Source organism: Xenopus laevis, chromosome 5S, assembly GCF_017654675.1.
Source record: "Xenopus laevis strain J_2021 chromosome 5S, Xenopus_laevis_v10.1, whole genome shotgun sequence".
Taxonomy (NCBI): Eukaryota; Metazoa; Chordata; class Amphibia; order Anura; family Pipidae; genus Xenopus; species Xenopus laevis.
In genome coordinates, this window is record NC_054380.1 from 105524327 (window position 1) to 105592974 (window position 68648).

Here is a 68648-nt window from a genome sequence, read left to right on the forward strand (position 1 = left end):
TATAAAGACATGAAAGCTTCTGGAACCAAGTTCTACAGAGGAGGGAAGAGGAAGGGCAATTCAGTGATATCAGCATATTTTCTTCTTGGAATTGCAACTTGCCAGCTCTATCCATCTTCTGAAAGCATTTCATTTTGTTTGGAATAACTATTTGGCAGTTAGAGGGTTGACGTGTTCTCTGGCAACGCAAAGTTTTTTTTCTGCAGAAAATGTATGAATGTTGTTAATATATGAAACAAGTTATTATGACCATAACACGCATAGCTCAGTTTTACATTTTATGAAATAATACAAAACAATTGGACTGTTTAGAAAAGTCCAGCTCTACATTTCTTTGGTTCAACGCTACATTCAGTCAGTATTACAGATATGCATAAAGCTCATTGCACTCAAAATACAGACCTTGTTGGCACCTGTGCAGCGAAAAGGTTTGCCATGGACAAACTTGATTATGGAAACAGACCTCTGTGCAACAATGAATGCATATGAGTGTGATACATGGTTCACAAGCAATAAACTAAAAAGGTAATATAAGGTAAAAGTTTTGTGGTCTCTGGTATTTCCCAAAACTGATCCCTGAAGTGGAATACCATAAATTATTTATTATTATTTAAAACAACATTTCTAGCACTAGTCAAGTATTATTTTACACATTTGTACATATATCTTATGGCTATGTCTTCTAGGTATGTGTGATTTATGGAATGAACATCTCCTACAGACTCCATTATAATCAAATAATCCAAATTTTTTAACATTATTCACTTTTTCTCTGTAATAATAAAACAGCACCTTGTACTTGATCCAAAGTAATATATAATTAATCCTTATTGGAATCAGAAACAGACTATAGGGTTTATTTAATGGTTACATGATTTTCTAGAAGACAAGGTATGAGGATCCAAATTATGGAAAGATCCATTATCTGGAAAAACCTAGGTCCTGAGCCTTCTGGATAACAGGTCCCATACCAGTGTAAAAACGGTATATCCAATATATATATACTCCTGGAAGAGCCAAAAACCTGGGTCCTAATAATGAAGAAATACAAAAGTAAAAAGGAATAGGACTTTTCAGGTGAAGTTAAAATTTACTGGTGGTCAGGATAATGGACAGTGCATTATTTTAGAAACAAGCCTTGTATTGTAAAGATTTATAAGTCACTCTAACTAAAACACACATAGAGGGAGTTGCAACTTGCATGCACATGCTAGCATATTCCCACACTTTATTGGTGTTGTTCTTTTTCCAGTCTGAGTTCCTGCTCCTCACCTGGTCCTGTTCATAGCTCTGAAACTAAACTTTTTGGATGTTTGTGGAGTGTTTCTTTTCCCTAGCTTTCAACTTTTGGCTTATATTTCCCCAACCCAGACCCTGTATTTGTGTATCCAGCTCTCCCCAAGTGTTCTTGTGCTCTATTTTCACTAGTTTAATACTCTTGTGTTAGTTAAGAACTTTGACCTCCATGTTATAGACCAAGCACATTCCTAATCCTCATCAATAAGTAACCCTGTGCAAATAGACTTAGCAGTAAACAAAGAACCAAAGCCAAAGTGGTGGTTGAAGGGGCTCCAAGACAGGTTCTCTGTATATAACCTCAGATTGGGTTATATGTTCAAGGGGGATTACTGCAGAAACCACACTCTTTGGAAAGAGGGAGGAACCTGTGGGTGGCTTTTAAGAGTTTTAATTGACTTCTGCTATGATTTTGTTTGATGTGGCTTGCCATATAGGTAGTCATGAAACATATTTTCAGACTCCAGAATTAATGGATTACGAACAGTATTGCCATGGTGTCTTTATAACTCCAAACCTATTTGTTTAGTCTACAGTATAGAGATGATTTATATGAATATTATAGGTTAGAAAGAGCTATGGTTTAATCTGGTATCCGGCCAATGAGCTAGGCAATATAAACTGTCTTGCGTTACCTATTTTTCTTGGGTTTTGTTTGCATTATTGAGTACTGCGGTCGAATATACCATAGTTGTGTGAGATTCCAAAAGAAAAGTGAGTAGTTCAAAGATATCAGTGAAACAGGCTAATTATGATGATATGTTTATTGATTTAAGTGCTAATGTCATCAAGCTACTTGAACCCTCAGAGTTTTTAAATCCCTGCAACATATTTTAATTTCAGTTATATTAAACCACCACAAATTCAGTTGCTAAACAGTTTTTAGACTTTTTAGTTTTACTTGAACCCTAAGTATTTTTATATTTCCTATTTTTCAGCAGTTTTCCTTTCTGCCCACCACCCCCATACTGCTGATCTACCCTGACCTTTAGCCCTACCCCACCTGCTGTCCTTGCTTGTTGCTAATTATTTCCAGCAATCCCCTGTAGCTGTCCTAATTTATTGTCCACTGCATCTCCATGAAAGTTGATCTCAGTGTTTCTGTTTCCCATTGATGTTGGATTATTTTAATGTTATTTTTTTGTTGCAAAATTACTATTGGCCTCTGTATTGATATTAGGTCCGTTTTCACTATCCACTAGAACCAAACAAATTGTTTCAATGGATGCTATGGATATAGGACCAGGTAAACTATGACCATGTTCGATATTAAACTCCCTACCATTTTAGATCATAAAATATTTTATCAACTGTACGAATATTTTATATTTTGTGTATTGTCTTTCAGATTCATCAGAGTGATGGTGAATTAAGATCTTTATGAAGGATGAAACCGATAGACAGAAGTCATCCTTGTCTACTTGGATTTCTTGTGACTTTTTGCCTTTCATTTCTCTCCAAGTGCAGCTTAGCCTGCCCTAAGCCCTGTGCCTGCTATGTTCCAACAGAGGTACACTGCACATTTAGGTATCTAACCGCCATCCCTAAGCAGGTCAATACATATGTGCAACGCATTAATTTAGGGTAAGTAAGACAAGTCACATGTTTTCCTTTTGCAGTGTGTTACTAATCATCAGTCATAAAATCTATGTTATATACAAGAAAAACATACAGTATAGAATATAAGGCATCATTCTGATGTTGCAGACAAATGTTCATGTATATTAATACACGACTGGTCATATAATTAATATGTAACTAATGTTCCTTCACCTGTCCAACCCCACATTAAAAAATCAGTTTAAATGTGGCTCAGTAACATATGATTTTTATACATCTAATATATTCTGTATTTTAGCATTTTATATAACATTCTTAATATATTAAGGAGCCACTGCACAAAGGTGCACATAAAGCTGCCATTGCACTGCAATAGGGTGTGTTTTCATAAATCTACACCTCTCTGGCAGCCACAAAGCTACAGGAGATCCATAATCATTATAAGATATACTATATAAAACAGCTTTGCTCCAATATTGTCTCTAAGAAGGCTGAAAATAACAATTAAATGGCACACAAAATGTGCAGATGCAAAATTAGCAATGCACGAAATACATGTGATGCTGTCATCCCTTCATTCATACTGAACATAGAATAAACGCCATCATATCATTGGAGCCATGTACGAATAATCAACAGAAAAACTTATGGGAGCTTCAAGGGTCAAGCAGGGGTATAGATGCACAAAGGGATTGGAGAATATAGGAAAGATAAACTGGTATCCCACAAGTCCCAGGAAGTGTAATAAATTCACTAAATGACCAAAAACTAATTGCCAACAGACTTAATACACCAGCCCATACAATCAATGCAATCTTGCTCCTTCAAACAATGCAGTATGAAGAACGTCTTTTGAACTAGGACAGAACACTGTGTTTATCCACAATAAGAAAATATATGTACAGTAAATGTGAGAGTACACGTGTATGAGGAACGTATGCATTAACTTTTCACCACTCTTACTTTGTCTCTGTTACTTTCTTTACTTTACTTTGCTCATGTGTTTTATCTTAAATTATTATATCCCAGGAAGCACCTTTACCTGTCACTAAAGCCTTGTGCACTTTCTAAACTTTATTTCTTCCATATATTCTCCATCACATCTGCTAGAAGACTGAAAGCAGAGGAACAACGTACTGTATTGTTTGTTGGATCATTAAGCAAAAAAAAGGGGTTTAGAAATCATTTATGTATATGAAGCTTAACCAGAGCAGTATTTACCTGCTTTTTTTCTGAAAGTTCCCTTCTGTCACCTTTCAATTTTCTCAGAAACATTTTTGCACAAACAATCCATGAAAATTCTGTGAAGTATGGCAAATTGTCACCCATCTCTGTTAGTGTAATTTAACTGTCCAAATATTACCACTTGTTTGAATTTAAGGGGTCAAGGCCAGAGCTTATACTGGAAGTTGCTTGGAATAACCTGTTAGTATCTTGCAAGCAGGGGTAACCAAGTTGTTTCCATTTAGACCATTACGTATCCACTGGCTGATCTGTTCTTTTGGCCAGCTTCTTTTGGCAAGATAATTAGTGACAAATTAGATGAGATTGTAATAATCAGGCTGGAAAATAATAAGTGAAGGAATATGCATATTGGCGTCAGGAACAGATTTACATGAGATACATCAACCTTTGCCAGTGAAATAATACTTCAAAGGTATTTCTTATCTTATTCACCCAGACATTCCCATCTTCTTGAGTGTATTTACAGTACATCCTCATGGTGAACACAGAAGCTTCTTTCCTCATCAAAAGAGGCCCAAATATAAACACTCACTTAAGTCTAACATCATAGGTTGCTGTGACTAGCCATATGTACAGCACAGAGGTATAACACAGGATTATATGAACCTACTATTAATAAGTTGTCCCCTGCCACTGTTACTCATATTTTCTGTTATGTAACCTACTGAGCCAAAATGAATTTCCAGTTTCATTTCCGAGAGGCAGACAAAACTCTTTATGTTTTTATGGCAGGATACATGTGATCATAATTTTCAGCTCTGTTCAGTATTAAAAACATTTGACGGCCTGAAAAGAAAAAGGCAGAGGTGCTTTTGAGTAGATCTGTCTCTTTCGGAAAAATTATAAATACTTTTTCTATTTTTAAGAGACAACCATTGTTTTGACTGTTTGTGTCATATCTTCTGTAAACATTTTAGAGAAAATCTATTTTCCTTGACTGGTGACTTATAGAACTTGAGTAATAAATCATAGGTGGACAAAGTAGTCAAGAACTAATCAAGAATTATTAATATTCACAGGTGCAAGGCTTCCTGTAGTGTATTCTACATGAATAATTTCTTTATGTTTCTAATCAATATGGACTGTGAGTTTTCTCCGTCTTTTGGCACATTGCTGAGTTGGCAGTTCTGAGCTGAGACATTTAGATTATATATTATTTACTTAAGCAGGCACAAGGCGGTCCAAAGTAATCGAGAGAAGGTTTCTAAGTCCCCTACATTGTTAGTCTTTCTCTAGACAGATGAAAGGATCTCTTAAAGAACTAAAATAATAGCTAATAATAGGCCCCAGGTGAATGAACATTTTAAGGAATGATGAATTTAAAGTGAAACATTAGTATGATGCAATTTAACAACTAGAGAAAAACTAATGATGTCCAGACGTTCCAAGTCCGTACACACTAAAGCACAATCTTTTATACAGTAACAGTGGAATAGAGTAATCTCTATATTGGAGACTTCAATAACTGCATGCTGTATATTGCACATGGGAAATCCTTTATTATGTTATTATGTTATAGACAGTAAACATTCAAGTAACTTTTAAATTGTTTAAAATGTATTGTTTTAGAATGTTTTTGTTTACCTTTTCTAATTCTCTAGAAATGTTTTTACTTATTCCTTTTTGATAATTTTTTATTATAAATACTTGTCTTCTTATTTTATATACTTATATATTTATTGCTGAAACAACCAGCCCATATCTACCAACATTACTAAATCACACATAATATTTTGACCATACACTTTTTATAATGGAGGATACTCAACATCTGCCCTAACCCTGTCCTAATTCAAGAGAATATTTTTAGCCCACCAAACTGGCAGATAGATATATCTGCCACACAAAACTTGCATATAACACATTGCAGCACTAGATTCCATATATATATATATATATATATATATATATATATATATATATATATATATATATATATATATATATATATATATATATATATATATATATATACACAATTTTAATACATTGTCAACCATCACAGAAAAATTATTGTATACAGTGCAACTGTATACATTTTCCCAAAATAGTATTTACTAAAAATGATATAGACAGATTTTATAGGTAGACGCACTATTTTTGGGTGCTTTTCATTGAGGACAGTTATTGAAAAAAATCTGCTTATATCTGTGTTTCACTGCATAGAAAAGTAATTGGGTAAAGACAGTCATTACATTTGATAATGTTGGTACTCTATTCACAAAATAAGGTGACAATTTGTCAAAGAGTTCTAGAATTTTAGTCTAGATAAATAAGAGCCAGCCAGACATTATTCAGGCTTTTCTTGTCCAAGTTTTACTGACCTTCTAGTTTTATTCAGCTTATTTTTTTTTGTCCAAGTCAGTTGTTCACCACATCCAAAAATGAAAAACAACATAGATGTTGCTCACCAAACAGCTAGATACCTGTAATTATGATAAAAGCATGAGTCCTGAGCAAAATATTGCTTCTTTAGCAAATGTTAAAAGCTAAGGCAAAGCAGGTGGCTATCAGCTGTTGCATGTAGCAGATCTTTCATTATGTATAAATGAAAAACCGGCAGCCACAGTAGTAGAAAAAATGTTACGTTACCTGAAGCTACTGGATTGGGAAATTTGCTGATCTCCATATAAAAAGCATCTTTGGAGAAGATACAGTTCACCACTGTTCCTATATTATACTACTGCTGTGTGTTTTTGCCTGGTAAGCATTATAGGTTTCCAGTCTTCAGATTTAACTTGAGAGTCTAACCAGTAATCTGTCTGTTTGTTCACAGATATAACAGCATTAGCAAGCTTGAAGAAACTGATTTTTCTGGTTTACAGAAACTGGAGCTGCTGATGTTGCATAGCAATGAGATCCAAGCAATTCACGAAAGAGCTTTTAATGACTTGTCTTCACTACAGGTAAAGGTTTAGGGGTTAATCAGACCAAAAAACATTATTTGTTTGGTCTACTGTTATAGATAATCACCATTTTTTTCCAATAGCTAGCAATATTTCTTTTATATCTATTTATAGAAATTATGAAATGTATAGTCCCTGGACATATAACCTTGCAACTGCTTACCTTTTTTTGTCACTTTACATAAGAATATAATAATAAAAAAAGCAGGAATATAACTTTAGTTGTCATTATTGACCATTTTCAACATTTGTATGCTACAATTGTTGTTTTCAACTTTCATATTACACCTGTTGGTAATTCATTTGTGATTTTTCTTACATTCTTGTATATATCTACATATCTTCTATATACATGCCAGATTTGGTCCAATAATTTGGAAGATTTTGACCATAGTGCCCACCCTTTTGGGCATGTACTGTATGGCAAGTCAGGGGGCCATTTTAACACATGAACCAGCGATTCTGGTGGATAGAGGATTATCTGTCCTGACAGATTGGCTAAATGAAAGTGGAGAGGCTCTTTACTACCTGCTCCTCAGATCAGTACGAGACAGGTCAGCCTGTGTATCTACTAATGCACGCCCCTTAGTTCTCATTTTGCCCCCAGATTTGTTGCTTTCTGCAGGAGACAAAACCCAGCCCTGTCCTTACTGCCTGTCTCCCTATGTGGGCTGCATCTTCTTCCTCTCCCTAATTTGCTTGTGTTTGTTAAAAAGATGAAGGACTTACTCACAAGATGATGACAATGTTGAATGAATGAGTTATCTACGCAGTCTTGTTAAATAACACTAAGGCCAAGGGTACATTAAGTGATTGCCCTCTTTCCTCCATGAGCTTTTTTCACTGGGGTGGATAAAAGTAGCTCTTCTCTTATGCACACACCCCCGTAGTTCCATTGACAGGCCTGGCGCAGGCCTGTGTGGAGCTGAACAAAGAGAATTTCATGCAAAGATACACACATTTGTGTTTCTATTGCCTGTAGAGGAAAGTGGACAATCCAATTAGTGTGCCCTTGCCCTAAAGGTTTCCCCATTTGCACCTAGAGAGAAAGGTGAAAGTCTTTTTAGGTAAGGCAGGTTGCTGTTTTATATTTTGCGCTTTTAATGTATATTCATTAAATGTGTCTATTCCTTTAGGTTTTGAAAATGAGCTACAATAAAGTGAAATTTTTCCACAAAAATACATTTCACGGACTTAAGAAATTGGTGAGGCTACACATGGATCACAATAAACTAGAATTCATAAACCCTGAATCATTTTATGGACTCACATCACTAAAACTGGTCCATTTGGAAGGAAACCTGCTCAGACAACTTCACACAGATACTTTTCTGACTTTGCGATATATAGATATATTCAAAACGTCATCTATAAAACAAATATATCTTTCTGATAACCAGCTTTCATCACTACCAAAAGATATGTTCTCATATATGACTGAATTAGAAGAAATTTATCTCCATGGAAATCCCTGGTCTTGTGATTGTAGACTTCAGTGGCTAAAAGATTGGGCACAGCAAACTAGAGGTACTATAATCTCTTTTTAATAGCACTTAATCCCCTAATGTATAATTTTTTAACTACAAAATAATACAGTAGGGATAAGCTTAACTGAACCATCTTGCATGTGAAGCCACACCCTTACTGAAGTAAATGGAGTGCATCAGATGCAAAAAAAATTGACCTGAAACACAAGGGGGGGTCTTTGGTCAAAGATTGACCTTCAACTGAAAAGGTTTCAACTTGAGCTCAAAAAGTTTGATCACTGTATAAACATTGGTACCAAAAGTAAGGGGGAATAAATTCAGAAAACTACTGTAGGTGAAAAGCACCATCTTCTCAGGTGAGAAATATTACCTAAGCCATCACTACTAATGATGGGCGAATTCGCGAAACGGCGTCTTGTTTTTGACGTCGGTGTCCGTTTTTGATGCCGACATCCGTTTTTTTACGCCGGCGTCCGTTTTTTATGCGGAGTCCATTTTTCACACCTGTTTCGCAAATTTATTCGCTGGCGGCAAATCGCGCAAATTCGCCGCAAATTCGTGCCTGTGGAATAAATTCGCCCATCACTAATCCCTACAATATGGTGGCATCAGGAATTAAGGGATATTAATGCATGATTAATGCATGGCAAGAAATTAGTATAGGGAAGAGAACTGAGTTGATGTTGATATGTCTGTTGGCAGGAGGCTCATTTGCTGGAATTGTAGAGGTAGAAGTGTAAAGGATGTTAGGAAAGCAAAGGGGTGCAAATTATAGTGGGATTAAGAATTGGTGGTCAGAGAGGACAGAGTGGTAGTGTGCAAATATAGACGATTGCTTAATAGATTACAGATACATATTATTGTATTCAGATATGAGTTTGCAATTCTTGTTATGCATATATTCAGTATTGATAATGCATTTCTGTATTTCCTCAGAGAAAATGAAATGCAAGAAGTATCGTTCAGGTCAACAATGTCCAATTTGTGCTTCTCCAAGAAAAAATTATGCAAAAACACTTACTGAAATATCATCTGAAGATCTGGCATGTATTAAACCAACCATAGATGAAATCTTTAAAGTAAAAAATGCTACCACAACAGAAGAAGGAGGATCTATTGCTGTTTCGTCGAAAGATTTTGTAGCACCTATGGGCTCCCTTATCCTAAATATGACTGACCAATATGGAAATGAAGCAAATTTGGCTTGTAGTGTTCAAAAACCAACAAACATGTCCCAGTTAACTATGGATACAAAATCAGATTATTCAGCAATGAGGACTACATTCTCTTCTTTTCTTGTGTGCAACATAGACTATGATCATATTCAAAAGTTATGGGGCATACTGGCAATGTACAGTGATACTCCAATGAAACTCAAACGAGAACTCCTACTTACACAAACTCCATTTATTAGTTACAAATACAAACAATCTGCAACAAATGATGAAGTCTTTACTGATATTGAAGCAGAAATTAGAACTGAACCAAGCTGGTTGATGCAGGATGAAGTTGTACTACAATTAGATAGAACAGCGACAACTCTTAGCACATTACACATTAGGTATATGGTTGATGTCTATATTTCATTGCCTAATGGTCCTGAACAACTTTTTAAAACTGGTTGGGTCATGATAATAAAGAATAACCAAACAAAAACAGAATATTCAGCAGTAATTGGAGGAACTGTAGAAATAGATTGTAAAGTTGTAGGTGAACCAACTCCTGCTATCGAGTGGCTTCTTCCTGATGGAAGTAAAATTAGGGCACCATATGCAAGTGAAGAGGGGAGAATAACAATCACAAAAAGTGGGAAATTTATACTCAAGTCTGCCGACAGCTTTGACACTGGTGTTTATCATTGCATTGCTACTAATTATATTGATGCGGATGTTCTAGCCTTCAGAATTACTGTTATCAATGGTTATGTTGAAGAACAATTTGTCAATGGAGTTGAGCTTTCAGTGAGTAATGGAGATCACATTAACCTACCATGTGGGTCAAGTGGTATTCCTGATGCATCTGTAAATTGGATTTTGCCAGATCACTCAGTGTTGTATGAACCTTCAAGGAACAAGATAATTTTGGCTAATGGGACATTGCAAATACGAGGCATATCAGAAAGAGACAGTGGCCATTTTAGATGTTTAGCAGCTAATCAGTATGGACTTGATATACTTACACACAGAGTTCTAGTTAAAGAGAGACAAATTGGTGTTATAATAAAGAAAACCGAAAATGATGATGGATCTGGAAATGAAGATAATGAAGAACTTAGTAAACAGTCAGCTATGGGAGTTACAGAACAAAAGCAATTCCCTGTACACATCCAATCTGGACATATTTTTTCTAGAAAGGGTGCAAAACAACACAGGAATATAGGCATTCAACGAAGAAATAAAATAAGCAGACGACTGAGGGGACAGAGACGACAATTTACTCAGGGTAACAGGAAGATTGATCCTTTACGATGGGCAGAAATCTTAGAAAAAACAAAACAAAATGCAAGAAAACCCAAAATAGAAACCAAAATATTTGAAAGTTCTTTAAAAGAAGAATATACTATTGGAAGGGCATCAGGTGATCTGGAGGAATCCTCTGGTGAAGAACTTCTTCCAGTGAAAGAAAAGTTCTTTATATTAACAACAAGACATTCATCTCTTACCATATTAAATGTAGCACCTACAACTAAAACAATTACAGACTCTATAACATTAAAGACACAGACACAACCAACAAAAACAATTTCAGCATTGAGTCCAAACAGAATCAAAACAGAAACCTTGGAGAATCAGGTGGTAAATACAGACTCAACAGTTAGTGCTCCATTTCAACCAACAACACATAGTTTGTTAAATAACACATTCATAGAGCTAATTTCAAAACCCCAAGCAACTTCTAATGATTTGTATGCAACATTAAAGGATGTTACAACTACCTCTGTATTAGAAAATACAGAAAATCTTCACCATGGAAGGCCACATGTCAATAACAATGAATTAACAACTGCATTTAATTCTCTAACGGTTACACCGCAAACAGTAATTACTAGTCCATCATCTACCAGCAGTTACATATATACCACAGTACCAAATTTTATAACAACACCAGCAATACCTAGTTATGCTCATACTAAATCTCAGCAAGGCACCACAGACTACACTATACCAGAGTACTCACATATTTATACACAAGGCATAATTACTAATCCAGGCACTACTTCTAATTATTTGAATTTACGCTCACCAAATGTTTTGAAGAAAACCCCATTAGAATTAAATATATCAAGTAGTTTGGTTCCTAGTATTATACATAACCCAACAACACCTCCAAATGAATTGTCTTTGACACTAAAAGACAGATTAACCTACCAACCAACTATACCAAGTTACTTACAAGTAACATCTAAGAATGTAATAAGCAAACCACAAACAACACCATATGAAAAATTCCCCTTTAGACTCAAAGGTATGTTACCCTATAAGCCCACTACATCTAACTACTTACAAGGAACATCTCAAAATGTTATAAGCAAGCCTCAGTCAACTCCATATGCAAAACTACCTTTTACAACTGAAGTAATAATACCTTATCAACCAACTACACCTAGATACGTATATGAAACTTCTCAATATGTTTTAAGCAAACTTCAAACAACTCCATCTAACACATTGGTTTTTTCAACCAAAGTTTTGGGAACCAAAAGCTATTTACAGGAAACTTCTACACCTGTTATAAAGAAACAGCAAACTTTGTTGGACAAATATAAAGATACTTTGAATACAAACCAAACAAAAAGTAGGCCCCTGAATCCTATAACTAAACTATTTGTCAGTACAGCACCAGTAAAACCAGAAGACAAAGTCAAGAGTACACTACCTTCAAAGATATCTGGAGAACAACAGGATCTTGTCACTAAAGATTTCACTAAAGAGTCATATATTATTTCAACTTTGGTAAATAACACAGACATTTATGATTTTGGTCATTCCTCAACCACTGTACAAATAGAAACAAACATACCTGAAACAACCTCTAAACCTTTCATGGAAAATGTGCTATATTCAAAGACTTTAATACAAACAAAGAATTCAACTAAAAAAGTACCTCATTTCATAGAGAAAAATGAAACTGAAGAGGCAAATGTTGATTCATCAACCAAATCAGCTGCCAAACATTTTCTTTCAGAAACAGAGATTGGTCCCATCTACTTCCACACTACACAAAAAATAATCTCACCACAATTTCCAGTAGGCTCCAAAATCATTACACATCAACAGATTCAGATAGTAAAAGATGTCACACCATACATGCCAACAGTAAAACGTTATGGACGGAGAAGAATTTCTGGCAAAAGAAGAATTGTAAGACCAGACCGCATTCTAGATATCAAGTCTCGCTTTTCACTTTCAAAGTCAAATTTAAAAGACTATACTCAAGAAATAACAACAACAACAACCTATTCTACAAGTTTAGAACCAAGTAAACAAAAACAAATACTGCATTCTACTTATTCTTCAAGAAATGCTTCTGTTCTGAAAACCACTGAGCAAACTTTGACCACAGCCACATCAAATCCACTTGTGAATAAGACCTCTACTCAAAAAGATTCAACAAAAAAAGTAAATATAACTATCACTAATAATCATGGAATATTTGCCCAATTTGATAATTCAATAACACTTGAAACCGGCAAAGAAAACATGCCAACCGTACCTACTCAGCAGGTTCACACTACAAAAAAAACATACCTGACAACACATGCTCAAGCAACAAAGCTGCCAGTGGGAAAAGGAGAAGTTTTACTCTCTACCACAGCTAAATCCACCACGAAACCTAGAGCTACTTCAAAAGTATTAAGGAGAAAGATTCCTTGGCACAAACTGTTTGGAAACAACCCAAATATTCAAAAGGAGATATTAAAGAAGTTAAGGAAAAATACAGAGCTAACAGCAAATACAACAGTAAAACCATCTTTAACTCTTACGTCGCCCATGTTAAAAACATCCACAGAAGCCAATCGCTCATCTATGAGCAATTTAAAGTACAGTACATCAAGACCAGTAACAAGTGTCACTATAATGCAGACTGAGACAACTCTAGTACCAGACATAATTTTGACAGACTCCTTTCATTTAGCCAGTTATAATACTGCTACCACATCTGGATATCAAATTATTACACCTACTTCAAAATCAAAACATTTTACATCTCCAGCATCGCCCTTAACTGTGGACAAGGCAGCTAAGCGAAAATTCTTGAAAAAAAGACCACGGAAGAAAACAATTTTAAACAAACAAATAAATTTAGACATGTGGAAACTACCAAGATCCAACATTTCCAACTACACACAATCTAAATTGAGGTCTTCAGAACTAAAGGATAATGCAGGCAGTAGTAGGGCCATTTATCCAAAAGAAATTACCAAAACTCAGGGAATTACTCAAATTCCACAATTTTTAATGAAGACTAATAATTATCCACATACTTCATTTTACACTAGCAAACCCAATGGTATTTTGATACCCACAATCAAAAATTATATTTGGACTAAAACTTCAAATCCACTGAAATTATTCTTAGATGAAAAGTCTAAAATGAAAGATATTAATCAAATGGGGAAAAAGTATTTTACTAGTTATGAGCAAGCAGTGACTACATTTAGCCAAGATACTTTTATGACCACTCAACAAGAGACAAAAAACAATGTACCCTATGACCTGGACATTATACCAAGTACTTTGGTTCCAACCTTACAAACATATGAGATTACTACCAAAGATGCCGTCCAATCTCCCCTACCAGTAAAGAAAACCACTCAAAGGCCATCTATATTTACAGAGAAAAAAAAGATTCAGAGTTTGGAAAATAATTCTAATTGGGAATTGACAGAAACAACTGTAAGCATTACAACAACCAAAAAGATTAAATATTCTGAAAACGACAAGCCTTCATTGGCTAAACAGCAGCATGGCAAGGAAATCGGATTAGAAAAGCCAGTGGCTATGACAACAACCACAGCTAACCTCCTCAGAACAGATTCTACAACACAAAACAGTAGATCAAAGCCTAGAATAATTGGAGGAAAAGCAGCAAGTTTCACAGCATTGGCTAATTCTGATGCTTTCATCCCATGTGAAACCAGTGGGAATCCAACACCAACAATTATTTGGACAAAAGTATCTTCAGGTGAGCTATATTGGTATGCTAGCATAGGTGTATTAATTTTGTCAATAATTTGGTGTCTTATCCAGAAACCTATTATTCAGAAAGTTCCATCTACCATATGGTAGCAAATGATAATTATTAAAAATAATTGCCTTTTTCTGTAATAATAAAACAGTATAATAATGCCATGATAGTTGCATATATCCATATTGGTATCCTACTGGGTTCATTTAACCTTCAAATGCAGTGTGTGATCAAATATGTGGGGAAAAATGTAGTTCCCAAACATTCCAGGTAATACTTCCCATACCTGCATATATAATATATGATATTATTTGCACAATATAGCATGTGTGATCTGGATCTATAAGGAGCTATGTTGACTCATTAATTTATGGTTTCTTTGTGCCAGGAATTGGCATCTTGCTTTCTCAAGAATTACAAATTCTTCATAAATGTATAATGATTCATTATGTCATTATGTACTACCATCACCTTTGAAATACTGCCCTATTTAAGGGAAAACATGTGACAGTCTTTTGTCTTGTTCCTGCAATAATATTCAGTTTGACTGCAATATAATTGTAGTTGTATGAATACCTATTCTTGTGCTTACTCCTGTTCTTGTGTTTTTATGAAAAAACGTATGTGTCCAAATTTGTGCTGGCATAGATTCGCTAGTGAAGTGGACCTACTCTAGCGCTACTTCGCACCCTTATGCCAGACGAAGTTATGCACTATGGCGAAGGGGCGTAACTATGCTAATTCACTAATTTGTGCATTTTACTGAACGTTACCTCTTCCGCCAGACTTGCCTTCGCCACCTCAGACCAGGCAAAGTGCAATAGAGTAGATAGGGCTTTTTTTCTATTTTTTTTTTTTTCTATGTCCCAAAAAACACTGGCGTCTTTTACTTTTTAAGGGTGATAGGCTGAAAAACATTGTAAATTTTTTTGCGGGTACCCTCCTTCCTCCCTACATTTCCTAACATATGGCACCTAAACTATACAGTGGGCACATGTATAGGGCAAAATAACACCTCTATTTTATTTTATGAAGCTTTCCCAGGCTGTGTAGTGTAATGTATTTGCTGCTACATATACGTATGCAAATTAGGCATCGCTAGCGTAACTTCGCTTTGCTTGACGAATTAACGCTTGTGCAACTTCGCTACCTTTCGCTTCCCTGAGCGCAACTTCAGATTTTAGTGAATTAGCGGCGCCCAAAGCCAACGCTGCCGCAACTTCGGAGGTAAGTAAATTTGCCCCTTGGAGTCTACTTTAACTTGACATGATGCAACATTTCTAAACTGTTCTTATTCAGCATTGCTTTTTTCTGGTCCTGCATGAGCTGTTATAAAAATCTACCTCCAAGGTGCTTCCCTATTTCTGCCATCCAAGTCACTGCCTATAAGCCAGAGAATGGCTTGTCCTGCTAACCTGTTTTGCCAAAGTTCCATTAAGACACATGACATTGGAATTTGTCAGATACTTTGCAGCTATTTCTGCCAAAACCCTGACAAGACAGATGCAGTGTTTTATTATATTGCCACATTTTGAAGCAAGAAAGCCTAGCCAGTTAACCTCTATCATCCAACCCTGGCTTATATGATAAAAGTTTTAAGCAATACATAGTTGAACCAAGTCAGAGCAAATTAAAAACACAGACAATAATTACTAATAATGTTTTTTTTTTTTACAGGAACTTTTGTATCGAAAACAAGACGAGTAAACAAAATGGAGGTTTTTATCAATGGTACCCTCAGCATCTCAAGCGTTGGCATACATGATGGTGGACAGTATCTTTGTGTGGCCAGTAATCAACTTGGCTCAGATCGTCTGCTTGTTACACTATCAGTGATAACTTACCCCCCAAGGATCTTGCAGGGGAGATCAAGAGAGATTACAGTTCACTCAGGAAACACTATCAATGTAAACTGTCAAGCTGAAGGTAGACCTTTTCCCACAATTACATGGACTTTGAAAAATGAGACCATTCGCTTTGGAACACCTACAAGCAATAGTAAGATATATGTGCAGCCAGATGGCACGCTCATAATCAAAGATGCAACCATATATGATCGAGGGATTTACAGGTGCTTAGCTACCAACCTAGCAGGAGATGATACCTTTACAGTAAGGATTCAAGTGATTGCTGCTCCTCCAGTTATTGTGGAAGAAAAACGGCAGACTGTTCTAGCCACTACTGGTGAGAATCTAAAGATTCCTTGCACAGCTAAAGGAAATCCTAAACCTACAATTCACTGGGTAGCTTTTGGTATAAAAGTTAAACCATTGCAATATGTAAATGCAAAACTGTTTCTTTTTTCTAATGGAACGCTATACATAAGAAATGTGGCTTCAACAGACAATGGCAATTATGAATGTATTGCAACCAGTTCAACTGGGTCAGAAAGAAGAGTGGTTAATCTCATAGTGGAGCAAAGCGATACTTTTCCTAAAATAACTGAGGCATCTCCAAAAGCTACTGAGATGAACTTTGGAGACAAACTCATGCTAAACTGTACTGCAACAGGGGAACCAAAGCCAAGGATAATATGGCGACTGCCATCAAAAGCAGTGGTGGATCAGTGGCACAGGTAAAACCTCTGTTTACTCACAAGCATAATTAAAAACCATTTTGATTTAAAGAAATGTTTTGTTTTGCAGCATTTATTATATTAGTTGTTGTTAGAAGCTTAAGGTTACAAGCAAAATATAATGTGCATATTTTCAGAAATGCTCTAGTATATTTAATATGTTAAGTAGGCTAGTTGCTGTATTTGAGGGTTTACTTATTGACCCTGGATTTGGGTCTATTGACACTGGGAACCCTGAAGCTACACCATCCTGAACCTAGTGGTAGCTTCATGGTTCCACAGTGAGTGGCAATAAAAATGCACCAGACTTGCACCTATTAATTGGATGCAAACAGTTTTGAACTCACAATGGAGGTGGCACAAACCCCACAGCATAGGGACCAAATTTTGTGTCTTTGTTCTTCAGCAATAAGCAATCTGTAGCAATTAAAGGAGAAGGAAAGGTTAAAACTAAGTAAGCCTTATCAGAAAGGTTCATCTAAATATACCAGTAAACCCCCCAAGTAATGTTGCTCTGAGTCCCCTGTCAAATGAAACACTGCATTTCTTTCCTTCTATTGCGTACACAAGGGCTTCTGTATCAGACTTCCTGCCTTCAGCTTAAACCTCATTGCCCTGGGCAAGAGCATGCTCAGTTTTCTCCTCTCCCCCTACCCCTCCCTTCTCTACTGTAATCTGAGTCCAGAGCAGGGAGAGACTCAGGCAGGAAGTGATGTCACGCCACATTAATACTGCAGCTCCTATTCTAAACAAACAGAGAGTTTCTAGAGCTTTTTACTCAGGTATGGTAAAACATTCTACAGAATAAATATAGCATTCTAGCTTGCATTATTGCAGCTAATCTATTGGCAATAAAATGCCTCTGTGGCTTTCCTTCTCCTTTAAAATAGCCACATATTAGCACCAGTATAACTATAACTACAGTACTTTTCTTGGCATAGTTCAATGTAGACTGCAGATGCATTGTACTTATATTGACATGTCACTGCCGTGCCTAAATATATTGGTAATATTTTTCTAGTGACTCTAATCTCTAATTATTGCAAGATCACTGCAATCACAATATTATATTATATATATATATATATATATATATATATATATATATATATATATATATATATATATATATATATATATATATATATATACACAGTATAATACATTTACTATAGTGCTATAGAAATAAGACAAAAGTGTGACTTAACAGAATTAAACACATTATAAGAAAATACTAAATATTATAATGAATCAACCTTTTTTTTTCAGAATGGGGACTCGAATTCATGTATCTCCAAATGGTTCCTTATTTGTGGATTCTGTGAATGATAAAGACGCAGGAGACTATTTATGTGTGGCAAGGAATAAAATGGGTGATGATGTTATATTGATGAAAGTCAGTGTGACAATGAAACCAGCGAAAATTCACAAACAACAGCTCACAAAGCAAGTGCCATATGGTAAAGATTTTAAAGTCGACTGCAAGGCTTCAGGGTCTCCACTGCCTGAAATATCTTGGAGCTTGCCGGACGGTACCATGATAAATAATATTCTCCTAGCTGATGATAGTGGAAGGAGAAAACGGAGATATGTTCTCTTTGACAATGGAACTTTGTACCTAAACAAAGTAGGCATAGCCGAAGAAGGTGATTACACTTGTTATGCTGAAAATAAACTGGGACGAGATGAAATGAAGGTTCACATAAGTGTGGTTACAGCTGCTCCACACATTAAATTAAATATGAAGACAAGCTATGAAGCAAAGGCTGGAGAAAGTGTGGTTTTAGACTGTGAGGCAAATGGAGAACCAACACCAAAAATATTTTGGTTGCTTCCCTCAAGTGATATGATAGCTGTATCTCATGACAGATATTTATTGCATGAAAATGGATCTTTGACAGTAAACCAAGTTAAATTATTAGATGCAGGGGAATACATGTGTGTAGCACGCAACCCTGCAGGTGATGACACAAAGCTTCTCAAATTAGAGGTCCATGCAAAACCCCCAATTATCAATGGTCTATATTCAAACAAAACTATAATCAAGGACACTGCCATTAAACACTCTAGAAAATTGATTGACTGTACAGCTGAAGGGGCTGCCCCACTTCAGATTATGTGGATTATGCCAGATAATATTTATATAACTGTGCCATACCACGGGAGTAGGATAGTGGTCCACAAAAATGGAACTTTAGAAATTCGGAACATAAGGCCTTCAGATACAGCAGAATTTACATGTGTTGCTCGCAATGATGGAGGTGAAAGCATGCTTGTGGTTCAGCTGGAAGTACTGGAGATGCTTAGACGGCCAATGTTCAAAAATCCATTTAATGAAAAAGTTATTGCTAAGCCAGGCAAAATGACAATATTAAACTGCTTTGCTGAGGGAAATCCTTCTCCAGAAATAATGTGGCTTCTGCCAAATGGCACACGTTTTTTAAGTGGGCCGTCAATTTCTAAATACCATGTGGGAAACAATGGAACTTTTATTATTTACAACCCAACCAAAGATGATGCAGGAAGATATCGATGTGCAGCTAGAAATAAAGTGGGCTATATTGAAAAGCTTATTATATTGGAGGTTGGTCAAAAGCCAAATATCCTTACACACCCTAGAGGACCCATTAAAAGCATTATTGGAGAAGTATTTTCTTTACATTGTCTTTCTGATGGAATACCTAGACCAAGTATTACCTGGATACTGCCAAGTGGTTATGTTATTGAGAGACCACAAGTTCAAGGGAAATACAAATTACTTGAGAATGGAACTTTGGTTATTCAAGAAACAGCAATACATGACCATGGAAACTACCAGTGTAAGGCCAAGAATTATGCAGGTGAGGCAGCTATTACTGTTTCAGTTGTGGTTGTCGCATATCCTCCAAGGATTACAAACAAGCCTCCGCAGACTCTCCATGCAAGGGTAGGGTCTACTGTACGTCTTAATTGCATGGCCATTGGAATACCCAAACCAGACATATTCTGGGAGCTGCCAGACCTCTCTATATTGTCAACAGCAAGTCAAGGAAGCCTTAGTGGAACAGAACTTCTTCATCCTCAAGGCACATTAGTTATTCAGAAACCTCAAACTTCAGATTCTGGAATATATAAATGCATAGCAAAAAATTCCCTTGGCTCTGACATCAGTAAAACATACTTAAATGTAATCTCACAGCGTAATTAAAGAAATGGGCCTAAAAGTAAACTGAAAGAACTAAATGAATAGCGACACCTATGATATATTTGGGATAATGCTTCTGCAAGCTATAAACCTCAAGGCATGCATATTTGTGAAGATCTAATATTTCTATCAGCATTATTACAGAGATTTTATTTAAAGCACTTTCTTTAATTCTCTCGTTCAAAAGAAAACTGTGAAAATAAAGACTCACATTATATAAAGTATATATTTTATTTAGAAGTCGATGGTGTACCTTCAATGCTTCTGTTTTCAATCATATTTTCTTCCAGAGAAGTGAACTCAGCCAAGTAGCATTCTTTCATAAACACTTAGATCACATCTCTTACAAAAATAAAAAATCTGGGAACAGTTTATCATTGGATTCACCATATCTGCATAGAAATGAAATACAAACTCTACATTATGAGCAATTCTTCAAGTCTATGATAAATTCGAATAAAGTACTAGTCAAATATTCCATGTGCACAATATAATTGGCTCAGATAAACTGTACCACTAAGAAAGCAAAATAAGAATTAAGAACAACTTAAGTTATTTCCAACCAGTGGCTTCTGAGCAACATGTTGTTCACCCATTGCATGTTGCTCCAAATGGCTTCTAAGCGGGTGCTTATTTTTGAATTCCTGGCTTAAAGGCAAGCTTTAGTTGCATTAAAACCAGGTTTACTGCCAAATCGAGGCCCCTGTATGCTGCCAGTCCACAAAGGGGCTACCAAATAGCCAATAACACCTCACATATGGCACTCCTAGGCACTTTTTACAGTTTTATGTTGCTCTCCGACTTCTATTACATTTGAATGTGGCTCATACAGTAGGTTTAAAAGTATATTTCTATTCTAAAAGCAAAACCATTCAAGCGGGATATATTTTGTACTGTAAGTAATTGGTAGGCTATATAGGATTGGAGTGTCCACAACACAGTGATGAATATATATGTACAAAATGGGACTTCTACTCCAATCCAATAGTCCACCAATAAATCGATATGACAGGTCACAAATTAGCTAAATTAACTTGGATTAAAAAGCAATATTTATTTATCCCCATGCCATATGTAAATAAAAACATTTAAAACAAGCAGCGCTGCATAGAAGATAAGGGATCCCTCCTAATTAGATATTAACTCATCAGGCGAATTCAACATGAGTCGTGTGTGAGAAAAGCTCTGGATAAACCTTATCTATTGTTGCTTTATGTATATCTGAAACAATATCAGCTATTTCAATGTCCCTACAGTATGTCAAAGGACACTTACCTATCCTTTTGTTGCAGGTGTCTGTCCCAGTGCCATTTTCTTCAGTTATTTAAGGAATATACAGTACACTAGGGCTCATTTATGACCACAAGTGCAGTGTGCAAATTGCGATATAAGACACAAGTGGCCATTTTTGAAAATCATCATTATAGTTTTATCATTTCTTGCGCTCAGGGATTGAATAACTGGTGTGTGCAATTCTTTGCAAGTACAAGTGCAGATGCACGTACACTGTGTCTATTGATGCAGACTGCTATGGGAAGCCTGGAGCCTGCACCCTTTAAATTTTACCAAAATTACCAAAAGAACCAGTTAATCATCTCTTAGGGCTCTTACTGACGAGCAGGAATGGGGCTGTACTCACACAGGCGCCGAACGCAGGTTGAGACGCAACATGCTGCATTTTTCCTGCATTCGGTGCCTGCACGCGCCTGTGTGACTACAGCCCCATTGAAAAAAGCTAAATGCATCTATTCCTGCGCTCCCCTGCGGCTGAACGCAGAAAAACAGAACGCAGGGGAGCGCAGCTTCAAACGCTCATCAGTAAGAGCCCTTAGTAAAGCAGACTAATGCTTCCAAGTTCACACAAGCCTACTTTAAGACCAAAATATTGTTTAGTTAATAAACTCACTAATGAGATATCTAAAATAAAAAATGTGCATTAAGTACTTATGTTCCTCATATTTCCAGCCAGGGAAATAATCTTTCAAAAGGGGATAAAATGTAATGTTTAAAAATCTGAAGGCTCTCTAAACTTGATTCAGTGCTTGCTGTAACTGGTTACGTAAGCAAAGAAAAATGACATTAGATTATTTATATAGTCTACTGATAATATGCTTGAAAAATTTCATCAGAGAATTTTTGTCTATACACTACTTCACCCTTGAATGCTTATTTCTCTGTGCTTTTCCCTATTGCCCTAGCGTTGACTATAACATCCCCCCAATCTAATTATGGGAAACAGGGGTTTGAAAGAAGTGTGGCTACAGTTTAAGAGCTGTTCCATATTCTTTCACATTAAGGGGCCTATTGACTGACATTTGAATATCTTTTTTTATGAATGTCTAAAAAATTGTAGCTTTAATGTATTTTTTTAAAGCTCTAAAATATGAGATTTATCAGGGGGCACATTTACTTAGCTCGAGTGAAGGATTAGAAGGAAAAATACTTCGAATTTTGAAGTAATTTTTTGGATACTTCGACTTCGAATCGAACTATTCAAACTAAAAATCGCTCGACTATTCGACCATTCAATAGTCGAAGCACTGTCTCTTTTAAAAAAACTTCGACCACCTACTTCGCCACCTAAAACCAACCGAGCACCAATGTTAGCCAATGGGGAAGGTCCCCATAGGTTTTCTAGGCAATTTCTGATCGAAGGAAAATCGTTCGATCGATGGATTAAAATCCTTCGAAGGATTTAATCATTCGATCAAACGCGATTTTTCCTTCGATCGTTCGATCGAACGAATTGCGGTAAATCCTTTCGACTTCAATATTCGAAGTCAAAGGGTTTAACTTCGATGGTCGAATATCGAGGGTTAATTAACCCTCGATATTCAACCCATAGTAAATGTGCCCCAAATGTAAAAACCACAAAAAACTCTAATACAAACAATTTGCCAGATAAAAGCTGTCAAGGTTCTATAGAAGTCCATGGGTGTTGTGCTGATCTTATTGGACCATTTTTAAACAAGAGAGGTACTTGTTTGAAAAACTTGAATTTTTAAAGGTTTTCATTGTTTTCTTATTTTGCAGCTCATCATCCAGTGTTTTTTTTTCACTTATACCTTTTATACTGTTTTTGCATCATTTAATAACTTTCATGACATTCGTGATTTTAGAGAAAGAGTTTAATTGGTTTTAAAAACCTCTAAAACCACTAACATTCAACCTTTTATAAATGGGCCTCCACACATATAGAATACAGCTTGTAAAGCATACTGTCCCTTAAAATAGATGACCAGCAGTCTTATAGACTGTGTGATGTTATTACATTATTACGTATTATATGATTTCTCTTGGGTATGAACAAACATCAGATGACCCTCTGTGAATGTAATGCGAGTGATCATAAAGGGCACATACTGTTTAATATTTGCACTATTAGGGGTGAATGAAGTACATCACGCTCCCCCAACATAATTGCTTTTCTAGTGATAATATAATTCCATTAATAACATCCATTTTGTAAATATGCTGCAATAGCTATGCTCAGAATTACAACAGTACTGTTCTGAATTACTGTAAGACGTCTACTGGGACTGCATGTCCTATATCCTTAGGTGTTTCAGGGGTGCCAGTACTATATTTCCACTAATGTCCCTACACTAAGGCTTCAGAAAGGCAAGGCATTTCAGTTATTGATCTCTCTGATCCAGTGAAATGTAATTTATCCAAAGAGAGGTTAAAAAAGTAGATTGAGCAAACCATTTGCAATATAGCTGCAAAAAGAGAATTACATCAACAGCTTGGGAGACCCACTTTTTCAGTGTATGGATCTGACATAAATACACCCTAAGGATCAGGGTGTTTGCTTGTAATAAGCTCTTAGCCTGCAGCCTAAACTAATGGTTGTTTAACCTATTGCAATACTATGTTACTGTGTGTCAAGCATTCAGCCATAACCTTAAGAATATCTAAACATTGTAGGACTGCAAATACATATTCATCTCAAATCTCACCCTTACTGACTTCCCATCTGAGTTTTTATGTATCTATGAAAGCATAGACACCATATTATTTACAATCTCCCCTAACTGTTTTTGTTTTGTCACTGCTCTATTCTAGAGATGTCGCGAACTGTTCGCCGGCGAACTTGTTCGCGCGAACATCGGGTGTTCGCGCTCGCCGGAAGTTCGCGAACGTCGCGCGACGTTCGCCATTTTGGGTTCGCCATTGTTGGCGCTTTTTTTTGCCCTCTCACCCCAGACCAGCAGGTACATGGCAGCCAATCAGGAAGCTCTCCCCTGGACCACTCCCCTTCCCTATAAAAACCGAAGCCCTGCAGCGTTTTTTCACTCTGCCTGTGTGTGCTGAAGAGATAGTGTAGGGAGAGAGCTGCTGCCTGTTAGTGATTTCAGGGACAGTTGAAAGTTTGCTGGCTAGTAATCGTTTTGATACTGCTCTGTTATTGGAGGGACAGAAGTCTGCAGGGGTTTGAGGGACATTTTAGCTTAGGTAGCTTTGCTGGCTAGTAATCTACCTTCTACTGCAGTGCTCTGTATGTAGCTGCAGTGGGCAGCTGTCCTGCTTCTGATCTCATCTGCTGACTGCTGCAATAACAGTAGTCCTTGTAAGGACTGCTTTTATTTATTTTTTTGTTGTTTTACTACTACTACTACTACTACTACTATAAGAGCCCAGTGCTATTAGTCTAGCAGTGTTGGGGAGTGGGACTGGTGTGCTAATCTGCTGCTCCTAGTAGTTCAGCAGCACCAACTTTAATTTTTTTTTTTAATATTCATTTTTTTTTTTTTTACTTTTTTTTATTTTACTACCGCTGTAGTAGTGTATAAGTTGACCTTTTAGGCATTATTTGCCCTGTAGGCATTATTTGCACACTGTTTTCTTCAACCCGCCATCGAGCTGTGTGACCTTGTTCCCATTCTGTCTAAATATCCATAATATTACCGTCTCCAGAAAAAACACCGGAGTCACTTTTTTCAAGCAGCCATAATATATTTTACGTAAACGTATCCACCGCTGTAGTAGTGTATACGTTGGCCTTGTAGGCATTATTTGCACACTGTTTTCTTCAACCCGCCATCGAGCTGTGTGACCTTGTTCCCATTCTGTCTAAATATCCATAATATTACCGTCTCCAGAAAAAACACCGGAGTCACTTTTTTCAAGCAGCCATAATATATTTTACGTAATCCGTATCCACCGCTGTAGTAGTGTATACGTTGGCCTTGTAGGCATTATTTGCACACTGTTTTCTTCAACCCGCCATCGAGCTGTGTGACCTTGTTCCCATTCTGTCTAAATATCCATAATATTACCGTCTCCAGAAAAAACACCGGAGTCACTTTTTTCAAGCAGCCATAATATATTTTACGTAATCCGTATCCACCGCTGTAGTAGTGTATACGTTGGCCTTCTAGGCATTATTTGCACACTGTTTTCTTCAACCCGCCATCGAGCTGTGTGACCTTGTTCCCATTCTGTCTAAATATCCATAATATTACCGTCTCCAGAAAAAACACCGGAGTCACTTTTTTCAAGCAGCATTCATATATTTTACGTAATCCGTATCCACCGCTGTAGTAGTGTATACGTTGGCCTTGTAGGCATTATTTGCACACTGTTTTCTTCAACCCGCCATCGAGCTGTGTGACCTTGTTCCCATTCTGTCTAAATATCCATAATATTACCGTCTCCAGAAAAAACACCGGAGTCACTTTTTTCAAGCAGCATTCATATATTTTACGTAATCCGTATCCACCGCTGTAGTAGTGTATACGTTGGCCTTGTAGGCATTATTTGCACACTGTTTTCTTCAACCCGCCATCGAGCTGTGTGACCTTGTTCCCATTCTGTCTAAATATCCATAATATTACCGTCTCCAGAAAAAACACCGGAGTCACTTTTTTCAAGCAGCATTCATATATTTTACGTAATCCGTATCCACCGCTGTAGTAGTGTATACGTTGGCCTTGTAGGCATTATTTGCACACTGTTTTCTTCAACCCGCCATCGAGCTGTGTGACCTTGTTCCCATTCTGTCTAAATATCCATAATATTACCGTCTCCAGAAAAAACACCGGAGTCACTTTTTTCAAGCAGCATTCATATATTTTACGTAATCCGTATCCACCGCTGTAGTAGTGTATACGTTGGCCTTGTAGGCATTATTTGCACACTGTTTTCTTCAACCCGCCATCGAGCTGTGTGACCTTGTTCCCATTCTGTCTAAATATCCATAATATTACCGTCTCCAGAAAAAACACCGGAGTACTTTTTTTCAAGCAGCATAATATATTTTACGTAATCCGTATCCACCGCTGTAGTAGTGTATACGTTGGACCTTGTAGGCATTATTTGCACACTGTTTTCTTCAACCCGCCATCGAGCTGTGTGACCTTGTTCCATTTGTCTAAATATCATAATATTACGTCTCAGAAAAACACTGAGTTACTTTTTTCAAGCAGCATTCATATATTTTACGTAATCCGTATCCACCGCTGTAGTAGTGTATACGTTGCCTTGTAGGCATTATTTGCACATGTTTTCTTCAACCCGCCATCGAGCTGTGTGACCTTGTTCCATTTGTCTAAATATTCATAATATTCGTCTCAGAAAAACCACTGAGTTACTTTTTTCAAGCAGCATTCATATATTTTACGTAATCCGTATCCACCGCTGTAGTAGTGTATACGTTGGCCTTGTAGGCATTATTTGCACACTGTTTTCTTCAACCCGCCATCGAGCTGTGTGACCTTGTTCCATTCTGTCTAAATATCCATAATATTACCGTCTCCAGAAAAAACACCGGAGTCACTTTTTTCAAGCAGCCATAATATATTTTACGTAATCCGTATCCACCGCTGTAGTAGTGTATACGTTGGCCTTGTAGGCATTATTTGCACACTGTTTCTTCAACCCGCCATCGAGCTGTGTGACCTTGTTCCATTCTGTCTAAATATCATAATATTACGTCTCCAGAAAAAACACTGGAGTTTACTTTTTTCAAGCAGCCATTATATATTTTACGTAATCCGTATCCACCGCTGTAGTAGTGTATACGTTGCCTTGTAGGCATTATTTGCACACTGTTTTCTTCAACCCGCCATCGAGCTGTGTGACCTTGTTCCATTTGTCTAAATATGATAATATTACGTCTCAGAAAAACACGGAGTCACTTTTTTTCAAGCAGCATCAATATATTTTACGTAATCCGTATCCACCGCTGTAGTAGTGTATACGTTGGCCTTGTAGGCATTATTTGCACACTGTTTTCTTCAACCCGCCATCGAGCTGTGTGACCTTGTTCACATTTTGTCTAAATATTGATAATATTATCGTCTCTAGAAAAACCACTTGAGTTACTTTTTTCAAGCAGCATTCATATATTTTACGTAATCCGTATCCACCGCTGTAGTAGTGTATACGTTGCCTTGTAGGCATTATTTGCACACTGTTTTCTTCAACCCGCCATCGAGCTGTGTGACCTTGTTCCATTTTGTCTAAATATTGATAATATTATCGTCTCTAGAAAAACCACTTGAGTTACTTTTTTTCAAGCAGCATTCATATATTTTACGTAATCCGTATCCACCGCTGTAGTAGTGTATACGTTGACCTTGTAGGCATTATTTGCACATGTTTTCTTCAACCCGCCATCGAGCTGTGTGACCTTGTTCCATTTGTCTAAATATCCGATAATATTACCGTCTCCAGAAAAACACGAGTACTTTTTTCAAGCAGCATTCATATATTTTACGTAATCCGTATCCACCGCTGTAGTAGTGTATACGTTGGCCTTGTAGGCATTATTTGCACACGTTTTCTTCAACCCGCCATCGAGCTGTGTGACCTTGTTCCATTCTGTCTAAATATCATAATATTACGTCTCAGAAAAACACGGAGTACTTTTTTCAAGCAGCATATATATTTTACGTAATCCGTATCCACCGCTGTAGTAGTGTATACGTTGGCCTTGTAGGCATTATTTGCACACTGTTTTCTTCAACCCGCCATCGAGCTGTGTGACCTTGTTCCCATTCTGTCTAAATATCCATAATATTACCGTCTCCAGAAAAACACCGAGTCACTTTTTCAAGCAGCATATATATTTTACGTAATCCGTATCCACCGCTGTAGTAGTGTAACGTTGCCTTGTAGGCATTATTTGCACACTGTTTTCTTCAACCGCCATCGAGCTGTGTGACCTTGTTCCATTTGTCTAAATATCATAATATTACCGTCTCTAGAAAAACACGAGTTACTTTTTTCAAGCAGCATTCATATATTTTACGTAATCCGTATCCACCGCTGTAGTAGTGTATACGTTGACCTTGTAGGCATTATTTGCACACTGTTTTCTTCAACCCGCCATCGAGCTGTGTGAGCTTGTTCCATTTGTCTAATATATCAAATTATTGTCTCAGAAAAACACACGAGTACTTTTTCAACAGCATTCAATATATTTACGTAATCCGTATCCAACCGTGTAGTAGTGTATACGTGTGCCTTGTAGGCATTATTTGCACATGTTTTTCTTCAACCCGCCATCGAGCTGTGTGACCTTGTTAAACAATTTTGTCTAGACAGAGTCATTAGCGAATATTAGTATCGTATACGCAGTCGTCTAGCAAAACTCTCACGCCACGACTGTAGCTATACCATCGTTATTCTCTTACCAGTCAGCATTCAAGCAGCATATATTTTACGTAATCCGTATCCACCGCTGTAGTAGTGTATACGTTGACCTTGTAGGCATTATTTGCACACTGTTTTCTTCAACCCGCCATCGAGCTGTGTGACCTTGTTCACATTTTGTCTAAATATTGATAATATTATCGTCTCTAGAAAAACCACTTGAGTTACTTTTTTTCAAGCAGCATTCATATATTTTACGTAATCCGTATCCACCGCTGTAGTAGTGTATACGTTGACTTTGTAGGCATTATTTGCACACTGTTTTCTTCAACCCGCCATCTAGCTGTGTGTATTATCTTTTGCAGAAAAACCAACTGAGTTTTTGTTGTTGTTGTTGTTTTTTTTAAAATAATGCCAGGCAAAGGCAGGCCGCCACGCAGAGGCCGTGCTAGGGGCTGTGCTGCTATGCAATCCTGTGGCCCTAGCAAATTGCCCAGTTTTAAAAAGCCAATGACCCTGAACTCCCAAAATGCTGAAGAGGTAGTTGACTGGCTTACACAGCACACCCCATCCTCTACCGTTTCTAACTTTACCACAACATCCTCCTCATCCTCCACTGCTATGGCCACCCCACGTAACACTTCCTCCACCACCGGTGCCCCTTCTTCACTGGGGTCAGAGGAGTTATTTTCCAATGAGTTTCTTGAACTGAGTAATGCGCAACCATTATTGCCAGAAGAAGATGAAGGAGATGAGGACCTTACACCAGATTTAATTCTGGCAGAGAACACGATAGAGATGGACATAATGAGTGATGAGGAGGAGGTCCCCGCTGCTGCTTCCTTCTGTGATGTGTCAGAAGAAATTGATGCATCTGAGGAGAATGATGATGAGGAGATTGATGTTTTGTGGGTGCCTAGTAGAAGAGAGCAAGAGGAGGGTAGTTCAGATGGAGAGACGGAGAGTCAGAGAGGCAGTAGGAGAATAAGACTTAGAAGAAGCAGGGAGGACAGCCCGCAGGGATCAGTAGGGCAACAACATGTATCGGCACCTGTGTTCAGCCGGCCAACGCACCCGCCATTGCCGCCAATACCGCAAACTCCGCCAACTTCTACTGTTACCGCCAGATCGCACACTTCCAAAAAGTCAGCAGTGTGGGATTTTTTTAATGTGTGTGCCTCTGACAAAAGCATTGTAATTTGCAATGAGTGCAGTCAGAAACTGAGCCTTGGTAAGCCCAACAGCCACATAGGTACAACTTCTATGCGAAGGCACATGAGCGGCAAGCACAAAGCACTTTGGGAGCAACACCTCAAAGGCAACAGGCAAACTAAAAGCCACACTCCTTCTGGTCCAGCATCTTACTGCTCTACCTCTGCTCTCCTTGACCCGTCTGAACCACCCTCCACTCCGCCTTCCACCTTGACCACCTGTTCCCATTCCCAGTCATCTGCCACCAGCCAAGTTTCTGTGAAGGCCATGTTTGAGCGTAAGAAGCCAATGTCTGACTGTCACCCCCTTGCCCGGCGTCTGACAGCTGGCTTGTCTGCACTCTTAGCCCGCCAGCTTTTACCATACCAGCTGGTGGACTCTGAGGCCTTCCGCAAATTTGTAGCAATTGGGACACCGCAGTGGAAGGTACCCAGCCGCAATTTTTTTTCTAAAAAGGGAATACCACACCTGTACCAACATGTGCAGAGCCAAGTTACCGCATCTCTGTCACTTAGTGTTGGGCCAAAGGTCCATATGACTACTGACGCATGGTCCTCCAAGCATGGTCAGGGCAGGTATGTCACCTACACTGCCCACTGGGTGAACTTGGTAATGGCTGGGAAGCAGGGAATGGGTAGCTCAACAACAACAGTGGAGTTGGTGTCACCGCCACGGATTGCACGCGGTTCTGCCACCACCTCTACTCCTCCATCGCTCTCTACCTCGTCTTCTTCTTCTTCTTACTCTGCTGCTGGGTCCTCCTTCTCTTCCTCCACACCTGTGCACCCCCAGCTCCCCCTAGGCTATTCGACGTGCCAGGTACGCCGTTGTCACGCTGTCTTGGGGATGACGTGCCTGGAAAGCAAAAACCATACCGGATCTGTACTCCTGTCATCTCTGCAGTCACAGGCCGATCGGTGGCTGACCCCACACCAACTGCAGATCGGAAAAGTGGTGTGTGACAATGGAAGCAATCTGTTGGCAGCGTTGAGACTAGGCAATTTAACACATGTGCCCTGCATGGCACATGTGTTAAATTTAATAGTCCAACGTTTTGTCTCCAAGTACCCAGGATTCCAGGACGTTCTCACCCAGTCCAGAAAGGTGTCGGCCCATTTCAGACGTTCCTACACAGCCATGGCACGCCTTGCTGACATTCAGCAGCGCTACAACATGCCAGTCAGGCGTTTGATTTCTGACAGCCAGACTCGCTGGAATTCAACGCTCCTTATGTTGGAACGTCTGCTGCAACAACAAAGGGCCGTCAACGAGTACCTTTTTGAACTGGGTGGTAGGACTGGATCTGCACAGCTGGGGATTTTTTTCCCCGTTACTGGGTGCTTATGCGCGATGCCTGCAGGCTCATGCGACCTTTTGAAGAGGTGACAAATATGGTCAGTCGCACCGAAGGCACCATCAGCGACCTAATACCCTTCGCTTTCTTCCTGGAGCGTGCCGTGCGACGAGTGACAGATGAGGCTGTAGACCAGCGTGACGAGGAGCTGGAAGCGCGCGATTTCTGGTCGGAATCACCAGAACGAACCCAGGCACCTGCTGCAACGCAGGGAGAGGTGCCAGAAGTGGAGTCAGAGGAGGAAGGTGGCTTTGTGGAGGAGGAGGAGGAGGACCAACAGGAGCAGGCTTCCCAGGGGCTAGTGGTGACCTTTTGGGGACCCCTGGTCTTGTACGTGGCTGGGGGGAGGAGACCGTGGATGATGCAGTCCTTGATAATGAGGAAGCGGAGATGGATAGCTCTGCATCCAACCTTGTGAGAATGGGGTCTTTCATGCTGTCATGCCTGTTGAAGGACCCCCGTATCAAGAGGCTTAAGGAGAAGGACCTGTACTGGGTCGCAACGCTACTAGACCCTCGGTACAAGCATAAAGTGTCAGAAATGTTACCAACATACCACAAGTCCGAAAAGATGCAGCATTTACAAACCAGCCTGCAAAACATGTTGTACAATGCTTTTAAGGGTGATGTCACTTCAGGAACTCATCAACATTCCAGGGGCAGAGGTGCCAGTAATCCTGCCACGAGCACACCTGCAAGGACAAAGCCCTTTGGCCAGTCTGTAACGTCAGACATGCAAATGTTTTTCTGTCCAAGGCAGCGCCACAACCCTTCTGGATCCACCCTCAAAGAACGCCTCGACCGGCAGGTAGCGGACTACCTGGCATTAACTGCAGATATCGACACTCTGAGGAGCGATGAACCCCTGGACTACTGGGTGCGCAGGCTTGATCTGTGGCCAGAGCTGTCACAATTTGCCATGAACCTCTTGTCTTGCCCAGCCTCAAGTGTGCTCTCAGAAAGGACCTTCAGTGCAGCAGGAGGGATTGTAACTGAGAAGAGAACTCGCCTAGGTCACAAAAGTGTCGATTACCTGACCTTTATTAAAATGAATGAGGGGTGGATCTCGGAGGGTTACTGCACGCCGGAAGACTTGTTCTGACTTCTATGCAGCTGTCCTTCTCTTCAAGCCTCATGACTCCACACACAGCTGTCCTTTAGCGTCCTCCTCCTCCCTCCGCCACCGTTACAAACTAGGGTGCAAACCCTACTGGTTTAATTTTTTCTGGCCTCTGTGCTTCAGTGGCTGCGACCAAAAAATGCCTATTTTCTGCATTTATATGACATAATTTTTCTGGCCTCTGTGCTTCAGTGGCTGCAACCAAAAAAATTTATATTTTCAGCATTTATATGGCATAATTTTTCTGTCAACTGTGCTTCAGTGGCTGCGACCAAACAAATGCATATTTTCTGCATTTATATGGCATAATTTTTCTGGCCTCTGTGCTTCAGTGGCTGCAACCAAAAAAATTACTATTTTCAGCATTTATATGGCATATTTTTTCTGGCAACTGTGCTTCAGTGGCTGCGACCAAAAAAATGCATATTTTCTGCATTTATATGGCATAATTTTTCTGGCCTCTGTGCTTCAGTGGCTGCAACCAAAAAAATTTATATTTTCAGCATTTATATGGCATAATTTTTCTGTCAACTGTGCTTCAGTGGCTGCGACCAAAAAATGCATATTTTCTGCATTTATATGGCATAATTTTTCTGGCCTCTGTGCTTCAGTGGCTGCAACCAAAAAAATTTATATTTTCAGCATTTATATGGCATAATTTTTCTGGCAACTGTGCTTCAGTGGCTGCGACCAAAAAATGACTATTTTCAGCATTTATATGGCATATTTTTTCTGGCCTCTGTGCTTCAGTGGCTGTGGCCAAAAAAACTGGGCAAACAATGCCTACAAGGTCAACGACGTTGACCTTGTAGGCATTGTTTGCCCAGTTTTTTTGGCCACAGCCACTGAAGCACAGAGGCCAGAAAAAATATGCCATATAAATGCTGAAAATAGTCATTTTTTGCCATACGTTGACTCAACGTATATGGCAAAAAATGACTATTTTCAGCATTTATGTGGCATATTTTTTCTGGCAACTGTGCTTCAGTGGCTGCAACCAAAAAAACTGGGCAAACAATGTCTACAAGGTCAACGTATGGCGAAAAATGACTATTTTCAGCATTTATATGGCATATTTTTTCTGGCAACTGTGCTTCAGTGGCTGCGTCCAAAAAAACTGGGCAAACAATGCCTACAAGGTCAACGTATGGCAGTTGTTTAAAGAGAACAGTAGATTACTAGCCAGCAAAGCTACCTAAGCTAAAATGTCCCTCAAATCCCTGCAGACTTCTGTCCCTCCAATACAGAGCAGTATCAAGCAGATTACTAGCCAGCAAACTTACTATCATCTGTCCCTGAAATCACTAACAGCTCTCCCCTACACTATCTCTTCCAAGCACACACAGGCAGATTTTTCAGATACATTTTTGCCCTTGATCCCCCTCTGGCATGCCACTGTCCAGGTCGTTGCACCCTTTAAACAACTTTAAAATCATTTTTCTGGCCAGAAATGTCTTTTCTAGATGTTAAAGTTCGCCTTCCCATTGAAGTCTATGGGGTTCGCGAACCGTTCGCGAACCGCTCGCATTTTTGCGCAAGTTCGCGAATATGTTCGCGAACTTTTTTTCCGACGTTCGCTACATCCCTACTCTATTCCCACACTTTAGGAACTACTTGCCTAGACAAGGGAGAGAGGGGTACAACTGGTACCACTATACATCTCTATTATGTTATATTGAACACAAGCATTGCCAGGGACTGTATTTAACTCACAGACAGTAAGAATATCACATGCTAACCCTTACCCTTGATATAAGAAACCCGTAACTGGTGCTGTTTATTGTTGGAAACACCTTATTTCATAAGTCTGACGATACACCCAAACAATGTAGGTCTTTAACCTTTTAAATGCCACAGATCGTAGAATCTACGTTCTGTGGCAAAGGTACTTGAAATGCCACAGAACGTAGATTCTACGTTCTGCAGCATTTCCCTCCCTGCAGAAAGCGGTGCGCATTTAAAAGCTGCGCACCGCTTCTGTTACGTTCAGAACCCCCTAGGCAACGAGCAAATAAGGTTATACTTACCGATCCGGTAAGCGATCGGTTTTGGGCAGCCAATAGGAGCAGTGGAGACGCAAGGAGCACAGTGATGACGTCTCCACTGCTCCCCCATAAATTACACCCGGAAAGCGCCGCCCCTTCCACTCCTGCTGCGCATCTGCTACAGTTGGAGCCCCCCTGCTGCCATTCTGCTGGTTTCCTGCCGAGTTGGTCGCTTTGATTGCCTGGATTCGACTGAGTGAGCTCAACTACACCTCTCTACACCCTTTATTTCTGTTTATTTCTGTTTATAACTGTCTAAAAAAAATTTTTTTTCTTTTTTTTTTTTTTTCTTCTCTCTTTGGCCTTAGTACACTTTTGCACTAAAACACACTTACAGGCAACTTTGCCAAGCACACACTCACACTCACACTCACACTCACACTTACTCTTACTTTTTTCTCTATACTTTTTTTCTTTACTTTTTTTTCTTTGCTTTCTTTAGTAGTTTTTCTTTATTTGTTGTTCAAACTATATTTCTGATCTTGTATTACAATTATTTGATTGCTTTTTACTGTTTTTTGCCATTTTGTCATTGGTTTGTGTTTTTATTGCTCTTATTGGTTTATTTCCCCTTTGCATTGTTCTTTACTGCTGGTTTAGTTCCCCTTTGCATTGTTCTTTACTACTGGTTTCCCTTTGCCGTAATACTGGTGGATCTATAGTTCAGACTACCGATTTCACCCCAAAAACTTAATTTTTATTGCTTTTGGTGATTTTATTAGTTTATTCTTTGCATTGTTCTTTACTGCTGGTTTCCCCTTTGCATTGTCCTTTACTGCTGATTTAGTTCCCTAGAAAAGTTTCCCTTTGCAGTGACGCTGGTGGATCTATAGTCCAGACCACTGATTTCACTCCAATAACTGTTCATTTTCATTGCTTTTGGTGATTTTTTTAGTTTATTCTTTGCATTGGTCTTTACTACTGGTTTCCCCTTTGCATTGTCCTTTACTGCTGATTTAGTTCCCTAGAAAAGTTTCCCTTTGCAGTGACGCTGGTGGATCTATAGTCCAGACCACTGATTTCACTCCAATAACTGTTCATTTTCATTGCTTTTGGTGATTTTTTTAGTTTATTCTTTGCATTGGTCTTTACTGCTGGTTTCCCCTTTGCATTGTCCTTTACTGCTGATTTAGTTCCCTAGAAAAGTTTCCCTTTGCAGTGACGCTGGTGGATCTATAGTCCAGACCACTGATTTCACTCCAATAACAGCAATTTTCATTGCTTTTGGTGATTTTTTTAGTTTATTCTTTGCATTGTCCTTTACTGCTGATTTAGTTCCCTAGAAAAGTTTCCCTTTGCAGTGACGCTGGTGGATCTATAGTTCTGACCACCAGTTTCACTCCAATAACAGTAATTTTGCTGCATCTTGTTGATTATATTCAGTTTTTCCCTTGCATTTTTTACTACTTGCTTAGCTCCCCAAAAAAGGTTTTCTTTGCAGGGACACTAGTGCATCTAGGACCCTTGACCACTGATTTCAGTGCAATCGTTGTTGTTTTATTGCTTTGGGTAGTGTTATTGCATTTTAGTGATTGTATTCAAGAGTTTTCTTTGCACTGTTCTTTATTGCTTGTTTAGTGCCCCTAAAAAACGTTCCCTTTGCTGTGACTTAGTTTTAGTGGTCTTATTCTGCTTGATTCAGCTGATTGTCCCAGAAATTTGCTGGCTTGTGTTTTTTTGTTTTGTTCTGGTGGTTTATATTAGCAGGGGTTAATTCTTGGTCATCTTGCTGGCTTGGTTTTTTTTTTTTATTCTGGTTGTTTATATTAGCAGGGTTAATTCTTGGTCATCTTGCTGGCTTGGTTTTTTTTTTATTCTGGTTGTTTATATTAGCAGGGGTTAATTCTTGGTCATCTTGCTGGCTTGGTTTTTTTTTTTTTGTTCTGGTTGTTTATATTGGGAGGGGTTAACTTTTAGTCATCTTGCTAGCTGTGTGTTTTTTTTTTTTTTTGTTCTGTTTGTTTGTATTAGCAGTGCTTGGTCATATTTTGCTGGCTTTTTATTATTCTCATATTTCAAGTAGGAGCTGTCTTGCTTTCTCATTTGTTTGACTGCCTATTGATTCATAGTTTTGCAATTGTCTGTATATTTCTGGCACAATGGCCAAACGGTTTTATACCGCTGAGGAAGCGGCTAGGTTTTGCATGGACTCCAGCTCAGAGGAATTCAGCGATTCAGATTCTGAGTATGTCCCATCTGATGCCTCTACTGAGGAATCAGAGGTAGGTGATAGCAGCACTATTAGCGCAGAGGCTAGTAGTGGCGGCACACTTACTGCTGACGAGTCAGAGGCTGGTGGCAGTGTGCCAGATGCACCCATGGAGGTTGAAGAGGGTGAGGGTAGTGGTGATGCAGCAGTTGGAGCGCCTGTGTGGGGGCCTCCCTGTAATTATGCCCCAGAAATTCCCCCATTCACTGCAGTCGCGGGCGTCAAGGTGGACACCACTAACTTTCAAATCATAGATTTCTTCAATCAATTTATTACAGAGGCCATCCTACAGGACATGGTCCATTTTACAAATTTATACGCTGAGCAGTATCTTGCCAGCCACCCTTTACCAGGGTATTCAAGAGCCCATGCGTGGTATCCCACTAATGTCGGTGAAATCAAAAGATTCCTGGCACTCACATTGGCAATGGGACTCGTAGAACGTAACACCTTAGCCTCATACTGGGATACCACTACAGTCCTTTCCATCCCTCTTTTTTCAGCCGTTATGCCAAGAAACCGTTACCAAATTTTACTGCGGTTTCTTCACTTTAACGACAACGCAGCGGCTGTTCCCCCTAATGAGCCCGGTCACGACAGGCTTTACAAATTGAGGCCCCTTATAGATAGCCTGTCTCAGCGCTTCGCAGAGGTCTACACCCCCTCCCAAAATATTTGTGTGGACGAGTCCCTTTTGCTCTTCAAAGGGCGCCTTAGATTTCGCCAATACATCCCTAGTAAGCGGGCTCGCTATGGGATGAAATTTTACAAACTCTGCGAAAGCAGCACGGGCTATACTAGTTTTTTCATGTTCTATGAAGGAAAGGACTCTAATTTGGACCCCCCCGGTTGTCCCCTTGATTTGACTGCCAGTGGTAAAATTGTCTGGGAGCTCATAACTCCACTGTTGGGCCGAGGTTACCACTTATACGTGGATAACTTTTACACGAGCATCCTCTTATTTAGGACCCTTTATTGCTTGGACACCCTTGCCTGTGGCACCGTTAGGCAAAACCGCAAAGGACTGCCTAAGGAACTGGTGGACAAGAAATTGAAACGTGGAGAAGTACATGCTCTAAGAACCGATGAGCTCCTGGCCCTAAAATTTGCAGACACAAAAAATGTTTTTATGCTTACTACTATCCACAATGAGAGTGTAGTTGTCCAACACAGACGTGGCAGGCCCGCAAAATCAAAGCCACTCTGTTGTAAAGATTATAGTAAGCATATGGGTGGCGTCGAATAAAACAGACCAAATTCAAACTTACTATGACGCCACCAGAAAAACCAGGGCCTGGTACAAAAAAGCAGCAATTTACATGATTCAAATGGCCCTCTATAATTCTTATGTCGTTTACAAGGCGGCAGTACCAGGCCCCAAATTGTCTTATTACAATTTTCTGCTGCAACTGCTCCCTGCCCTTTTGTTTGGAGATGTACAGGAGGTTCCAGATGTGCCTGGCAATGACAATGTTGCCCGAATGGTGGGTAAGCATTTCATTGCCCAAATTCCACCAACACCTAATAAAAGATATGCCCAGAGAGCTTGTAAGGTTTGTCGTTCCAGGGGTGTTAGAAAAGATGTGCGGTATTTTTGTCCCAAGTGTCCTAGCAAGCCTGCTTTGTGTTTCGAACCCTGTTTTGAGGTGTACCACACTGTGGTACACTACGAGAGGGCTTGAATTCTGTGTTGTGTTTGTAGGTTAGGGCTCTCTGGGTTTGTTGGTGGTAAAAGGATTTAGTAAATCTGTATAGTAAGCTTGGCATTCTCTGTTTAGGTGGTTAGGTGTGCTGGCAAAGTGATGCACTTTTTTTTTGTGTTTTGTGCAGTGGTTTTTCAGATTCATGCACTTTTTTTGTGTTTTGTGCAGTGGTTTTTCAGATTCATGCACTTTTTTTGTGTTTTGTGCATCGGTTTTTTCAGATTCATGCACTTTTTTTGTGTTTTGTGCAGTGGTTTTTCAGATTCATGCACTTTTTTTGTGTTTTGTGCAGTGGTTTTTCAGATTCATGCACTTTTTTTTTTGTGTTTTGCAGTGGTTTTTCAGATTCATGCACTGTTTTTTTTGTGTTTGTGTCAGTGTTTTTTTCAGATTCAAGCTCCCCATTGAGATCTAACATTTCACGCTCTAGGTTTTTGTGCACACACTAGCAGTAATTGGTTAGGTGTGCTGTCAAAGTGAAGCTTTTTTTGTGCTGTCAAAGTGAAGCGTTTTTTGTGCAGTGGTTTTTTAGATTCAAGCCCCCAATTGAGATCATTTTGGCAGGTCCCTTCTTCATTTATAAATAGGTTATAGATATTGGTAATGAAAAAAAAAGTTTGACAAAATAAAAGTTGGCAGTTTTTTTTCTGTATAGTAATGATCTTTGATTTATGGTGTAGGATTTGGCACAGGGTGTGCAATTTTTTTGTGCTGTGTAGCAGTAAAAACAGTTGTGTGTGTATATAGGTTTGTTATTAGTCTATGCATTCAGCTTTGTGTTGAGCTACGGTGCTTTAGGCCAGTTGTAGTGTTATGGATAGCATTTGTATTGCGCTGGTGCCATAGCGAACTGAGGTGCTGGTTGGTCGAGAGGGCGCACGATAGAACTTGTGGTGCGTGATGAATACGTGGGATGATGTGCATCTCTAATGCTGATGCCACAAGTCTTTTTTTTTACTGGCACATCAAAAGCTCATCTATCAGCGCAGTTATCTATAGTTTTGTCTGTATTTCTGGGCAACATTTGCATTTGTTTTTGTAGATTTAGGCATCTCTGGATTTTGGGTAGTATGTCTTCAGTTTTCTTGAATAGCAAAGGTTTTTGAGCACAGGGTGACCGAAACACTATGGTCTATCGTTTAGATTTGTTTCTTAGTGTATGCATTCAGCATATTTTTCCTGATAAGTTGTGGTTGGAATAATCCATTTTTTTTGTACTTATAGCACAAAGTGAATATATAAGCAGTGTTTAGGTTAGACTAAGTTGCAGTGCTCTCTGAATACTAAGGGCTGGGACACACTGGGCGATTTGGGGAGATTTAGTCGCCTGGCGACTAATCTCCGCGACTTTTCTCCCCGAATGCCTCCCCTCGCTCTGCGCCTGGCTAAAATGAAAAATCGCCTGCGCTAATCACACGTGGCGATTCGTTTTCCGAAGTCGCCCGAAGTTTCCTGAGGCAACTTCGGGCGACTTCAGAAAATGAATCGCCGCGTGTGATTAGCGCAGGCGATTTTTCATTTTAGACAGGCGCATAGCGAAGGGAGGCATTCGGGGAGAAAAGTCGCGGCGATTAGTCGCCAGGCGACTAAATCTCCCCAAATCGCCCAGTGTGTCCCAGCCCTAATAGCACTTTGCCATACCTGTTACCAGTGGGCACCAGCTTTCTACAAACTTCTGCTGCTGGGCATAATTTTATCTCCGCTGCTAATGCCCCAATCCTTATTGTTGCCACCTAAATTCCTAAACTTCTTAGGACACTTGCATAATTTATGGGCCAAATTTACTATGGATTTTGTTGGTAAATATATCTGCAAATGTGGTACAGATTTTGTCATTGCTGAAATAGTGTAGGAAGAAGCAAACAAATTGGTATTGTAACACCACAGGACAGATGAAAGTCAAAGACGCTCCACTGAATCCAAAATGGTGAGTGAAATATGTTTTGGGGTTAATATGGGTAGTAGCAACCATATACAGATCCACAGAGTAGCCCCAAAATTCTCTAGGAGAATTCTTGGGGAAAATCTAACTTTGTACATTGTATTTTCCTTATTTCAGACCAAAGCACAGAGTTTTTACAATGGAATGCAACCACAATTCTCCACATAGTAAAGCAAGAATGGCATCTCTGAATAGTTGAAGGTGTTATTTTCAAGAAATCTATAGTTTTTGGGGGTTATTTCATTGGTAAGGGACAGTTTAGGATGAAATATGGATACTTGCACATAAATTCACAGAACCAATATTAGACATTGTGCCTGTTTTGGGGTGTTTGGTGGCTGCGTATCTATGTCTATTTATACATATGGGGTATCATTTTATTCAGGGGAACGTGCAGATTGTTATTGAGCAGGTTTTTCTCAGTTGCCATGGAAACTTAGAGAAAAATATAACTTTTTATATCTTTTTTCCTTTATTTCAGACCAAATTGCTGACTTCTATGAATGATTGCAGCCACAATTCTCTGTGTAGAAAAGCGAGAATGGCATCTTTGAATAGCTGAAGAAGTGTACTTTTCGGATATATATGGTTTATGGGGGTTATTTTACAAGTAAGGGGCAGTTTATGATGAAAAAACTTGAGAACTGTACATAAATTTGCAGCCCCAATATTACGCATTGTGCCTGTTTTGGGGTGTTTGGGGCTGTGTCTCTATGTGTATCCATACATATGGGGTATTGTTCTATTCAGGGGAACTTGCAGATTGTTGTTGAGCAGGTTTTTGTTAGTTGCCATGGAAACTTTGGGAGAAATCTAACTTTGGAACTCTTTTTTCCTTTATTTCAGACCAAATCGCTGACTTCTAAGAATGACTGCGGCCACAATTCTCCGTGTAGAAAAGCAAGAATGGCATCTTTGAATAGCTGAAGAAGGGTACTTTTCGGATATATAAGGTTTGTGGGGGTTATTTCACAGTTTGGGGGGTGTTTAGACTGAAAAACTGCAAGTAGTACACATAGAGCGCAGCCCCCAGATTTTCAACTGCAATTGCCCTTATGCGTTGCTCCTGTTTTGGGGTGTTTGGTGGCTGCGTCTCTATGTGTATCCATACATATGGGGTATTGTTCTATTCAGGGGAACTTGCAGATTGTTGTTGAGCAGGTTTTTGTTAGTTGTCATGGAAACTTTGGGAGAAATCTAACTTTGGAACTCTTTTTTCCTTTGTTTTAGACCAAATCGCTGACTTCTAAGAATGACTGCGGCCACAATTCTCCGTGTAGAAAAGCAAGAATGGCATCTTTGAATAGCTGAAGAAGTGTACTTTTCGGGCATATAAGGTTTGTGGGGTTATTTCACAGTTTGGGGGTGTTTAGACTGAAATACTGCAAGTAGTACACATAGAGCGCAGCCCCCAGATTTTCAACTGCAATTGCCCTTATGCGTTGCTCCTGTTTTGGGTGTTTGGTGTCTGCGTCTCTATGTGTATCCATACATATGGGGTATTGTTCTATTCAGGGGAACTTGCAGATTGTTGTTGAGCAGGTTTTTGTTAGTTGCCATGGAAACTTGGGAGAAATCTAACTTTGGAACTCTTTTTTCCTTTGTTTTAGACCAAATTGCTGACTTCTAAGAATGACTGCGGCCACAATTCTCCGTGTAGAAAAGCAAGAATGGCACCTTTGAATAGCTGAAGAAGTGTACTTTTCGGGCATATAAGGTTTGTGGGGGTTATTTCACAGTTTGGGGGGTGTTTAGACTGAAAAACTGCAAGTAGTACACATAGAGTGCAGCCCCCAGATTTTCAACTGCAATTGCCCTTATGCGTTGCTCCTGTTTTGGGGTGTTTGGTGGCTGCGTCTCTATGTGTATCCATACATATGGGGTATTGTTCTATTCAGGGGAACTTGCAGATTGTTGTTGAGCAGGTTTTTGTTAGTTGTCATGGAAACTTTGGGAGAAATCTAACTTTGGAACTCTTTTTTTCCTTTGTTTTAGACCAAATCGCTGACTTCTAAGAATGACTGCGGCCACAATTCTCCGTGTAGAAAAGCAAGAATGGCATCTTTGAATAGCTGAAGAAGTGTACTTTTCGGGCATATAAGGTTTGTGGGGGTTATTTCACAGTTTGGGGGGTGTTTAGACTGAAAAACTGCAAGTAGTACACATAGAGCGCAGCCCCCAGATTTTCAACTGCAATTGCCCTTATGCGTTGCTCCTGTTTTGGGGTGTTTGGTGGCTGCGTCTCTATGTGTATCCATACATATGGGGTATTGTTCTATTCAGGGGAACTTGCAGATTGTTGTTGAGCAGGTTTTTGTTAGTTGCCATGGAAACTTTGGGAGAAATCTAACTTTGGAACTCTTTTTTCCTTTTTTTAGACCAAATTGCTGACTTCTAAGAATGACTGCGGCCACAATTCTCCGTGTAGAAAAGCAAGAATGGCATCTTTGAATAGCTGAAGAAGTGTACTTTTCGGGCATATAAGGTTTGTGGGGGTTATTTCACAGTTTGGGGGTGTTTAGACTGAAAAACTGCAAGTAGTACACATAGAGCGCAGCCCCCAGATTTTCAACTGCAATTGCCTTATGCGTTGCTCCTGTTTTGGGGTGTTTGGTGGCTGCGTCTCTATGTGTATCCATACATATGGGTATTGTTCTATTCAGGGGAACTTGCAGATTGTTGTTGAGCAGGTTTTTGTTAGTTGCCATGGAAACTTTGGGAGAAATCTAACTTTGGAACTCTTTTTCCTTTTTTTTAGACCAAATTGCTGACTTCTAAGAATGACTGCGGCCACAATTCTCCGTGTAGAAAAGCAAGAATGGCATCTTTGAATAGCTGAAGAAGTGTACTTTCGGACATATAAGGTTTGTGGGGGTTATTTCACAGTTTGGGGGTGTTTAGACTGAAAAACTGCAAGTAGTACACATAGAGCGCAGCCCCCAGATTTTCAACTGCAATTGCCCTTATGCGTTGCTCCTGTTTTGGGGTGTTGGTGGCTGCGTCTCTATGTGTATCCATACATATGGGTATTGTTCTATTCAGGGGAACTTGCAGATTGTTGTTGACAGTTTTGTAGTTGCCATGGAAACTTTGGGAGAAATCTAACTTGAATCTTTTTCCTTTTTTCAGACCAAATTGCTGACTTCTAAGAATGACTGCGGCCACAATTCTCCGTGTAGAAAAGCAGAATGGCATCTTTGAATACTGAAGAAGTGTACTTTTCGGCATATAAGGTTTGTGGGGTTATTTCACAGTTTGGGGGTGTTTAGACTGAAAAACTGCAAGTATACACATAGAGCGCAGCCCCAGATTTTCAACTGCAATTGGCCTTATGCGTTGCCCTGTTTGGGGTGTTTGGTGGCTGCGTCTCTATGTGTATCCATACATATGGGGTATTGTTCTATTCAGGGAACTTGCAGATTGTTGTTGAGCAGGTTTTTGTTAGTTGCCATGGAAACTTTGGGAGAAATCTAACTTTGGAACTCTTTTTTCCTTTTTTAGACCAAATCGCTGACTTCTAAGAATGACTGCGGCCACAATTCTCCGTGTAGAAAAGCAGAATGGCATCTTTGAATAGCTGAAGAAGTGTACTTTTCGGACATATAAGGTTTGTGGGGGTTATTTCACAGTTTGGGGGTGTTTAGACTGAAAAACTGCAAGTAGTACACATAGAGCGCAGCCCCCAGATTTTCAACTGCAATTGGCCTTATGCGTTGCTCCTGTTTTGGGGTGTTTGGTGGCTGCGTCTCTATGTGTATCCATACATATGGGGTATTATTCTATTCAGGGAACTTGCAGATTGTTGTTGAGCAGGTTTTGTTAGTTGCCATGGAAACTTTGGAGAAATCTAACTTTGAACTCTTTTTCCTTATTTTAGACCAAATCTGCTGACTTCTAAGAATGACTGCGGCCACAATTCTCCGTGTAGAAAAGCAAGAATGCATCTTTGAATACTGAAAAGTGTACTTTTCGGACATATAAGTTTGTGGGGGTTAATTTCACAGTTGGGGGGTTTAGACTGAAAACTGCAAGTAGTACACATAGAGGCAGCCCCAGATTTTCACTGCAATTGCCTTATGCGTTGCCTCCTGTTTTGGGCGTGTTTGGTGCTGCGTCTCTATGTGTATCCATACATATGGTATTTTTATTCAGGGAATGCAATTGTTGTGAATTGTAGTGGGTATTTGAGAAATTACACTATTATTATTAGACAAATGTGACTGCATACAAAACTGCGCAAATCCACGTGTAGATGCATTTGAATCGCTGAAAATGACTTTGAATAGTCTGTGTTTCAGTGGGGATTAGCTAAAGTTAGCCTACAACGCAGGTTACATTTTGGTGCCTGTTTTAGTTTGGGGGTTACTCCTGGACAAAAAAGTGGGTTACTGTACATATTGGGTATCGTTGGACTTGGCAGGATTAGGGCTTTTTACAAACCAAAAAATTCAGAAAAACTTTTGGGAAAAATCTATAATTTTGAACTTTTTTTCTTTATATTTAGACCAAAATTCACTTAGAATACTGCCGGGCAAATTCCGCTTGAAAAGCAAATGGCATCTTTAAACGAAAAAAACTTTAATTAAGTTTTGGGGTTTTTCACATTGGACGGTGTTAACTGAAAACTGCAAGTTAAAACACGGCTGCCCATTTTCAACTGCAATTGCGCCTTAGCGTTAATAGTTGCCATGGAAACTTTGGGAGAAATCTAACTTTGGAACTCTTTTTTCCTTTTTTTAGACCAAATGCTGACTTCTAAGAATGACTGCGGCCACAATTCTCCGTGTAGAAAAGCAAGAATGGCATCTTTGAATAGCTGAAGAAGTGTACTTTTCGGGCATATAAGGTTTGTGGGGTTATTTCACAGTTTGGGGGGTGTTTAGACTGAAAAACTGCAAGTAGTACACATAGAGCGCAGCCCCCAGATTTTCAACTGCAATTGGCCTTATGCGTTGCTCCTGTTTTGGGGTGTTTGGTGGCTGCGTCTCTATGTGTATCCATACATATGGGGTATTATTCTATTCAGGGGAACTTGCAGATTGTTGTTGAGCAGGTTTTTGTTAGTTGCCATGGAAACTGTGGGAGAAATCTAACTTTGGAACTCTTTTTTCCTTTATTTTAGACCAAATCGCTGACTTCTAAGAATGACTGCGGCCACAATTCTCCGTGTAGAAAAGCAAGAATGGCATCTTTGAATAGCTGAAGAAGTGTACTTTTCGGACATATAAGGTTTGTGGGGGTTATTTCACAGTTTGGGGGGTGTTTAGACTGAAAAACTGCAAGTAGTACACATAGAGCGCAGCCCCCAGATTTTCAACTGCAATTGGCCTTATGCGTTGCTCCTGTTTTGGGGTGTTTGGTGGCTGCGTCTCTATGTGTATCCATACATATGGGGTATCATTTTGTTCAGGAGAAGTTTGTCTTTCAAATTGTCTGTAATTATAGCATTTATAACGGTGTTATTTTGTCAGATTTACATTTATTCCTGCGTCTAAGTTAGCATTTTAGAAAAAAACTAAAAATGCAACAAAAAAGCTCTAAATATCACAACGCACTGGTAAAATGTATTTGAATTTTGAGTGAAAACTACAGCACCCCTAGAAACCTGAAGGTCTGTAGTTTCTAAAAATACCAAATTGAAGGGATAATTTAGATTTACATATAAGTTATGCTGCATCAACTGTCACGTGTGCTTATCCAATTTGTTCTGGTGTAAAATTCTACAAAATGCTGTTTTAGTTTGGGGGTTACTCCTGGACAAAAAAAGTGGGTTACTGATACATATTGGGTATCGTTGGACTTGGCAGGATTAGGGCTTTTACAAACACAAAAAAATTCATGTAAAATTAACTTTTCTGTGGAAAAAAACTCAAGATATACATAATTTTTTAACAATTTTTTTTTTTTTTACATATTTCACCCAAAATTCACATTAAATCCCCAGAAAAGTAGCAAAATTCCGCTTGCACGTCAAAGCCCATTTTAAAACGAAAAAAACAATATATAATTTTCCTAGTTTCATGGAGGTTTTTCTACAATAAAACCTTGTTAAACTGAACAAGTACAAAATGCTTAAAAACGGCTGGCATTTCGCGTAACCAAAATGGGAAATTCTGCTGGCACTTAAAGGGTTAAAATATATTGCATAAAACAGTTCATATATAAAACCCTGCTTCATGTAAATAAACCATTTTCATAATAATAAACATTTTTAAGCAGTATGTGCCATTGGGTAATCATAAATAGAAAATTGCCAATTTAAAAAATAAGGGTCGCCCCATGGGATCCTACGATTCATGGTGCATACAAACTATATATGTTAAGCCACATGAGCCAATTAACAGATACAGTTCCGTCTTTTGCTTCCACATTTCTTCCTGTTACAGTTAGAGCTGCAGTATTTCTAATTATATCAGAATTGTTTGGTTTTTAGAAAACATACCCAATAAAGGAATTCCCACCATCTTCTACAATTGCACATCAGTCCTGCATAAGGGGTGATAATAATAAACATTGTTAAATGTGTGTTTGAGCATTGTGCATTGTTACCATTTAGAGTTGTTGAGAACAGTCATAAAGAATGTTCTGACCCTTCTCTACTCTACTTCACTACCGCTACTTTGTTTGTAACTACATTACAGGACTGTTCTCCATAGATATTGGCCACATGAATATTTTTTTTTCCTTGAGGATTTGGCTGGGCTAGAAAGGAGTGCAGATGATATGTGGTGCCTTTGGTAACTGAATAAACAGAAGGTAATTCCACAATGTTGGAAATATATGAATTATTATAATATTTGTATTCAGATCTACAAGCAACCAGTTAGCTACAATTGTGTACACTGCATTAACTAAAGGAAAAATCGATTTGTTCTATAATATTTGTAGTAACTCTTGGAAACCATATTTTGTAGGATCAGTGAAGCAGGAAGAATGTTTTACAAATGATGATAATAATGAGTATTTGTCTTTGTCTTACATATTGGATTCATGGCCAGTTCACAACCCCTTATACACATGCATCATTTTTATTGTATTTATTTATTATTCTTTGGATCTCTTTTGTGTTCTATAAAACACTTTGTTAATGGCCCTTATCCATGAAGTTCATGGTCTCTACTACATAGCAAAGGTCAAAGTAATGAAATGGTTTACCCTCTTTAAGTAATTTTACAGCAGAGTAGTCATTATTTTAGGATATTTTTGCTGTGATAGAGAATCTATAAAGAGCAATGCAGCACTTGAGATACTTTTTTTCTAAACTGACTTTGATGATACTTTGAAGATTCTATTTCTTATCTTTTCTGATCATGCAGTAAATTATTTTACCTTCTCAACAGGAAAAATATTAACTGATTCCTAAGTTTAACATTTGGCCAAACAAAGTGCTTAATGTTTAACAGTGGCACAGACCTAGAGCACAATCACAAACATCAGTTTCCTTTAGATTTAAGACATTTCTTTCTGTTGTAATGCAAGCTACTTGTCCTTGTAATATCATCTAATAACCCAACAAGGAGATAGGTATAACGTTTCACCCAGGTGAGGGTAAATGTTTCTAAGTGTTAAATACATGCAGCAAAGTGAAAGCTTTCATCAGCCTTTCGTTCCTACTAAATTTCACATCAAGTTATGACATATCACATGTACATCTAAACATGCACAAGGGGAAGATTGAAGATCCTTGTATAAACAGAGCGCTGGTATGCAGTCTGTGTACTACCCAACTCTAAATCATTGTGCCTGCAAGGAAAGGTTCCTAGTTAAAGCTACTTACACCACATTGGTAAAACAAAGTGTTTTTTTCTCTTAGTTTTTACCTTCCATAAATTTAATGACATGCCTTTTCTTTAATGGCCCCGTAAGGAGCATGCATGCGAGACTGTCTAGCTCCAACCATCCAGTTAGAAGTGAGGCATGCCATGGAGACTGTACAGCTCATTTTAGAAAATGGGTAAACAGAAAGTACAACGTAAACAACTTCTATGCTGTTATTTATGGGATGGTTTACCTCCAGTGTTCTGCCTGTCTCTCATCTCATGCAATGAGCTAGAACTGCAGAGCATCTTCACTTTTCATTCTCAATTCACCTAGAGGTGTCTGTGTTTATTCTAACAGCTCAGCAGTCCATGTGTGAGCACTAAACCTGCTAATCACGGACATCATGAAGCATGACCTTGGCATGTGGCAAATGAGGCCGCTCGTCCTGTGTTCAGTTGGGGAATTATTTGAACATCAATTAAGAATATTTAAACTGAGGGGATCAGCAGCAAACATACATTAGCAAGCATCTACTATTCATAACTCAGACACTTAGAAATACTTATCAAATACAAATAAATACTCTAAACATTTTCACTGTAACTGCAGAACAATTATATTGGAATCAAGTTTGTTTGGTTTTAGAAAACATACCCAGTAAGAGAATGTCCACGATCTTGTACAATTGTACATCATCAGTCCTATATATGGGGTTATAATAATAAACATAATAAACATAATAATATATGTTTGTGCTTTGCTACCAAATACAAAACAGCCATAAAGAACATTGTGATCCTTCTCTACTAATAGGCACAGCGGAGGTTTTATTTTCTTATATATATTATTCCTGAGATCCATTTCTAAGTAGTCACATATGTGCAGTTGTTGCTGTGACTGTATTTTTGCTTTGCTGCTGTTGCTGAATCTGGAAATGGAAAGAAGACACAGAATGTCTGTAGACCATAATCTGAATTTTAAAATATAATGGATGCAGGTAAAATGCCCAACCAAACAAAAACGGGAAACATATAAGGCTAGTCAAGAACCAAAGATAAACAGGACACGCCCTCAGAACCAAAACATCAAAAATGTATATTGTAACTCAAAATTTTTTATAAAACTAGAAAAAAGTTTTTAATTCAAAATTACATCTTAGTACACCACCTTGCGCATCTACCTGCTGGTACTTATTCATAGGCTCATGGCTTACTTATTATACTATAGTGTATCAACTGTTTTAAAAGGTCCCTTCTATTGTTGCATAAAACCAGAAGGTTATACATCAGCCATCAATCAAACAACCACTTATAGATATACATACATTTCACGGGGTTCTGTTAGTTGTACCTTAAATCAGAACTTTCTGGATAATGGGTTTTCAAATAACGGATCCTATACCTGTACCAGCTAAAAACATTTGGAGGCCCACATTCTTCTCTTAAATAGGTCCAGAATCCTATAAAAAAAAAAAATATTTATTTTGTATAGCATGTGACAACTCATAATTCAAACCTAATGGTAACCATGAATGTATACGAAAAATCCGTAAAACACAAAGCTAATTGTTGGGCACACCTAGACTTTTTCTGGTTTCCAGATTCCAGTCTGACACTGCTTGCCATTTCTTTATCTGCACTCCGGGTGTTAGGAGCATGCATAATTGCAAGGTGCCCAAGGAAGTAAAGTGAGCAAGGATGAAGCAATTTGCAGGAATCAAACACAACAAGGTAAGTTCAATAAACAGGCAAGGAACCAAGTATAATAAGTAAAATTATAGGACTCAAGGTGTCTCCAAGTCACAGGGTGCAAGTCACTTACTTAGCCATTTACTAGCAGATTTAGTTAAAGACTTGCATGCAGACAGCACAAACGGTCTATCAGGGCCTGGAACATTGCTTTTAGAATGTGGTTAGCTCTTAAATAGCGATATTGTCATATATGAAGACACAAAAATGTAATTTCTCCATAAATCACAGTTACACCACAAACAGAAGGGATCAGCCCGCTGCCCAGCACTGTTGGAAAAACAAAACAACCATTCAGCAAAGGGCAACCACTGGCTTATAAAAGTATTGCTTGCGGAAGTGAAAGCAACATACTGTCTTTATTTAAGCAAGGACATATGGCTGCAGAATGAAGACTGTGTCTGTGACTGAGCTAATGACTATTCTGTTATTTGTCAGCTACATTGCTGGTGCCATTCTGTCAATTAAATCTGTCCCATCTGTTTGATTTCTCTTAAATTCTTGCTGTGATTTGGCGATTGATTAAAAATAGAGGAACCAACTGCCATTTTTTTTATTCCATTAATACTACTGATGATCTTGGCTACTCAGTAAGTTGTATAAATTACTCAGTGACAGTTATACAGTCATATGAAAACGTTTGGCAACCCCTCTCAGCCTACATAATAATTTACTCTACTTTAAACTAAAAAAGATAACACTAGTATGTCTTTCATTTCCCAGGAACATCTGAGTACTGGGGTTTTTCTGAGCAAAGATTTTTAGTGAAGCAGTATTAAGTTGTATGAAATTAAATCAATTGTGAAAAACTGGCTGTGCAAAAATTTGGGTACCCTTGTAATTTTGCTAATTTGAATGCATGTAACTGATCAATACTGTAAGCAATGCAATCAGGAAATGGAAGGCCACAGGCATGGTTGCTGAAAAACCCAAGTCTGGCAGGCCAAGAAAAATACAGGAGCGGCATATGCAGAGGATTGTGAGAATGGTTACAGACAACCCAAAGATCACCTCCCAAGACCTGCAAGAACATCTTGCTGCAGATGGTGTATCTGTACATCGTTCTACAATTCAGCGCAATTTCCACAAAAAATAACTGTATGGCAGGGTGATGAGAAAGAAGCCCTTTCTGCACTCACACCACAAACAGAGTCGCTTGTTGTATGCAAAAGCTCATTTAGACAAGTCACAGTCATTTTGGAACAATTTGCTTTGGACTGATGAGACAAAAATTGAGTTATTTGGTCATAACAAAAAGTGCTTTGCATGGCGGAAGAAGAACACCACATTCCAAGAAAAACACCTGCTACCTACTGTCAAATTTGGTGGAGGTTCCATCATGCTGTGGGGCTGTGTGGCTAGTTCAGGGACTGGGGCTCTTGTTAAAGTCAAGGGTCGGATGGATTCAACCCAATATCAACAAATTCTTCAGGATAATGTTCAAGCATCAGTCACAAAGTTGAAGTTACGCTGGGGTTGGATATTCCAACAAGACAATGACCCTAAACATACTTTGAAATCTACAAAGACATTTATGCAGAGGGAGAAGTACAAAACACTGGAATGTCCGTCACAGTCCCCTGACTTGAATATCATTGAAAATCAATAGGATGATTTGAAGCAGGCTGTTCATGCTCGGCAGCCATCAAATTTAACTGAACTGGAGAGATTTTGTATGGACGAATGGTCAAAAATACCTCCATCCAGACACTCATAAAATGCTATAGGAGGCGTCTAGAGGCTGTTACATTTGCCAAAGGAGGCTCACCTAAGTATTGATGTAATATCTCTGTTGGGGTGCCCAAATGTATGCACCTGTCTAATTTATGTTATGATGCATATTGCAGATTTTCTGTTAATCCAATACATTTTATGTCACTGCTGAAATACTACTGTTTCCATAAGGCATGTATGTTATATATTAACCCTTTGCCTGCCAAGCACGTACAGCGTACGTGCTGGCAGGCAAATGCTCAGGCTGCCAAGAACGTACATTGTATGTTCTTTGGCAGCTGAGCTCTCTCTCTGCTTCGGCGGCTTTTGCCGCCTCCGCAGAGAGTGGGGAGAGAAGACAGCCCCCTAGGCAACGAGGCTGGGGGGCTGTCAAGTCGGATCTGCGACTCGATTGTCGCAGATCCGACTTCAAAGTAGCAGACTCATCGCATGGAGCGTCTGCTACTACACTCACCTTCTTCCTGCCTGCAGAGCCGCCCACGCACTTCCTGCTGCGCAGCAACTCTGCAGACACGCTGCCAGGAGTCCTCCAAAGAAGACAGCGATTCTCCTGCTCCAAAAATGGTAAGTGCACGTTTTTTTTACACACTTACCTGCACCTACACATACTTACAGTACATTTATACATTTTAGTAAAGATTGGAATTTTTTTTTTAATTTTAGCACACTTGGTCCCTTTTGTACAGTTATTTACACTTATTTACACTTATTTACATGTATTTGCACACTCAGATAACTTTTATTAGTGCACAAATATGTATACACAAACAGGTGTTTTTTTTTTTTTTCATTATACTGTTATCTTTTGTTTTTTTTGCCTAAAAACGTGTTATTTTGGCAGCGTGACTATTGGATAATCGATTTCGGCCACTAATTACGCTGTCAGAACAATTATTTTGTTATTTCATTGATTTACGCTATTTTTGTGGTTTTATTGCAATTTTATCCCTGCATTATTGTTCCTTATGTATCTTTAGTATAGTTTTGCTGTTTGGTGCTTTGGTATAGAAAGATAGATTTTACTTAGTTTGATCCGCCAAAATATGTGCTTTCCAAAAATATATGGGTTTCAGGGGTCTTTTTACAGTTTGGGGGTCTTACGGCACATAACGTACAGTTAGGGTTCTCTTTTCTGCAGCTTAGTTGGCTAGCGTGAAAATTCATAGGCACGTTTTTCATTTGGGGTCCATACACAACATATACTTTGGTAAATCTATACATATTGGGCATCAAACTATTTATTAGACCTCTGACGTCCATATTTAGAGAGATTTTTCTATGTACGTAAAAGATTGTGTGTGATAAATGCGGCAAACTGCAACATTTTTGGCGATTTTCAGAAATGTTGTAAAAACCTATATGTTTAGAAAAGCTTTGCAGTTTGGTAGTTTCGTGTAGAAAGACGTCGTTATCTTTGTTGGAATCGGCAGAATGTGTACTTTCCAAAATATATGGTTTTGGGGGGTCATTGCTGTTAGGAGGGTCTTGAGGCACATAATATGAAGTCAAGGGTCTATGTTCACAGAAGGCGAATCGGCAGCGGAGAAAACTCATATTCACTATTTTTATTTGGGGTCCGCACATGCCAGCTGCCTTGGTATATCTATGCATATTGGGCATCAAACTGTTCAGTAGACCCTTGGCATCAATATTTATGGTGTTTTACAATTGTCTGTAAGAAATTGGGTGAGATAAATGCGGCCAATTGCAATATTTTTAGGCGATTTTCAGAAATGTAAAAACAGTTGCTTTTATCGCCAAATTTAGGAAAGGCTTGCGACTTGGTACTTTGGAGTACAAAGACATGCATACCCAATTTGGATTCACAGGAATGTGTACTTTCCAAAAATATATGGTTTTATGGGGTGAACGCAATTTTTTCTACATTTGCCCCCCCCAAAACAATGTAAATGTGTTGATTTTGCAGTACCTGAAATGACAGACCATTTGGGGGTCTTTGTTTTGGGGCCCTATATGCCACGTGCTTGGGTACACCTATACATATTGGGCATCAAACTGTTCAGAGGACCCCAGGCTTTCATATTTGGGGTGATTTCTCTAGATACCTAAAAGTATGTGGGAACTACGATGCTAGAGGGTGAAAATTTTGAGGTGATTTTTGGAAATGTCACCAAAATCACCAAATTTAGAAATGGTTTGCGGCTTGGTACTTTGGAGTACAAAGACAACCATACCCGATTTGGATTTGCAGGAATGTGTACTTTCCGAAAATATATGGTTTTATGGGGTGAACTTACTTTTTTCTACCTTTGCCCCCCTCCCAAAACGATGTAAATGTGTTGATTTTGCAGTACCTGAAATGACAGACCATATGGGGGTAATCGTTTTGGGGCCCCTATATGCCACGTGCTTGGGTACACCTATACATATTGGGCATCAAACTGTTCAGAGGACCCTAAGCTTTCATATTTGGGGTGATTTCTCTTGATACCTAAAAGTATGTGGGACATACAATGCCGCAGGGTGAAAATTTTGAGGTGACTTTTGGAAATGTCACCAAAATCACCAAATTTAGGAATTGTTTGCGGCTTGATACTTTGGTGTACAAAGACATGCATACCAAATTTGGATTCGCAGGAATGTGTACTTTCCGAAAATATATGGTTTTATGGGGTGACCGCACTTTTTTATACCTTTGCCCCCCCCAAAAACAATGTAAATGTGTTTATTTTGCAGTATCTGAAATGACAGGCCCCTATATGCCATGTGCTTGGGTACACCTATACATATTGGGCATCAAACTGTTCAGAGGACCCTAGGCTTTCATATGGCTTTCATATTTGGGGTGATTTCTCTTGATACCTAAAAGTATGTGGGAAATACGATGCTGCAGGTTGGAAAATTTGAGGTGATTTTTGGAAATATCACCAAAATCACCAAATTTAGGAATGGTTTGCGGCTTGGTACTTTGGAGTACAAAGACATGAATACCCAATTTGGATTTGTGGGAATGTGTACTTTCCGAAAATATATGGTTTTCTGGGGTGAACCTACTTTTTTCTACCTTTCCCCCCCCAAAACGATGTGAATGTGTTGATTATGCAGTACCTGAAATGACAGACCATATGGGGGGTGTCTTCCTTTTGGGGCCCCTATATGCCACGTGCTTGGGTACACCTATACATATTGGGCATCAAAATGTTCAAAGGACCCTAGGCTTTCATATTTGGGGTGATTTCTCTTGATACCTAAAAGTATGTGGTAATACGATGCTGTAGGTTGGAAAATTTTAGGTGATTTTTGGAAATGTCACCAAAATTGCCAAATTTAGGAACGTTTTGCAGCTTGGTGCTTTGGAGTAGAAAGACATGCATACCCAATTTAGGTTCGTGGGAATGTGTACTTTCCGAAAATATATGGTTTTCTGGGGTGAACCTACTTTTTTCTACCTTTCCCCCCCCAAAACGATGTGAATGTGTTGATTATGCAGTACCTGAAATGACAGACCATATGGGGGGTGTCTTCCTTTTGGGGCCCCTATATGCCACGTGCTTGGGTACACCTATACATATTGGGCATCAAAATGTTCAGAGGACCCTAGGCTTTCATATTTGGGGTGATTTCTCTTGATACCTAAAAGTATGTGGTAATACGATGCTGCAGGTTGGAAAATTTTAGGTGATTTTTGGAAATGTCACCAAAATTGCCAAATTTAGGAACGTTTTGCAGCTTGGTGCTTTGGAGTAGAAAGACATGCATACCCAATTTAGATTCGTGGGAATGTGTACTTTCCGAAAATATATGGTTTTCTGGGGTGAACGCACTTTTTTCTACCTTTGCCGTCCCCAAAACAATGTAAATGTGTTGATTTCGCAGCACCTGAAATGACAGACTATATGGGGTCTTCATTTTGGGGCCCCTATATGCCACGTGCTTAGGTATATCTATACATATTGGGCATCAAACTGTTCAGAGGACCCCAGGCTTTCATATTTAGGGTGATTTATCTTGATACTCAATAGTATGTGGGACATACGATGCGGCAGGGTGGACATTTTGAGGTGATTTTTGAAAATGTCCCTAAAATTGTCAAACTTAGGAACGTTTTGCAGCTTGGTGCTTTGGAGCAGAAAGACATGCATACCCAATTTGGATTTGGGGGAATGTGTACTTTCCAAAAATATATGGTTTTCTGTGGTGAACTTACTGTTTTCTACCTTTACCCCCCCCTAAAACGATGTAAATGTGTTGATTTTGCAGTACCTGAAATGACAGACCATATGGGGGTCTTACTTTTGGGGCCCCTATATGCCACGTGCTTGGGTACACCTATACATATTGTGTATCAAACTGTTCACAGGACCCTAGGCTTTCATATTTGGGGTGATTTCTCTTGATACCTAAAAGTATGTGGGAAATACGATGCTGCAGGGTGGAAAATTTTAGGTGATTTTTGGAAATGTCATCAAAATTGCCAAATTTAGGAACGTTTTGCAGCTTGGTGCTTTGGAGTACAAAGACATGCATACCCAATTTGGATTCGGGGGAATATGTACTTTCCGAAAATATATGGTTTTCTGGGGTGAACTTACTTTTTTCTACCTTTGCCCCCCCAAAAACTATGTAAATGTGTTGATTTTGCAGTACTTCAAATGACAGACCATATGGGGGTCTTCCTTTTGGGGCCCCTATATGCCACGTGCTTGGGTACACCTATACATATTGTGTATCAAACTGTTCACAGGACCCTAGGCTTTCATATTTGGGGTGATTTCTCTTGATACCTAAAAGTATGTGGGAAATACGATGCTGCAGGGTGGAAAATTTTAGGTGATTTTTGGAAATGTCATCAAAATTGCCAAATTTAGGAACGTTTTGCAGCTTGGTGCTTTGGAGCAGAAAGACATGCATACCCAATTTGGATTTGGGGGAATGTGTACTTTCCAAAAATATATGGTTTTCTGTGGTGAACTTACTGTTTTCTACCTTTACCCCCCCCTAAAACGATGTAAATGTGTTGATTTTGCAGTACCTGAAATGACAGACCATATGGGGGTCTTACTTTTGGGGCCCCTATATGCCACGTGCTTGGGTACACCTATACATATTGTGTATCAAACTTTTCACAGGACCCTAGGCTTTCATATTTGGGGTGATTTCTCTTGATACCTAAAAGTATGTGGGAAATACGATGCTGCAGGGTGGAAAATTTTAGGTGATTTTTGGAAATGTCATCAAAATTGCCAAATTTAGGAACGTTTTGCAGCTTGGTGCTTTGGAGTACAAAGACATGCATACCCAATTTGGATTCGGGGGAATATGTACTTTCCGAAAATATATGGTTTTCTGGGGTGAACTTACTTTTTTCTACCTTTGCCCCCCCAAAAACTATGTAAATGTGTTGATTTTGCAGTACTTCAAATGACAGACCATATGGGGGTCTTCCTTTTGGGGCCCCTATATGCCACGTGCTTGGGTACACCTATACATATTGTGTATCAAACTGTTCACAGGACCCTAGGCTTTCATATTTGGGGTGATTTCTCTTGATACCTAAAAGTATGTGGGAAATACGATGCTGCAGGGTGGAAAATTTTAGGTGATTTTTGAAATGTCATCAAAATTGCCAAATTTAGGAACGTTTTGCAGCTTGGTGCTTTGGAGTACAAAGACATGCATACCCAATTTGGATTCGGGGGAATGTGTACTTTCAGAAAATGTATGGTTTTCTGGGGTGAACTTACTTTTTTCTACCTTTGCCCCCCCAAAAACGATGTAAATGTGTTGATTTTGCAGTACCTCAAATGACAGACCATATGGGGGTCTTCCTTTTGGGGCCCCTATATGCCACGTGCTTGGGTACACCTATACATATTGTGTATCAAACTGTTCACAGGACCCTAGGCTTTCATATTTGGGGTGATTTCTCTTGATACCTAAAAGTATGTGGGAAATACGATGCTGCAGGGTGGAAAATTTGAGGTGATTTTTGGAAATGTCATCAAAATTGCCAAATTTAGGAACGTTTTGCAGCTTGGTGCTTTGGAGTACAAAGACATGCATACCCAATTTGGATTCGGGGGAATGTGTACTTTCCGAAAATATATGGTTTTCTGGGTGAACTTACTTTTTTCTACCTTTGCCCCCCCAAAAACTATGTAAATGTGTTGATTTTGCAGTACCTCAAATGACAGACCATATGGGGGTCTTCCTTTTGGGGCCCCTATATGCCACGTGCTTGGGTACACCTATACATATTGTGTATCAAACTGTTCACAGGACCCTAGGCTTTCATATTTGGGGTGATTTCTCTTGATACCTAAAAGTATGTGGGAAATACGATGCTGCAGGGTGGAAAGTTTGAGGGGATTTTTGAAAATGTCACCAAAATTGCCGAATTTAGGAACATTTTGCAGCTTGGTGCTTTGGAGTAGAAAGACATGCATACCCAATTTGGATTCGTGGGAATGTGTACTTTCCGAAAATATATGGTTTTCTGTGATGAACACACTTTTCTCTCCCTTTGCCGCCCCCAAAACAATGTAAATGTGTTGATTTTGCAGCACCTGAAATGACAGACCATATGGGGGGGTCTTCCTTTTGGGGCCCCTATATGCTTCATGCTTGGGTACACCTATACATATTGGGCATAAAACTGTTCAGAGGACCCTAGGCTTTCATATTTGGGGTGATTTCTCTTGATACCTAAAAGTATGAGGGAAATACGATGCTGCAGGGTGGAAAATTTAAGGTGATTTTTGGAAATGTCACCAAAATTGCCAAATTTAGGAACGTTTTGCAGCTTGGTGCTTTGGAGTACAAAGACATGCATACCCAATTTAGATTCATGGGAATGTGTACTTTCCGAAAACATATGGTTTTCTGGGGTGAACTTACTTTTTTCTACCTTTGCCCCCCAAAAACGATGTAAATGTGTTGATTTTTCAGTACCTGAAATGACAGACCAAATGGGGGGTCTTCATTTTGGGGCCCCTATAGGCCACGTGCTTGGGTACACCTATACATATTGGGCATCAAACTGTTCAGAGGACCCCAGGCTTTTATATTTGGGGTGATTTATTTTTATACTCAATAGTATGTGGGACATACGATGCTGCATGGTGGACGTGTAGAGGTTATTTTTGAAAATGTCCCTAAAATTGCCAAACTTAGGAAAGTTTTGCAGCTTGGTGCTTTGGAGTAGAAAGACATGCATACCCATATTGGATTCGGGGGAATGTGTACTTTCCGAAAATATATGGTTTTCTGGGGTGAACTTACTTTTTTCTACTTTTACCCTCCCCCAAAACGATGCAAATGTGTTGATTTTGCAGTATCTGGAATTACAGAACTGATAGCTCAAATGGGGTGTCTACATTTTATGGCCCCTATATACCACATGTTTAGGTAAACTGATACATATTGGGCATCAAACTGTTCAGTGGACCCCAGGCTTTCATATTTGGGGTGTTTTACATTGATACCTAATGATGTGTGGGAGATATGATGCTGTAGAGTGGAAGCTTTGAGTTAATTTTTCAAAAAATTCACCAATTTCTATAAAACATTATAACTTTAGGAAACAATTGCAACTTGGCAGTTTGGAGTAAAAAGATATATTTACCCATTTTTGATTCACCAGAATCTGTTCTTTCTAATAATGGGTAGTTTTCTTGGGTAAACCTACTGTTAGTGGAATGTTTGGCCTTGAAATCAGAAGTATGCTGTTTGGGGAGCGGTGCTTTAGAAATTTGGTAGTGTACTGCTTAGAGATTTTGATCTATACAAGTGAGAAATCTCCATAAAACGATATATATTTGGTATTGTCAGGAGACATAGACCGTTCCAAATCGGCTGTGTTCTCGTACATAAAATAAATCATGTTTCTGATATATGTGCTTGTTCTTTGTGAAACATGATGTTTTTTCATTTTATTAGACACTTAGAAGCCTATATTTTTTTGCAGAAGTAGAATTACACCAAAATTCTTACATATTTTTAAAGTTCAGGTTGTCCTGAAAAAAACAATATATTGTTTTACTGGGTAAACTAAAAGACCGCCCCAGGAAAGGCCCTTAAAGTGAAAGAGTACAAAATGTCTAAAAACTGCTTGGCAATAGATGTTCGCATCTAGGACAAAATGGCTGGCAGGGAAAGGGTTAAAAGGAAGTTGCTAAGCTCAGCCAATGATAAACAAAACTCCAAAGAATGAAGAGAGGTTCCCAAACATTTTCATATGACTGTATTTGTGTCATATACCCATTATTTCAATACAACAATAATCTGCTACTGTTATTGTCTCAGGATTCTAGAACCAGTGAGAGTGAATGTTTTTTTTTCTTTTGGCGACCTGTGAAATAACATTTTTAGACGTGGGGTAAAATATTATTCCCTAGTCGTTTCATTAGATTGGGAGAAATAAAAATACAAATATAGTAGTTCCCTTTTCCCAAGCAATAAAATGCAAATAGGTCAGTTCATGTCATACATCTCTAAATTAAACACATTAGCTCTACAGCAAAGCAAACATTTACTTGTAACTACTGTATATTGATGATGGGAAGCAGAGAGAGGCAGACTTGAACGAAATAAAATAGTACAAGTCTAACAAAGGGAACTTTTAGTTATTTATAGCAAACAAGTTAAATGTGTTATTTATTAATAGCATATTTGGCATTCTGACCTGGAGAGACCTGCTTTAAGCATTTCTGCACTTATTTAACTGGTTTCCATGCAGGCTAGCAGACAGAGCTATAAATATTATTTCCAACCAAATGTTTGGAAAAGGAAGGTGCATGAAGGGCCAGTAATGGGAAGGTTATTAGATTTCCCCCCAAAGATTGCAGAATGTGTTTTAAAAATAAAATGAATCATATACTGTCATGGATTCATGCAAAATGCAAATAATATCTGAACTGAACAGTAATCAAACACTTTTTAAGGCCATATTCATTGTGGATGTTTTTATTGCAGGAACATATTTTAATGTACACATTTAACAAGCTAAAAGACCAGTAATTAGGTATTTTTCTAGGGGCACCTTGTTTGATGCCTGACAATAGAGCCAAACAATAAGCAATATATAGAAGTGGAGTTTTTTTGGAGTTGCGCATACACATGCTGATGATAGAGAGACTAAGGGTGAAATGTATTATGTTTGTATCAAATGTACACAATAAAATATTTACTAGCTTTTTATAATGAGTAGTCAGTGCTGAGTTATACTGTATGTGTAAGTGTATACATGTGTATTTATTGTAGTGTAGCAAATTTGTCCAGTTTCCCTTTGCCGATACATTCTCAAAACTGCGAATAAATTTGCGAAATGGCAAAAATATGAGTAAAGCATTCAAGTCAATGGGGTTTAAACGTTTTTTCTTTCGCTCCTAGTGCATTCAAGTCAATACGTGTCTTTCTCTTAAGATGACTTTTTAGTGCAAATGCATTAAAGTCAATGGGCTTTTTTTTTGTTGCAGCATTTTTTCCCCGGCTCCTAATGCATTCAAGTAAATGAGTCTTAAATGTTTTTTCTGTGCGACAATTTTTTTGAAAAGCACAACAATTTTCTTTCGCTCCTAGTGCATTCAAGTCAATACGCATATTTTTCTTAAGGCAACTTTTTTGTCCTAAATGCGTTAAAGTCATGGGGTGCTTTTAGTCCATGGCAAATTTTTCGCAGATGTCGAAATGCGGAAAAAATTCACCCGTCACTATTCATGTGTCATGTTTGTAAGAATGTGTTAAATCTTCTAGACAAAAAAACCCTGAAGGATGAGGACAATCTTCTTAAATACACAGGGGCGATCATGGCAGTGTCGGACTAGGCCTCCACTGGCCCAGATCTGCATCCCCTAAAAAAATACTTGTGATGCTGTGCCTCCACACATAGCATTGCCTGGGGCACGTACCACAAGGGCAGTTTATTAGGTGCGCAGAACGTACAGTAGGAAGCATTCGCATTCGTCCAAATTTTAAAAATGGGAACTTTGCCAAAGTAATTTGTATGTCTACTGACAACTCAAATGATGACACAAGCACTGAATTAATGGATTTGGACAAAATAATAAAATAAAAGTAAAATAAAGTACGATTAAGTATAAAGTAAAAAATAAAGTATGATTAAGAACAGACAGGTCATTATATGGTCCTATTAAAAAAACAAAATAAGCATTTAATTTACAATAAGGCCTATGGTTCGTTAGGATTTGTGGTTGTTGCTAGTGATGGGCGAATTAGCCCGTTTTGCGAATTTCCAGTGAAATCCACAAAACGGCAAAAAATTAGTGAAACATGAATTTTGACGCTGGTGTTAAATTCAATGGGTGTCCAAATAATGACGATGCGCAATGGTTTTGACGCAAGCAACTTTTCCGACGCGCGTCTGAAAAAATGTTAAAAATTTTCCCAGCAGTTTCGTGAATTTATTTGCCAGCGGCGAAAAAGTGGAAATTTGCGTCTGCCAAATTTATTCGCCCATCACTAGTTGTTGCTCTTACTTGTCAGCCTCTGATCAGTGCCATGACTGTAATGCTAGAACTGCTTCATGCATTTCATTATACCAACTCATTATTTGTTACAGTGTAAGGAGTTTTTATAAAAGCTTCAACTTTTTGCTCTTATTCTGGAAATACAGCAAGCCTAGTTTATTGAGAACAAAGACCACATAGCTGTTTATCAGACCAATACAAGAGTACAGAACATTTGTGGATAGACATATACTCATGACTTCCAACATTTGTAAAATGGAAATGGCGACGTCCATTTATGGTCACACCCCTTAATTACCATGTCCATTTTACAAACATTTTTTGGCAACTTATGAAAGTTTAAACACATTTCTGGCAGTTTTAGGGCAATGTTGTGTATGTTATACCAGTTAATGAAAGCTGCTAATGAAGGTGAAATTGCCCTTTAAGCTTTGAGTCACAGTTTCCCCAAGAGGCTTAATTATCTTAAATAGTTACAATTGTATGTTTGCTTGTCTTGAATTGATATGACTGCTGAGTGTTCTGGGCTCTCTGCCAAAAAGCCTTTTATTTTGATTAAGTTTCAGAAACTTTGCACCTTTTTCTGGTGTCGTGCCAGAGGTCAAAGAGAAACTCAGGACATTCAGTAAGAAACCGGGACTTCGGGCTGAGCTATCAAAATCGGGACTGTCCTGCACAAAACGGGACAGTTGGAAGGTATAATATCCCCATAGGGTAAGCAAAAGGAAGAAACAGCTTGTACAGAGGCATTCCCAGCTTTTAGGCCTTTTCCTAAGTGGAAACCTAACGATATCTCTCCAATATCTGATCTATTAAAGTGAGTAGCCTTCCACTTACTAGACGTGACCTTGCCTAGGTTCCACTCTTGACTCCCTTCTCTAGCGAAAGTACTTGGCTAAAGCCTATAGAAGCACATGGCATTCTTTTATATAACTTTTAACTCTGCCACCTTGTGGCTAAACTAGGTAACTAAAGTGGTCATGTGCTGACCCAGAAAGAAGAGCATTTCTCCTTATAACTAAGGGACTATTTAGTGCACAATAAAAGGAAAGACTATTTATCAGTCGCCTACATTGTCCTCTTGGTGAATTACTTCCATCCCTGAGTCCTGACTATAATGTTAGACATCTAGTCACTCCAGCCTTTATAGATTACATTTTTGGCTAACTATCTATATTACAATTTTTTTTTATTTTGCACTTCCTATCTATTTACCCAGTTTTCATTTTTACACTGAACTGCTCCTTTAAAACTTATAAAGCATTCATCATCATTAACATCTGCTTCAGTAGCCTCTCCAGATGCATACCAGTGAACAATGGTTAACCTTGAAAAGAATATATTAAGCATATCATGCAATGACAAAATGTGAAATACCACAAATAGGATCCCCACTCGGTCCTATAGAGCATGGTTCCAAACCTTTTGGACATGGTCAATACCAAACACTTCACTTAAATGTGATACTTTGATTACCTTACTCATGTGATTTCTTTATATAAACGCATTTATTTGACAGTACTGCGCAGTATGTGGGTGCTCTAAAAATACATGGTAGTAATACTAATAATAATAACAACCAGTTCAGGGTAACTCTCCTGGTACACCCAGGTGCAATGGCATAGCTGAAACAGCAAATTACAGGTTAGATACATTCTTCAAGCCAGTATAGAGTGTGCACCTTATTGTGTGTGTGGCCTGTGATATAGGTGATATAATTAGGTTATATGCCTTAAAGTGGACCTGTCACCTACACATAAAAAACTGCATAATGAAAGTCCTTTGCAAATTAAATATGAAACCTCAAAAAAAAAATTCATTAAAACACCCATACCTGTTATAAAGGTGTTTAAATATCTGAACTGTCAATCAAATATTACCTGCCCCGCCTCTATGCCCGTGGCATAGAGGAGGGGCAGGCAATTACTTTCACTTTCAATTCAGCACTTCCTACATGTCACTGCTCTCCTCACATTCCCCCTTCCCTCCTCAGGCTCTGTAATTGTGTAGGGCACTGCACATGGACATTAGGTCCCCCATTCTGGTGCATACACAAGATTTTGGGGTGATACACAATTTCCCTTAATAACCGTGTCCACAAAATGGCTGCTGCCTGCTTGCTGTGATTGTATAATTCCAAGACAGAAGGAAACAAAATTTAAATAATAAATACAGTGTAAGTAAAGTTTATTTTGCTCAACTAACATGATAGAAAATAATTTGAAATTATTTATTAGGGTGACAGGTCCCCTTTAACAGTATATAGGTCATTTAACTACAAAGCAACTTTTAATAACTTCATTCATTTTACACACGTTTTACTAAGGTTTTTTTTATTTCCCCAGAAATATTTGTAAATATTTTTAAAAATAAGTTACCCACATTGTTTTACCAAAATCATAAATGTCTTTGGCTTCTACACAGATTTGTATAGTGTTGCCACTCCTTCAGTTTTGAACAAGCCAGTTGGATTTTAGCAGGAATTCTTTGATTTTATAAAGCCTGCCCATGTTTATTTGGTCTGAAGAAGCACTTCTACACCTCTCATATTCAACTCAACTGTCTAGGATACTTACTTTGTTTTTTCTGATCCTGGGTTTTGAGGTTGCTTTATAAGCCAATGCAGTAGGTTCTGCATGAAGGTGGCCTTTTTCTTGGGAGCTTCATTTTAGTAGTTCATGGGTATTGGTGAGTTTGATGAATGCCACTGATTTGCACAATGACTGTCTCTATCTTTGTGCCGCATCTGCACTTAAATGAGCCCTTATGACTATGTATTAGAAGATTTTATAGAATGAGGACATCAAAATTACCTACATGAGTGTAAACTTCACTCACAGCTTGTAGTATTCTTGTTTTGTTCAGAAAGGGAAACATTTTTCCATATGCTACATTGTGTGGACAGAAATTGCTTAAATATTTTTTCTCATATCTCTGGATATCAAAACTGTGTGGTCAAATTCAGAAAGAATTATTAAGTATGTAATTTAATACATGTGAAGAAATTAAGATGTTCTTGTATATCTGGCACACTTGGGCTTCTCTCCAAACATATGTATAAAAATAATCAAACATCTGGTAAAATGATCTTCATTTTAGAAATGAATGTCATTAAATTGAGTTTTAGAAGAGTCAGCCTTCCGCATACTAGTTTTAAACCAAAGCCAAAAAGAAAGTAATACATTAACATTACATAGTTTGTTGTTGTAAATTGTAGGTTGATATCACAACAGCAACTTTTACTGCAGTGATTCAATGCTAAAGGAATCTGTACATGTCGGACATTTTGCTCTCTGTGGAAAAGTAATCATTAAAGGAAATTACTGTTGAAACCTGAAGAAGACAATTAATTGTGTTAAAAGTGTGTCCCGTATTATTAAAGCTCAATAAAGACATATCAACTTGAATAACAGGTAGTGCTAACTTTGAAGATGGTTTGATTTGAGGGCAACTGGTACCTTGAAATTTAGAAAGTCAGGGTTGCCCAAGGTTAGTGTCCTCCCATACTGGACAGCATGTCCAATTTGTGCCAACGTCTTTGCTTGTGGCCTTGTAGCTAAACCTTACCCAATGTTCTTCCTATTGGTATAATCCACATCAGGCGGCACCCGACAATCCCTGCTCATAACTGTCCAATCGAGAAATGGCCACAATGCAAGCATTTATTTTGATGTGCCATGTTTAGTTGTCTTTTAAGTGAAAATGTAATAAAATTTACAAAGAGAACAAATTTGTGAATATAAATTTACATGTCACAATGTTATATTCTTCATTAGGCTTTTATTGCATTGCAAATCTAAATTGCACATTTTGGAGCAAATAAAAAAACTTTTTCATTAGGAAGTTTTATTACATATACTGCACACCTTCACAAACTATAAAATTCACAATCACTATCATCGTGTGAGGGGCAAAGTGTTTGCAAAGGCAAAATTGTTTACTTTGCAAACATTTATTTGCATTGCGAATTGTGAACGATTCTTGTCTTAACAACCAATATTACATTCCCCCATAAGTGTATTGCTATAATGTATTTTACATGTGTCATTTCTTTTCAACCTCTCTGTAGATACTACAACATGGGTACAATTCCAGGGCACTACCTGCAGTTTGCATCTCCTCCCTGTGTTGGAATAACATTCCTCTGAGTATTACAGTTTTTTCCCCACATTTAATGCTCCTGATTTAAAAAAAAATACCATATTGTGTGTGCAAAGGTAATAGGGATCTAACATTTGTCAGCTCCACTAGGGCCAGTAATAATGTAAATAATGTACAGTTACTGTAAAGCACTTTGGCATATGTTAGCATTATAAAAATAGAGGATAATAATCCTTCCTACAGAAAGGCTCCCCTCTGCCCCTTGAATTAAAGCCATGGTCTAAATAAATAATAATGGATGGCAATGGTGAGGGTATGGAATCCCTCTGGGTAGAGATTTTAACTGGGCAAAAGGTAACTAATAAAATAAGTATTGAGGTATGGTATATACCACCTCATATAAGTGACGAGAATGAAGCCTAGCTACATGTCAGCCTTGTCAAGTGATTATTAGTAACTTCCATTATCCAGACATTGACTAGGGTAAATTGTTTGCCAAGTCAGATAAAGTTAGCGGGTTTGTAAATGTGCAAACTTTTTATTTCAGTTCATTCATGAACCTACTAGAAATGACTCTCTTTTAGACTCTTGTAAATACCCAACTCATCTCTAGCATTTGTTTGGGTGAGCATTTAGGGAATAGTAATCATATTATGGTCTCCTTTGAGATTATGTTACAGAGGCAACTGTATAAGGGAGTAACTAAAACACAAATTTTTAGACGTGCAAATGTTGCCAATATAAGGCAACAATGTCTTAAAAGCTTAATTGGAGAAAGATTTATTTAAAAAGGTATATAAAAATCCAGTTTCTGCCAACACGCGTTTCGTGTTAGCTTTTTCAAGGCAAATGGGCTTGCTAAGTATCGCGTTGTTATTTAATGCTTCCGTTTATTGCGTCACTCTCGTGAGAATAACTCCTCATCCCACACGTCGGCACCCATCACCAGTTCAACCAGATGGACCGGTGTGCCGCGTCACTCTGGACACAACCAGAGTAGTTTAGTGATATTAAAATTTACAATTAATATACATATTGGTATTTATATATGTTATATTATATATGGTATTTATAGTTTATGTTGGTATATGATGGAGTCAGTGTGAGTGTGTATATATCTGCGCCTATGATTAAGTGTCCCTGTGTGACACGAAACGCGTCAGGCGTTATTCCTTTTTAGATGTGATGTAAAATAAAGTATCATATTTTATATATAATTTCTGGCTCTTGGAATCTACTTTCGTTGGACGTTCCGGATTGTGGCCTGCCTAATGTGATTTGTTGTGAAGTACTCCCCTATGCTGAAGGTCTGGGGCATGTGCACCCGGACCCAACTGGGAAAGCGGTAAGCTTATCCTAATGATACATTAAGATTTGTGCTTCTCCTGAAATTTTTGGATTTGTGTATATATCTGCGCTCAGTTTCATTTGGAGGGGTTGAACTTGATAGACTTTTTTTCAACTAGCTATTTGGATCAAGAGTTATGAGAATCCTCCAACTAACTGGCTCCTTAAAACTGATGTGCCCAACGACTAGTGGGCTAAAAGATTTACAAAGAGTACCATTTATCTTGTAATTTGATAAGAATACTTCATGTAGATCTAGAAATTCCTACATGATAATAAGCTTATAAAAATAGACTTCAAGGTTACAAAATATATAAGAGTAAATGTGTTCTCCCAAATGGATACAATCCTGTTTTATTTCTAACATGAAACACATTTGATTACATAAATAATGCAAAAATAACTCAAAGGGAAATTATTGTCAACTCTTTGTAAAATTTCTGGATTACATTAATTCCAACACATGGGCTTAGTCAAAAGAATAAACCAGTAAAGTAATATAAATCTGTTACTGGGTTGCTCATCATTTTGCTTTTCTTTTTCTCACTAGTAAGTACTTTAACCAAATTGGAATATTCTGCTGACATTGCATCTGGTTCCAGAGAAACTGGTGTGGTGGGTTCATCTTCTTTCTCCTATTGATCTGAAGGTATTGATGGAGGCTCCAGGTTACAACTAGGTGGTTTGGGTTTAAGATATTTGTGGTATAGGAGTAGTTAATGCTTAATTGCTTTTCAATTTGTGCTGTTCCAAACCAAGGCCACAACAGAGGATTTGGAGTTTTATAACCATCAAAAAAACCAAGGTGAGACCTTCTAGCTCCTTGTTATGCCCTTCAAGACATCTTGTGTCTCCCACAACTGCATGGACAGTGCTGCCATCATT

At 38.5% G+C, this 68648-nt stretch overlaps 1 protein-coding gene across 1 annotated transcript; it reads left to right on the top strand.

The window, feature by feature from the left end:
* The first annotated feature begins 2629 nt into the window (after positions 1–2629).
* Positions 2630–20685, top strand: igsf10.S (immunoglobulin superfamily member 10 S homeolog). The gene is made up of 6 exons (XM_018265764.2): positions 2630–2880; positions 6878–7007; positions 8144–8534; positions 9431–14680; positions 16361–17258; positions 18528–20685. The coding sequence occupies exons 1-6, from the start codon at positions 2684–2686 to the stop codon at positions 20443–20445; spliced, it is 8784 nt and encodes a 2927-aa protein (XP_018121253.1). The 5' UTR covers positions 2630–2683; the 3' UTR covers positions 20446–20685.
* The last annotated feature ends 47963 nt before the right edge of the window (positions 20686–68648 follow it).

Bases quoted from the DNA above. Each gene is read 5' to 3' on its own strand.
- igsf10.S (XM_018265764.2), top strand. From the start codon at position 2,684: ATGAAACCGATAGACAGAAGTCATCCTTGTCTACTTGGATTTCTTGTG. The intron at 8,535-9,430 runs GTACTATAATCT...GTATTTCCTCAG, and splicing joins TTGGGCACAGCAAACTAGAG to AGAAAATGAAATGCAAGAAG. The intron at 14,681-16,360 runs GTGAGCTATATT...TTTTTTTTACAG, and splicing joins TTGGACAAAAGTATCTTCAG to GAACTTTTGTATCGAAAACA.